Here is a 72,089-nt window from a genome sequence, read left to right on the forward strand (position 1 = left end):
ATGACCAGGTTTCTTCCCACAGTGGGCTTCCATCTGCCCAGTTTCTGCCTCACTTTCCTGATACACTCCTCCCAAGACTTGGCAGATGCCCCAGCCCCTCCGAACCAAATACCCAGCACCTTCAGGTGGTCAGTCCTGGTGGTGAAGGGGATAGAGGCTTGTTCGGCCCAGTTCCCAAAGAGCATGGCCTCGCTTTTGCCTTGGTTTACCTTGGCCCCTGAGACACATTCGAACTTGTCACATATGCACATGAGTGTGCACGGACAGCAGGTCCTAGCAGAAAACGGCGACGTCATCCATGTACAGGGAGACCTTAACCTGCAGGCCCCCGCTGCCAGGAATAGTCACCCCTCTCAGGTTCGCATCCCTCCTGATGGACTCAGCAAATGGCTCTATGCAGCACACAAACAAGGCGGGTGAGAGGGGGCAGCCCTGCCTGACTCCAGATCTGACTGGGAATCTATCTGATTCCCACCCATTGATTGAGACTACACTGACAATGTTGGTGTGGAGCAGTCTGATCAAATTGCAGATTCCCTCCCCAAAGCCCATTTTGGAAAGAACATCTCTCATATACATGTGTGATATCCTGTCAAAGGCTTTCTCCTGGTCCAGGCTGATGAGGCAGGTGTCAAACCCCCTGTCCTGCATATAGGCGATCATATCCCTGAGGAGTGCCAGGAGCGTTGTGCATTAAGATGAAGCTGGAATTGCATGAGAGAGGTGCCAAGGAATGAGATTCGTAAGCTATAGTGAAATAATGTCAAGGGCAGTCTCCAATGCCAGTCCATGATCTTGGTTATGGTTAGTCAACAACTAGGGTGGTCACAGTCAAGATGCTGTTAATCTCATAAGAGGTGAGGATCCAAATGCTGAGCAACCTGCTACCCATCTTGACTCTTTCTGTCCTTTTGAGGTCTTTTTTCCTCCTAGGATGAGAGAGAGGCAAGGATTAAATGAGATGAAAGTTGGGGTGACACTGCAATTACTTTTTGGTGAAGGTGGGCATGTGTCCTGAGGGAGTGAGAATGCAATGCATAGGATACCAGGGTTAGTGGTGTCAGCTGTTAGAGTGTGTGACAACACGTGAGGGAAGATGTTGTAGAATGGTAGAAAGGAGTCACGGTGGGAAGTGGACAGAGTGAGTGTGAGGTATGGGAGAGGAGATGGTGGCACTTATGCTGGGGGAGTAGAGAGTCATTGACCAGACTCCTACATTGCTGAGCACTCGTCCCAGACAGCTGAGACTGTTTTAACCCAAGGAGCAACCTTGGACCAGGCTGGAATGGTCTGGCATCATGACTTTCTTTGCTGGTCTTGGGGGAAGAGAATGTCCCCTCTCTGCACCGTCCCATCCAGCTCCCTGTCCACAAAACAGGAATGCTGATTACTCCTGTCTCCCATACTTCGGGTAAATGTCAGGAACTATGCAAGGCAGCTCTGGTCTGACTGTACTTGCTTGAGTGGACAATGACACGGGTGCAAGGTGTGCTCATTAATTCTAAGACATCTTGTCAGTGGTTAGTTATTCCAGGAATGTTGCGCATTAAGATGAAGCTGGAATTGCATGAGAGAGATGACAAGGAATGAGATTGATAAAATATAGTGAAAGACTTCACAAGATCCCTCACCAAAAAAAGTCCCTTCAACAATATGACATAGCTCAATTCTTAGAGTCATAGAGTCATTGAGATACAGAAATAGACCCTTCAGTCCAACTCATCCATGCTGACCAGATTTCCTAAATTAATCTAATCCCATTTGCCAGCACTTGACCCATATCCCTCTAAACCCTTCTTATTCATATACCCATCCAGATGCCTTTTAAATGATGTAATTGTACCAGCCTCCACCACTTTCTCTAGCAGCTCATTCCATACATGCACCACCCTCTGCATGAAAAAGTTACACCTTAGGTCCCTTTTAAATCTTTCCCCTCTCACCCTAAATCTATGCCTCTAGATTTCAACTCCACTAACTCAGTGAAAAGATCTTGTCTATTTCCCTATCCATGCCCCTCATGATTTCATAAACTTCAATAAGGTCTCCCTTCAGCCTCCAACACTCCACGGACAATAGCCCCAGTGTATTCAACCTGACCTTATAGCTCAAACCCTCCAACCCTGGCAACATCGTTGTAAATCTTTCCTGAACCCTTTCAAGTTTCACCTCATCCTTCCTATAGCAGGGAGACCAGAATTACACACATTATTTCAATAGCCCTGTGTCCTGTACAGCGGCAATATGACCTCCTAACTCCTATATTCAATGCACTGACCAATAAAGAAAGCCTTCTTCTCTATTCTATCCACCTATGATTCCACTTTCAAGGAACTTGGAAATATTGGGAAAATAACAGTTTTGTGCATTTATTGTTTGAATTCTGACAGTGCATTCAAGATTGCCACAAAATCTAAAATCATCACTTAAGTCTGGAAGAGAAGGGTGCACATATTACTTTGTTTAAATTTGTTCATTGGAGGTGGGCATCACAGGTGAGGTCAGCATTATTGTCATTCCTACTTAAAGGGGAAAATGCACAAAGAGTTTCTTTGGTAGGCATAAAGAGGCAGACAATGTGAAATGACAATAGGAAATATTGAATGAGTAAGTTAACAGAGGAAATTTTTTAAAAATTCTGTCCTTGATCTGGAAGAGCATCTTGTTGACAAACTATAAAAAAAATTGCCTGTTTATTTGTTTACTTTTTTAAAAAAAACCTGTTCTGGTTATGATATACATCTGGGGAAGGTGGGAATTTAATTCTGATCACCTGGCCCATAGCTAGGGGCACTTTCACTACACAATGCAATCCCCCTGCTGTCTGTTTATTCTGATTGATTTAAGATATTTCATGCACAGTTCCTGTCTCTCAGGTATATGTGCTGTTTAGAATTGTCTGCTTGTATCAGTAAGTAATATTCCATATCCCGCCCCCTTCATCCACCAACCCCCCCCCTCACCCACCCCACCCCTTCTCACACACCACCCCCCCCCCCCCCCCCCCCCCCCACCCCACCTTTATGTCTATATTGCCATGTCCCAGTCACTTTGTTCTGCTCTTTTCTATGCAATAAAACAAAACATGGTAAGAAACAATGGGGATTTCTCTCTATAGGTTTCACATTATAAATCTCCAACTGAGAAGTTCTACAACTTCTGGCATCCCAGGAACAGTGGATGAGCCCACTGTGGGCGGCTCGGTGGCACAGTGGTTAGCACTGCTGCCTCACAGTGCCAGACACCCGGGTTCAATTCCCACCTCAGGCGACTGACTGACTGACTGACTGTGTGGAGTTTGCACGTTCTCCCCGTGTCTGCGTGGGTTTCCTCCGGGTGCTCCGGTTTCCTCCCACAGTCCAAAGATATGCAGGTCAGGTGAATTGGTCATGCTAAATTGCCTGTAGTGTTAGGTAAGGGGTAAATGTTGGGCTTTGGGTGGATTGTGCTTCGGCGGGTTGGTGTGGACTTGCTGGGCCGAGGGGCTTGTTTCCACACTCTAAATAATCTAATCTAATCAGACAACAGGATCCATTTTTGAAGCAGTTCTAATGGAAAGAGAGCTAGGCGACCTGATACCCAAATTGGGTGAGCTACACATCTGACCATATTCTTGAAATTCAGGGCTCCTGCATTTCTGACTGAGCAATGGACTCAGTTGAAAGGAAGGCAGGTTGGGGAACTAGTTCTGCAGCACTTGTTGCCTCATGTCTAACTCATGCTGCTATTCACTATAGGCTTCCTGTCAAAGGCCAGATTGTTAAAATTATTCATGTTAGAAGTCAAAGTACATTTCCATATACTGGTGGTCTGTTAGTATGGCCTTCTACAAACTCATAAAAAGATTAAGGGTATAGTTATAACCCTGCCCATTCCAACAACCCAGTAATTTTTTAAAAATGGTGTTATGGGAATGGATGAAAAATTTCAGAAGTCTTAAAGCAGATTTTAATCCACCTGCAACAGTTTGAATTTCAGGTTCAAAAGAGGCAAGAAATTTGGGTCATTAATCTGCCCCCTAAACTGTCTGGCTTTTTAAATATTATAAGAAGGATTGGGTTTCCCAACCTGTTCTGAAATTGCTGCTCCCTTATCCCTTGAACAAATCACCCCTGTCAATATGGAGTTCAAACTATATAATCTGCTTATTTGATTTTCAGCAATGATTTTATGTCATTAAAACAATTTGCTGTTTTAACAGTCTTCACACCAATTACTATTGCCAATATTCTTTGATTATATTACTCCCATAAGACCTAACTGGCCATCAGGTACTATTGATCTCATTATGGCTGCAGAATTTATGCAGCTTAGTCCTTGCCAGAAGCAACATATTCCTTTTCTGAATACTTTTGGGTATTTGTGGATTTCATTATTTGAATGGTAAAGCTATTGTCACATAAGAGAATTTAAAAAATTAATACTGACTAATAATATAAAACACCTAAAGTACTCGTCCGTATGAGTCACAAAGGGAAAAGTGTAGAGATTAATAATTGCTTCTTGAAGTCTTGGTTGCACCTATATTGCCCTTTCTGTCAGGTGCACAGTGAATTTGGTTAGCATGATATACAAAAGCAAAGTACTGCAAATGTTAAAAATCTCTTTTTAAAAAAAAAACAAAAAGGCTGGAAATGTTTAGCAGGTCAGGGAGCACCTGTAGAGAGAGGAACAGAGCTGATGAACAATATTTTAATTCCTAAGTGCTGATGAAGTCAGATACCAGCAAAGGGTTAGTGATCTATAAACTGACATTGAGTCAACAATCCAACATATTCCAGATCACTGCTGGATTTATTTTATGTGTAGCAAAACACAGTTACATACTTCACCTTGTGATATGTTTGCTGCTACCATCCTCTTTGATTTAGGGATTTACAGGCCTGGCTTGGTCTGGTATCCATGATGTTGAGATGCTGGTGTTGTATACACACACACACACATGCACGCGCACACACACACGTAAGTCTATAGTGTGAATTTGCATTTGCAGAATTATATTTGCAGATTTTGTTCAAAAGGCGCACAATCTGCAGACAGTCAATTAATGTGACATTTTGTAAATTCCGCCTTTGGAAATACAATCAGCCTGACTCAAGATTGGAATATAGACAAACTCTAACCTCACACCTTTAAAGCATTGTCTGAGCTAAGATGTTACCTTTAGAACATAGAACATAGAACAATACAGCACAGAACAGGCCCTTCGGCCCACGATGTTGTGCCGAACTTCTAACCTAGATTAAGCACCCATCCATGTACCTATCCAAATGCCGCTTAAAGGTCGCCAATGATTCTGACTCTACCACTCCCACGGGCAGCGCATTCCATGCCCCCACCACTCTCTGGGTAAAGAACCCACCCCTGACATCTCCCCTGTACCGTCCACCCTTCACCTTAAATTTATGTCCCCTTGTAACACTCTGTTGTACCCGGGGAAAAAGTTTCTGACTGTCTACTCTATCTATTCCTCTGATCATCTTATAAACCTCTATCAAGTCACCCCTCATCCTTCGCCGTTCCAACGAGAAAAGGCCGAGAACTCTCAACCTATCCTCGTACGACCTACTCTCCATTCCAGGCAACATCCTGGTAAATCTTCTCTGCACCCTCTCCAAAGCTTCCACATCTTTCCTAAAGTGAGGCGACCAGAACTGCACACAGTACTCCAACTGTGGCCTAACCAAAGTCCTGTACAGCTGCAACATCACTTCACGACTCTTGAATTCAATCCCTCTGCTAATGAACGATAATACTCCATAGGCCTTCTTACAAACTCTATCCACCTGAGTGGCAACCTTCAAAGATCTATGTACATAGACCCCAAGATCCCTCTGTTCCTCCACCTGACTAAGAACCCTACCATTAACCCTGTATTCCGCATTCTTATTTGTTCTTCCAAAATGGACAACCTCACACTTGGCAGGGTTGAACTCCATCTGCCACTCCTCAGCCCAGCTCTGCATCATATCTAAGTCCCTCTGCAGCCGACAACAGCCCTCCTCACTGTCCACAACTCCACCTATCTTCGTATCATCTGCAAATTTACTGACCCACCCTTCGACTCCCTCATCTAAGTCATTAATAAAAATTACAAACAGCAGAGGACCCAGAACTGATCCCTGCGGAACTCCACTTGTAACTGGGCTCCAGGCTGAATATTTACCATCTACCACCACTCTCTGCCTTCGACCGGTTAGCCAGTTTTCTATCCAATTGGCCAAATTTCCCTCTATCCCATGCCTCCTGACTTTCTGCATAAGCCTACCATGGGGAACCTTATCAAATGCCTTACTAAAATCCATGTACACTACATCCACTGCTCTACCCTCATCCACATGCTTGGTCACCTCCTCGAAGAATTCAATAAGACTTGTAAGGCAAGACCTACCCTTCACAAATCCGTGCTGGCTGTCCCTAATCAAGCAGTGTCTTTCCAGATACTCGTAAATCCTATCCCTCAGTACCCTTTCCATTACTTTGCCTACCACAGAAGTAAGACTAACTGGCCTGTAATTCCCGGGGTTATCCCTATTCCCTTTTTTGAACAGGGGCACAACATTCGCTACTCTCCAGTCCCCTGGTACCACCCCCGTTGCCAGTGAAGACGAGAAGATCATTGCCAACGGTACTGCAATTTCCTCTCTTGCTTCCCACATAATCCTAGGATATATCCCGTCAGGCCCGGGGGACTTGTCTATCCTCAAGTTGTTCAAAATGTCCAACACATCTTCCTTCCTAACAGGTATCTCTTCTAGCTTATCAGTCCGTTTCACACTCCCCTCATCAACAATACAGTCCCTCTCGTTTGTAAATACTGAAGAGAAGTACTTGTTCAAGACCTCTCCTATCTCTTCCGACTCAATACACAGTCTCCCACTACTGTCCTTGATCGGACCTACCCTCGTTCTCGTCATTCTCAGGTTTCTCACATACGCATAGAATGCCTTGGGGTTATCCTTGATCCTATCCGCCAAGGATTTTTCATGCCCTCTCTTAGCTCTCCTAATCCCTTTCTTCAGGTCCCTTCTGGCTATCCTGTATCCCTCCACTGCTCTGTCTGAACCCTGTTTCCTCAACCTTATGTAAGCCTCCTTCTTCCTCTTTACTAGACATTCAACCTCCCTCGTCAACCAAGGCTCCCTCACACGACCATTTCTTTCCTGCCTGATCGGTACATACATATCAAGGACACGTCGTATCTGCTCCTTGAAAAAGTTCCACATTTCCACCACATCCTTCCCTGACAGCCTATGCTCCCAACGTATGCTCCTCAAATCCTGTCTTACAGCATCGTAATTTCCCTTCCCCCAATTGTAAAATCTTCCTTGTTGTGCGCACCTATCTCTCTCCATAACCAAGGTGAAAGTCACAGAATTGTGGTCACCATCACCAAAATGTTCACCCACTAACAAGCCCATCACTTGTCCCGGTTCATTACCGAGTACCAAGTCCAATATGGCCTCCCCTCTGGTTGGACACTCTACATACTGCGTTAGAAAAGCTTCCTGGACACACTGCACAAACACCGCCCCATCCAATCTACTTGATCTAAAGAGCTTCCAATCAATATTTGGGAAGTTGAAGTTGCCCATGACTACGACCCTGTGGCTTCTGCACCTTTCCAAAATCTGTTTCCCAATCTGTTTCTCCACATCTCTGCTGCTATTGGGGGGCCTATAATAAACACCCAACAAGGTGACTGCACCTTTCCTATTTCTGACTTCAGCCCATACTACCTCCAGAGGCAGATCCCCCTCAAACTTCCTTTCTGCAGCCGTTATACCATTTCTAATTAGCAATGCCACCCCCCCTCCTTTTTTACCACCCTCCCTAATCTTACTGAAACATCTGTAACCAGGAACCTCCAATAGCCATTCCTGTCCCTCATCTATCCATGTTTCCGTGATGGCCACAACATCATAGTCCCAGGTACCGATCCACGCCTTAAGTTCACCCACCTTATTTCTGATACTCCTTGCGTTGAAGTATACGCACTTGAGCCCATCTCTGTGTCCGCAAGTAGTCCCTGTCAGTGCTACCTTCTCCACAGCCTCAGGTTTTCATAAAACCTTAAGTTATCTCAGGAATGTGACTTGAAAGAAGTTCTGGGGTCTGCATATTAATGAATTGAAGCCTGCAATCCATTCTAAAAAGTGATAGACTTAACAGCAATCCAGATTTATTCAATATAGGGTGGCATGGTGGCTCAGTGGTTAGCACTATTGCCTCACTGTGCCGGGAACCTGGGTTTGATTCCAGCCTTGGATGACTGTGCAGGTTTCATCCAGGTGTACCAGTTTCCTCCCACAGGTGAGGTGAATTGGTCATGCTGATTTGCCCATGGTGTTCAGGGATGTGTCAGTTGGGTGCATTAGTCGGGGGAAATGTAGGGGAATGGGTCTGATTGGATTACTCCTTGGAGGGTTGGTGTGGACTTGTTGGGCCAAATGCCTTGTATCCACACTGCAGGGATTCTATGGTCAGTTGCATGACACTATGATCTTTTGCCATAAATTCTGTGTCTTATGATCCTGCCCCACTAGTTACCTAATGAAGGAGCAGCACTCCAAAAGCTAGTACTTCCAAGTAATCCTTTTGGATAATAACCTGGTGTTGTGTGATTTTTAACTTGGCCTGGTATGGAAGAGCAAAACCATTTACTGGTTTATGTGTAGAACAGGAAGTAGTTTAACACATGTCAGCAACTAACTACATCATTTGTTGATGTGATAAACATTGTTATAAGAAATGTGAAGAAGTTTGGTGTTAGGTTCTCAAAAGAGTGAGACCTAACTTGTTCTTCCCACAAGTCCATATGACTATCAGAATGGGTGATGCTTAAGACTTTCCTCACAATTAATCTTTTGTAACTCATGCATCTTTACACATGAGGCTTAACCAAACAAGCTTTCAGACAGTGAGGAATGACCATGTACCTGTCTGTTAAATATTTAAAATACTCATAAAAGCAATTAATACATGATTTCCTATGACATCCTGACTCTAACAGCCATTGCCTTCAGGTATGAGAAGTCACATTCATTTGACTCCTACTTGCTTTCAGAGGCTGGCATCAGTCTCTCAGGTCACTGAGCAGAACTTTCAGATAAGAGTTTGAAAATTTAGGAAGCAGCCTTGTCACTTCTCCCTTACTTTCCCATAGTTACTGATGTCACATCAGTACCCTTTTTTTAACACCTTTTTTTATTGACCATGAACGTCCCTGGCAAGGCCAGATTGCATTGGCCACCTCTGATTTCCCTTGAACTGAGAGCATTTAAGAATCACATTCGTGTGGGTCTAGAGTAACATGCAAGCTCGGCCGCGTAAGGATGGCTGATCTGCTTCCATATGGGACATTAGTGAGCAAAGATAGGCTTTTACACGAATTATTGATAATTGTTATGATCACCAATACTTGGACTTATTAATTGAATTAAATTCCACAAGTCAGCCTGCTACAATTTGAACTTGTGACTCTCGAGCATAAACCTGGGATTCTGGATAATTAGCTCAGCAACCTCACCAGTATGCCACCCCATTTAACAAAAAATCCTTCCAGATTTAATATGTTATTCTAACTGCCCTCTCTGATGTGTCAGGAGGACAGAAACTAGATTCTAAAAGTGAGACTGCATTAAAACAATACCACAAAATCTTCGGATGGAACAAAGATGTCTCAAAGTATTTACAGCCACCCCTTTGAATTGTGTGCCTATTATAACATTTGCTCCATATTTCAGACCAACGTGCCTCCACCAAGCTAGAAAGAGTCAGAGATGTTACAGATATTAACAAGTACAAAAGCAAAGAAGGGGTGGTGGAGCTTGGGCAGGGGGAGGAGGGAGAAGAGGAATAAATGAAAGGAAAATTCTGTAATTTAACCTCTGCTCCAGTTCACTCCATCACAAGCAGAAGACAGATACAAAGCAAACATAGTTGTTGAATGGCCAAAAAAAATACACAAAAGGTGGGTTTAGAGAAACACTAAATGACAAAATCAAAATCCATAATGGCAAAAGCTATCTAAAACAAAGAATGCAGTGGTCATGATGTGAAATCTAGAGGAGTCTTAGGTCAGCGAGAGAGAGAGGGCAAGGGAATTAAAATGACACAGTAACCAGAGGCTCAGGGTGTTGCTTTGGAATGGGAATGAGCAATAAATGCTGGTCTAGGCAACAATACCCAGGTCCCATGACTAAATCCTAAAACTAAAATGGAGCTGATCCATAATGTAAAGTCATACAGTCATAAAGCATGGAAGCAGACCCTTCGGTCCAACAGTCCATGCTGACCATAATCCCAAACTAAATTGGTCTCGCCTGCCTGCGTTTGGCCCATATCCCTCTAATTTTTTTTTCACGTACATAGCTAATGTATTTTAAACATTCTAACCATACCCATATCCACCACTTCCTCTGAAAGTTCATTCCACACACAAACTCTGTGTAAAAGAAATTGCCCCTTGGTTCTTTTTTAAATCATTCACCGCTCACCTTAAAAATATGTCCCCTAGTCTTGAAATCTCCCACCCTAAGGAAAAGTTACTTGCCGTTCACCTTATCTGTACCTCCCATAATTTTATAAACCTCTGTAAGGTCACCTTTCAACCTCCCGAGCTCCAGTGAGAAAAGTCCAGCCTATCTAGTCTCTTTGTAACTCAAACCCTCCATTCCTAGCAATAGCCTGGTAAATCTCTTCTAAACACTCTCCAGCTTAATAATATCCTTAATAAGTAATGGATTGATTCATTTATTGTCATAAGTATCGAGATATAGTGAACACGTATTGTGTTGCACACTGCAGGCAGATTGTACCATATAAAGTGCATCAGGGTAGCAGAACAGAGTGCAGATCACAGTGTTACAGAGAAGGTGCAGAGAGAGATCAGATTTGATATTTGAGAGGCTTGTCTAAAAGTCTGATAACATTTGCAAGAAGTTGTTCTTGAATCTACATGTATTCAAACTTTTATATCTTCTGCCCGATGCAAGAGGGTGAAAGAGAGTATAACAGGGGTGGGAGAAGTCTTTGATTATAGTGGTTGTTTTGCTGAGGCAGTTGGAAGTATAGATGGAGTCAATGGATGGAAGGCTAGCTAGTGTGATGGACTCGGCTATGTTCATGACTCTGTGTAGTTTCTCGCGATCTTGAGAAGAATAGTGAATATAACACACTGTGATAAGAAACTTTCTCTGGTATATCTATAAAAATTGGTACGAGTGCTTCTGGACATGCCAAATTTCCTTAGCCTCTTCAGGAAGTAGAGAGGTTGTTGTGCTTTCTTGACTATTGTGTCGATATGGGTGGACCACGACAGTTTGTTGACAAGCATCACTCCCATGAACTTGACACTCTCGACTATTTCCATCTCAATGCCCTTGATACAGGTAGAGGTATGCCCTCCACTCTGCTTCCTGAAGTTCATCATTTTGCTGACATTGATGGAGAGATTGTTGTCTTTACGTCATGCTGCTAAGACATCATCAGCAAACCTTTAAATGGCATTGAGGTGGAATTTGACCACACAGAGGAGTGTATAAGGAGTATCGTCAGGGGCTGAGTATGCAACCTTGTGGGGCACTGGTGTTGAGGATAATGTTGGAGGAGATATTGTCACCTATTCTTACCGATTGTTATCTGTACGTCAGGAAGTCAAGGGCCCAGTTACAGAGGAGGGGTATGAAACCTAGATCTTGGAGTTTAGAGATGAGTTTGTTTGGAATTATGGTGTTGAAGGCAGAACTGTAGTCAATAAGTAGGAGCTTGATGTAGGTATCCTTGTTATCAAGATGTTCCAGCGATGAGTGTAGAGTCAGGGAGAATGGGGTCTGCTGTGGACCTGTTGTGCCAGTTAGTGAATTGCAAAGGATCAAGTTAACTTGGTAGGCTGGAGATGATTTGATCCATGACTAACCTCTAAAAGCACTTCATAATTATGGAGGTAGAGCTGTGGAGTAGTACTCATTGAGGCACGCTATATGATTTTCTTTTGGTTTCAGGAGGGTGATTAAGACTTCAGATTGTGGTAAGGAAAATTAAAAATGTCTGTGAATACCCCCATCAACTGGTCTGCACTGGATCTGAGTGCATGGCTGGGGACTCCATGCAGGCGAATCGCTTTCCACAGGTTCACAATTAAGAAGACCGATCTAACATCTGTGCTGGTGATCACGGGTACAGTTGGGTCTGAGTCAGTTGGGGTAGGTGACATTTTTTCACTGACCTCCTGTTCAAAGTGAGCGTAGAATGCATTGAACTTGTCGGCAAAGGGTGTACTGTTGCCTGTGATTCTGTTTGATTGAGCTTTGCAGCCCATTGTTATGGTGTAGGCTTTGCCAGAAACAATGGGTGTCCATGTGGTTGGTATGGTCTCAAGCTTGGTTTGGTTTTACTTCTTGGCGTCTCTGATGGCCTAATGAAGGTTGTAGCTGGATTTCCTATATGTGTCAGAGTTGCTCAACTTGTTCGCCATAGACATCCTAGAGTGTAGATTTCTCAGTTCATCCATGATTTACAGTTGGGAAACTTTGAGGAAAAACAGAGACATATCAGAAGCAGTAATTTTGAAGGTGGTATCATCAAGAAAAGATGCAATGGAAATGGAGAAACTGGGAGAATGGAATAGTGTCTTCACAGGAAGTGGAGTGGAAGCCATTATAATCAGTTAGATAAGGGAATCACAGATTTACATACAGAAGATGAAGTATAAAACAGGTAGAATATATCACATTTACAATGTATTGAAAAGACTAAATATATAATGTAAAGAATATAAAACTATTCTCACAGGCAAAACACATAGCTGATAAAGTGCAGAGAAAGTAGAATATGTAACAGATTGGATATACAGCATGTGGAAAACATTAAAACAGTATGTAAAACATATGGTTGGACTATTATGTTAACTGAAAATAATTTTTTAAATAAATGGTTCTAATATCTGTGCAGAATAAAGCAATAACACTGCTGCAATTTGCTGAACTTTTCATTGCCTTTCCAACGACAAAGGATTAGACTGTTTTTTCAGTCCAACTGTAAATCTTGATGTTCATGATGGAGCCTAATTCTGCAGTCAGGCATGAGATGCCTTCAGACAGAAGTGGTGTCAAAGCTCTTTAAGGAAATTGCCTCTAGTGTTGGCTAGCTAAGATCAGGCAAATCCCCTGGTTCCTTATTAAACCTACCTCGAGTTGATTTAAATGATTGGAGAGTGTTGACACTCATTTTCATCTCAAGTTGGAGGAGCTCAGTGTGCTCCTGCCCGCATGCACCAGCCAGCTCCTGAGTACAGAACTGTTGATCAGGTCAGACAGTATAAATGGATTTGGACAAATACCAGCTTGAGAGCCACTATATAATAGCATAATCAGAGAGCCATTATCTGATGTCCTTTTTCTGTGAAACCTCTTGCAAAATTAAACAAGCAAATCACCTCCAGGATAAAGAATTCCTACACTGCTACTTTCAGATGACATCATCAAGGTCCTGCAAAGTCATCTTGTTTGTGGCAAATGTGGACAGCAGTACATTACAAAACACAGAGAAATGAGTAACGATCACATGAGCTTAAACTTTAATGGAATCTGTAATTGCTACTGCTGTGCACTGGACTTGGCAATTGCAATCATAAAATGCTTACAGGATTTCTATGAAGAAATTACTTTAACTACATCACTATTTGCCAGCAATCAGCACTATTTCATAGTGGGGAGACAGCTGAATTTAACCACTGATCAATACAAAATGCTGCCTCAGCTATTAGCTGGTATTGTGGGCACTTGGCATTGTCAGCTTTCATCAAAAAAAACTAAAGCAATAAAAGTAAAAGAGCAAGATAAACCCTTCAGGGCCAATTATATGTGATATTCATCCTTCCTTTTATCTCAGGTACAAAAGGCATAATAATGGCCTTGCAGAACAACAAGAAGCTGTTTGAGGTGCCAGGTTATGAAGGAGAAATGGAAAAGGTGCTGAACTCTCAAAACATCTTCCTGCAGATTTGTTCTTTCAGCACCTGTGAGTTTCAGAATGCATCCGGATGTAATTAGAATATATTGCCTTAAGTTTAGCAATGGTTGGGAAAGATGCCAGTCAGAAATAAAACTGAGAGGCTGCAGGATGATTGGTTCTGCCCAAAATGTGATTGAAATAAAGTTATGTTTTATTTTGCTGGAGAGGTAGATTTTACCCTGTAGTACTGTGAAAGAGGCCATTGAGTGATGCAGTAGAATTCTGGCTGCACAGTCGCATGGCCAAATCATTTATATTTATTTGCATGATATTGTCAAGCTACTCAGGTCATAGAGAGGGTAAGCAAGCTTCTACTCCAGCAGGGAGCTTCAGTCTCTATGTAAGACCTCCAGGATTTAACTGGCAATTTAAAAGAAAATCATTCCTGGGATATGGCCAGCACTGGCTGGCCAGCATTTATTGCCAATCCCTGGCTGCCCTTGAGAAGGTAGTGGTGAGCTGCTTTCTCAAACTAGTGTCGTCCATATGCTTAGGTTGACCCACAATGCTCTTAGGGAGGGAATTCCTGATTTTTACACAATAACAGTGAAGGAATATTTCCAAGTCAGGATAGTGAGTGGCTTGGAAGGGAACTTGCAGGTGGTGTAGTTCCTACATATCTGCTGCCCTTGTCCTTCTATATATAAATGGTTGTGGGTTTGGAAGGTGCTGTCTAAGAATATTTTGTAATTTTCTGCAATGCATCTTGTAGATAGAACACACTGCTGGTACACAATGTCAGTTGTGGAGCTGGTAGATGCTTATAGATGTGATGCCAATCAAGCAAGCTGCTTTGTCCTGGCTGGTGTCAAATATTTTGAGTGTTCTTGGAGGTGCATTCATCCAGGCAATTGGGCGGTGTTCCATCACACTCCTAATGTGTGCCTTATAGATGGTGGATAGTATGATGATGGGGGTCAGGCGGTGAATTACTTACCACAGTATTGCTAGCTTCTGACTTGTTCTTGTACCCACTGTGTTTATGTGGTGCATGCAGTTGAGATTCTGGTCAATGATAACACCAAGGATGTTGATAGTGGGGGATTCAGTGATAGTAACACCTTTGAATGTCCAGGTGCACTGATTGGATTGCCTCTTATTGAAGATGATCATGGCTTGGCACTTATGTGGCAGAAATGTTACTTGCCACTTTTCAGCCTAAGCCTGAATATTGACTAGGTCTTGTTGTATTTGAACATGGACTGCTTCAGTGTCTGAAGAGGTGTGAATGGTGATGAACATTGTGCTATCATCAGTGTACATTCCCACTTCTACTTTATAATGGAAAGGATGTCATTGATAAAGCAACTGGAGCTGAGATGACAAACCTTCACCAACCTCAGCCGTCTTCCTACGTGCCAGGTATGACTCCAACCAGTGGAGAGTTTGCCCCTGATACCTAATGATTCCAGTTTTACCAGGAGTCCTTTGTGCCACACTCTGTTAAATGCGACCTTGATGTCAAGGGCTATCACTCTGACCTCACCTTTGAAATTCAGCTCTTTTGTCCATGTTTGAACCAAGCTTGTAATGAGGTCAGGAGCTGAGTGGTCTTGGCGGAACCCAAACTAGGTGACTCTGAGCAGGTTGTTGCTGAGCAGGTGCTGCTTGATAACACTGTTGATGATACCGTCCATCACTTTACTGATGATTGAGAGTAGACTGATGGGGCAGTAACTGGCCAGGTTGAATTTGTCTTGCTTTTTGTGTGAGGACATAACTGGACAGTTTTTCACATTGTTGGCAGATGCCAGTGTTGTATCTGTATTGGAACAGGAGAAAGTGAGGACCACAGATGCTGGAGATCAGAGTCAAGAGTGTGGTGCTGGAAAAGCATAGCAGGTCAGACAGCATCCGAGGAACAGGGAATTCAATATTTTGGGCATAAGCCCTTCATCAGGATCAATTCTTCTGCTCCTCGGATGCTGCCTGACCTGCTGTGCTTTTCCAGCAGCACTCTCTCAATTTTGAATTGGAAGAACTTGGCTAGGGGAACACTAAGTTCTGCAGCACAAGTCTTTAGTATTATTGCTGGAATGTTGCCAGAGCCAATTGCTTTTGCAGTATCCAGTGCCTCCAACCATTTCTTGATATCACGTAAATGAATCTGTTTGGCTAAAGAATGGTATCTGTAATGTTGGGGACCACTGGACGAGGCTGAGATGGATCATCTCCTTGGCACTTCTGACTGAAAATTGCTGCAAACGCTTCAGCTTTATCTTTTGCACTTATGCTTTTGGGCTCTTCCATCATTGAGGATATGGATATTAGTGGAGCCTCCTCTTCCAGTGAATTGTTTAATTGTCCAACACCATTCATGACTGGATGTGGCAAGACTACAGAACTTGGATCTGATCTGTTGGTTGTGGGACCACTTAGCTCTGTCTATCACTTGCTGCTTATGCTGTTTGGCATGCATGTCGTTGCGTTTGGTAACTTTGCCAGGCTAACTCTTTAGGTATAGATTAGAGTGGTGCTGGAAAAGCACAGCAGGTCAGGCAGCAGCCGAGGAGCAGGAAAATTGACATTTTGGGCAAAAACCCTTCATCAGGAATAGAGGCAGGATGTCTGCAGAGTGGAGTGATAAATGAGGGGGGATTGGAAGTGGGGAGAAAGTGGCACAGAGTACAATAGGTGAATGGGAGTGGGGATGGAGGTGATAGGTCAGAGAGGAGGGTGGGGTAAGGTAGCAAAGAGTAAAATGGGTGAATGGGGGTGGGGATGAAGGTGATAGGTCAGAGAGGAGGGTGGAGTGGATAGATGGAAAGGAAGATAGGCAAGTAGGACAAGTCATGGGGACAGTGCTGAGCTGGAAGGTTGGAACTGGGGTGAGGTAGGGGGAAGGGAAAATGAGGAAACTGGTGAAGTCCACATCGATGCCCTGGGGTTGAAGTGTTCCAAGGTGGAAGATGAGGCGTTCTTCCTCCAGGCGTCGGGTGGTGAGGGAGTAGGCGGTGGAGGAGGCCCAGGACCTGCATTTCCTCGGCAGAGTGGGAGGGTTAGTTGAAATGTTGGGCCACGGGGCAGTGGGGTTGATTGGTGCAGATGTCCTGGAGATGTTCCGTAAAGCGCTCTGCTAGGAGGCGTCCAGTCTCCCCAAGGTAGAGGAGACTGCATTGGGAGCAATGGATACAATAAATGATATTGGTGGATGTGCAGGTAAAGCTTTAATGGATGTGGAAGGCTCCTTTGGGGCCTTGGATGGAGGTGAGGGAGGAGGTGTGGGCGCAGGTTTTACAATTCCTGCGGTGGCAGGGGAGGGTGCCAGGAAGCGAGGGTGGGATGTTGGGGCGGGCGTGGACCTGACCAGGTAGTCACAGAGGGCACAATCTTTGCGGAAGGTGGAAAGGAGTGGGGAGGGAAATATATCCCTGGTGGTGGGGTCTGTTTGGAGGTGGCAGATGTGTCGCCGGATGATGTGGTTTATGCAAAGGTTGGTAGGTTGGAAGGTGAGCAACAGGGGGATTCTGTCCTTGTTATGGTTGGAGGGGTGGGGTTTGAGGGTGGGGGTGCGGGTTGTGGACGATTTATGTTGAAGGGCATCTTTAACCTCATGGGAAGGGAAATTGGGGTCTCTAAAGAAGGAGGTCATCTGGTGTGTTCTGTGGTGAAACTGGTCAGCCTGGGAGCTGATACAGTGGAAGTGGAGGAATTGGGAATACGGGATGACATTTTTGCAGGAGGTAGGGTGGAAAGAGGTGTAATCCAGGTAGCTGTGGGAGTCGGTGGGTTTGTAAAAAATGTCAGTGTCAAGTCGGTCATCATTAATGGAGATGTAGAGGTCCAGGAAGGGGAGGGAGGTATCAGAGATGGTCCAGGTGAATTTAAGGTCGGGGTGGAATGTGTTAGTGAAGTTGATGAATTGCTCAACCTCCTCGCAGGAGCACGAGGTGACGCCGATGCAGTCATCAATGTAGCGGAGGAGAGGTGGGGAGTGGTGCCAGTGTAACTATGGAAGATGGACTGTTCTACGTAGCCAACAAAGAGACAGGCATAGCTAGAGCCCATACGGGTGCCCATGGTCTGTAGGAAGTGGGAGGATTCATAGGAGAAATTGTTAAGGGTGAGGACCAGTTCAGCCAAACGAATGAGAGTGTCGGTAGAAGGGTACTGTTGGGGATGTTGGGAGAGGAAGAAACAGAGGGCTTGGAGGCCCTGGTCATGGCAGATGGAGGTGTAGAGGGATTGGATCTCCATGATAAAAATGAGGCGTTGGGGGCCAGTGAAACGGAAGTCTTGGAGGAGGTGGAGGGTGTGGGTGGTGTCTTGAACATATGTGGGGAGTTCCTGGACTAGGTGGGATAGGACAGTATTGAGGTAGGTGGAGATGAGTTTGGTGGGGCAGGAGCATGCTGAGGCCAGGGTGGTCAGGCTTGTAGATCCTGAGAAGAAGGTAGAATCGGGCGGTGCGATTTCCTCAGCTATGAGGTTGGAAGCTGTGGGTGGGAGATCTCCTGAGGTGATGAGGATCTCCTGAGGTGAGGCCTTTGCTGAGGACTGATCGTTTACCCTCAGTGAGGGGGAGGTCAGGAGGAATGGTGAAAACTCGGCAGGGCTAGGAGCTAGGACCTGGTGTAGGTGTGCAGCTGGGAGTGGAGGTGGACCCTGTAACTGGAGTGGGTGTGGTGGTAGGGGGAATGGGGGTGGAGTCATGAGCAGGAGTGGTGTTCCCTTCATAGTTCTGGGGGACAGGGATGGTGACAGTGGGATCTGTGGGGGGCATGTCAGCAGAATGCAGGTGAGTGGCATTGGTGGGGGTGGATGTGGTGGGGAACACGGCAGTGGGGGTGTGTGTGGAAGTCACTGAACGTGTGACATCAGCAATGATGTGAGGGGCGAAAGTGATGTCACGTGTAGTGCACTAGGAATTGTGAGGGGCGGAAGTGGCTGTGGAAGTGGCCATGATGGGGGTGGAAGTGATGTCATCAATCACCGTGGGCATAGTAGCTGCAGCAGCCGCATGGCTAATGGCATCTAAACAGTTCCAGAGGCCGGGGGAATCTTCTGGAATGTTTGAGGAGTGCGGGTTTGGAGGTGGGTAGATAAAAGGTTGTTGTACCTCCAGTTTTTGATGTTTGAGATGGTGTTGAAATACTGTTTGTTGAGAGAATGAATTCTTCTTAGAATATAGTACAGAAGGGGTCCTTTGCAATTCTGAGAGAGTGTAGCCCTCAGCTAAGGCAGGGCTGACTGTAGAGAGGTTAGGTGCCAGCGCATGGCTGTGAGTGTGGAGCGAAGTTATGACACTTTAGGTATGCCTAGTGCTGCTCCTGGCATGCCCTCCTGCCTTCTCCATTGAGCCAGGTCGATCCTCTGGCTTGATGGTAATGATTGAGTGGGGGGAGTATGCAGGCCAGGGTACAGTTCTGGCTGTTATTGATGGCCCACAGTGCTTTAGTCATGATTTGCTTGATCTGTTTGCAATCTGTTCCATTTAGCATGCTGATCATACCACACAACATGAGGGAAGTTATTCTCAAAGTGATGGTGGAATTTCATCTCCACAGGACTGTGTGGTGGTCACTCCTACCAATACTATGGGCAAATGCATCTGCAGCAGGCAGATTGGTAAGGATGAGGTCATGTATGCTTTTCTCTCACCACCTGCAGCGCACCCAACCTAGCAGCTCTGTCCTTTAAGAACTAGCCAGCTTGATCAATAGCACTGCTACTGAGTGAAAATGAGGACTGCAGATGCTGGAGATCAGAGTCAAGATTAGAGTGGTGCTGGAAAAGCACAGCAGGTCAGACAGCATCCGAGGAGCAGGGTAATCAACGTTTCAGGCAAAAGCCCTTTATTAGGAAGGGGCTACTGAGCCAATCTTGATAGTATACTTTGAAACACCCTGCACCAGAGTACCTCAGTGCTTCCTCCAAATATCGTTCAATATGAAGGTTAAAAGTCACATCAGCCACGATCTTATTGAATGGAGTGGCCTACTCTTGTTCCTTGCTTGTATATTCACAGAAGAATGAGGAGTAATCTTATTTAACTGTATAAGGTTCTCGGAGACCTGACAGGTGTTCTGAAATGGCACCTACATATTGTGGAATACTCCATAACTTAACAGATTTTCATGCATAACATGAATGTCTGAAAGGAGTATGTAAGCTCAAGGTAAACCCTAATAGACATAATCTGTAAATCCAACAAAGAGACTGAGGTAGTCACCCTCAACAAATACAACTACTAAACAAAATGTAAAATACTAAATCATGATTTCAAGTTCATATCGATAGGAAACAAAAACTGAAATTGCTGGAGAAACTCAGCAGGTCTGGCAGCATCTGTGGAGAGAAAGCAGAGTTAATATTTTAATTTCAGTGACCCTTCTTCAGAATTGTGGGTCATTAAAATTGAAACATTAACATTACTTTCTCTCCACAGATGCTGCAAGATCTGCTGAGTTTGTCCAGCAATTTCTGTACTTGTTTAAAATTTCCAGCATCTGCAGTACTTTGTTTTATTTTCATACCTAAAAGACTTCCCAATACACATGGCCGCACAGCCACACTTGAGGGAAGTTGCACAGGCACTCATTGGACTTGCATCACTTGTGTTAACTTAGCTGCTGATATTTATAATAGATTTGTCCTCATGGCTTACTATACACAAGTGTGTATGGGATATCCAAGATACATAAAGGGAATGTCCCTTTACATCCTATTTTATCCAAACTGGATCTGTAGAATATGAATACAACAAAAGTAGGAGTATACTTAAGAGGGAAATCAGGAGGGCAAAACGGGGACATGGAGGTTGGCAAACATGGTGCCACTGTTTAAGAAGGGCGGTAAAGACAAGCCAGGGAACTATAGACCAGTGAGCCTGACCTCGATAGTGGGCAAGTTTGATTAGATTAGATTAGATTATTTACAGCGTGGAAACAGGCCCTTCGGCCCAACAAGTCCACACCAACCCCCCGAAGCACACCCATTCTCCTACATTTACCCTGCACCTAATTTAGCATGGCTAGTTCACCTAACCTGCACATTTTTGGACTGTGGGAGGAAACCGGAGCACCCGGAGGAAACCCACGCAGACACGGGGAGAATGTGCAAACTCCACACAGTCAGTTGCCTGAGGTGGGAATTGAACCCGGGTCTCTGGCGCTGTAAGGCAGCAGTGCTAACCACTGAGCCACCGTGCCACCCACAAGTTGTTGGAGGGAATCCTGAGGGACAGGATGTACATGTATTTGGAAAGGCAAGGACGGATTAGGGATAGTCGACATGGCTTTGTGCGTGGGAAATCATGTCTCACAAACTTGATCGAGTTTTTTGAAGAAGTAACAAAGAAGATTGATGAGGGTAGAGCAGTAGATGTGATCTAAATGGATTTGAGCTATAGAGCGAGGCTGAACAGGCTGGGGCTGTTTTCCCTGGAGCGTCAGAGGCTGAGGGGTGACCTTATAGAGGTTTACAAAATTATGAAGGGCATGGATAGGATAAATAGACTAAGTCTTTTCCCTGAGGTTGGGGAGTCCAGAACTAGAGGGTTTAGGGTGAGAGGGGAAAGATATAAAAGAGACCTAAGGGGCAACTTTTTCACGCAGAGGGTGGTACGTGTATGGAATCAGCTGTGGTGGAGGCTGGTACAATTGCAACATTTAAGAGGCATTTGGATGGGTATATGAATAGGAAGGGTTTGGAGGGATATGGGTCGGGTGCTGGCAGATGGGACTAGATTGGGTTGGGATATCTGGTCGGCATGGACGGGTTGGACCAAACGGCCTCTTTCCATGCTGTACATCTCTATGACTCTATGACTCTAAATGGCTGCATGAGCTACTACAATCAGTTTTAAATGAGGTTTCCCAGTACACAGTGATGGATTCCTTCACTTTCCCAAAAGCCAGACAAGAGCGTGTATCAAAAACAAGATGGTGTTCATGTTCAGAAAAAGGATTACTGAACCAAAAATGTGAACTCTGCTTTCTCTCCACAGATGCTGCCTGACCTGCTGATTTTTCTTCAATTTCTGACTTTGTTTATGATGTTCATTGGACTTTTGTTTGCATTGCTAGTTTGCTCACCAATCCATCACTCAAAGAAACCATTGACACTTGCACCATGTCACCATATCATGACAAATCCAGATGTGCATTGGTGTCTGAATTTGTTTTCATCAAACAGATGCAACTCATGGGCTTTAGCACAGTTCCAATGTCATCAGGCAACCCCAAACAAATGGTGTTGCAATGGGATCCCCTTTAGATCAGGGCTTCCTACTATCTTTGTACCATGAGAAACACATCATTGATGGAATGACACTAATCTCGTTCTATCTGCAGACTAGTAATATGTACTGTTTTATTCATTCAATGGATGTGGGCATAGATTAGATTCCCTACAGTGTGGAAACAGGCCCTGTGGCCCAACCAGTCCACACCGACTCTCTGAAGAGTAACCCACCCAGACCCATCTCCCCTCTGACTAATGCACCTAACACTATGAGGCAATTTAGCATGGCCAATTCACCTGACCTGCACATCTTTGTGACTGTGGGAGGAAACCTACGCAGACACAGGGAGAATGTGCAAACTCCACACAGACAGTCACCCGAGGCTAGAATCGAACCTGGGACCCTGGTGCTGTGAGGCAGCAGTGCTAACTACTGAGCCACTGTGCTAGAGTGGCCCATCCCTCATTAAGAGTCAACCACATTGCAGTGGATTTGGAGTCACACGTTGGTCAGACCAGTGTGGGATTGAAACCCCGTCATCTAAAATACTGCACAAGAGGTCTGGACTTTTCAAAAACTTGTAAAAATAAAGGGGACAGCTGAGCTGAGCTCTGGGAAAAGTACACAACCACAGAGATGACTTCCTGGAACCATTGTTCAGCCTTGAATTCCAATTTACACTTCCACTCTAAGAGAACGATCAACCAAACCTAACACTCTAGACTGAAACTAACTTTTACACTGCGGGCTACCCAACACAGAGAGTATGGGACCTACACAGATACCGAACATTCAGCTTCAATCAAAATCCATTCACACTTACTGTTACCTATTGGAGTCATAGAGTCATAGGGATGTAGAGCATGGAAATAGACCTTTCGGTCCAACCTGTCCACGCCGACCAGATATCCCAACCCAATCTAGTCCCACCTGCCAGCATCCGGCCCATATCCCTCCAAATCCTTCCTATTCATATACCCATCCAAATGCCTCTTAAATGTTGCAATTGTACCAGCCTCCATCACATCCTCTGGCAGCTCATTCCATACACGTACTACCCTCTGCGTGAAAACGTTGCCCCTTAGGTCTCTTTTATATCTTTCCCCTCTCACCCTAAACCTATGCCCTCTAGTTCTGGACTTGCCAATCTAAGGGAAAAGTCTTTGTCTATTTATCCTATCTATGCCCCTCATAATTTTGTAAACCTCTATAAGGTGACCCCTCAACCTCCGATGCTCAAGGGAAAACAGCCCCAGCCTGTTCAGCCTCTCCCTGTAGCTCAAATCCTCCAACCCTGGCTGATCTTTGAGGAGCCCTATTCTCTCCCTAGTTATGCTTTTGTCCTTAATATATTTGTAAAAACCCTTTGGATTCTCCTTAATTCTATTTGCCAACGTTATCTCATGTCCCCTTTTTGCCCTCCTGATTTCCCTCTTAAGTATACTTCTACTTCCTTTATACTCTTCCAAGGATTCACTCGATCTATCCTGTCTATACCGGGAATATGTTTCCTTCTTTAGGAAGACAGTTGACTTCAAAAAGAGAGCACCAGCAACACAATGGCAAGCATAGGTTTGACGCGAAGATAAGGGGCCCATAAACAGTATAACTGCAGACCTCGACCTCATCTAAGTGTACCATCTCCTCAGCTATTCCCAGTAGGTGTTCCAAGCAGCAAACCCGAGAAAAAACCCAACATGGCTTTATGCATGGGAAATCATGTCTCACAAACTGATTGAGTTTTTGAAAGAGGTAACAAAGAGTATTTGATGAGGGCAGAGTGGTAGCTGTGATCTATATGGACTTCAGTAAGGTGTTCGACAAGGTTCCCCATGGGAGACTGGCGAGCAAGGTTAGGTCTTATGGAATACCAGGAGGACTTTCAATTTGTCTCAAGAACTGGTTCAAAGGTAAAAGACAGAGGATGGTGGTGGAGGGTTGTTTTTCAGACTGGAGGCCTGTGACCAGTGGAGTGTCACAAGGATTGGTGCTGGGTTCACTGCTTTACATCATTTATATAAATAATTTGGATGTGAGCTTAAGAGGTATAGCTAGTAAGTTTGTTGATGACACCAAAACTTGAGGTGTAGTGGACAACGAAGAAGGTTACCTCAGATTCCAACAGGACCTTGATCAGATGGGCCAGTGGGCTGAGAAGTGGCAGATGGATTTAATTAAGTTAAATGTGAGGTGCTGCATTTTGTGAAAGCAAACCTTAGCAGATTTGCTAAGTGTGTAATATGCTTAATGGTAAGTTCCTAGGGAGTGTTGCTGAACAAAGAGTCCTTGGAGTGCAGGTTCATAGCTCCTTGAAAGTGGAGTCACAGGTAGATAGAATAGTGAAGAAGGCATTTTGTATGATTTCCTTTATTGGTCAGAGTATTGAGTACAGGAGTTGGGAGGTCATGTTGCGGCTGTACAGGACATTGATTAGTCCAATGTTGGAATATTGTGTGCAATTCTGGTCATCTTCCTATCAGAAAGATGTTGTGAAACCTGAAAGGGTTCAGCAAAGATTTACAAGGATGTTGCCAGGGTTGGAGGGTTTGAGCTATAGGGAGAGGTTGAATAGGCTAGAGCTGTTTTCCCTGGAGTGTCGGAGGCTGATGGGTAACCTTATAGAGGTTTATAAAATTATGAGGGGCATGGATAACATAAAAGACAAAGTCTTTTCCCTGGGGTGGGGGAGACCAGAACTAGAGGACATAGGTTTAGGGTGAGAGGGGAAAGATAAAAGAGACCTAAGGAATGAGCTCATAGAGGAAGTGGTGGAGGTTGGTACAATTGCAACACTTAAAAGGCATTGGATGGGTATATGAATAGGAAGGATTTGGAGAGATATGGGCTGGGTGCTGGCAGGTGGGACTGGATTGGCTTGGGATATCTGGTCAGCATGGACGAGTTGCACTGAAGGGTCTGTGTTCCTGCTATACATCTTTATAACTCTATGACAGCCAATTCCAGCCACTATTTCCAAGAATTATCTCCAGAAGGGTGATCCCCACAGCAGTTCTGAAAACAATTGACACAGGCTTGTTCCAAAGAGGGGAATCAGCAGCATCTGACCATGGCCAGCAGACATATGAACCGACACACTCAGAAAACTACTGACCCAACTGACACCACAAGGCCTCAGTCACATCTTGAGATGAAAACTGGGCCTGCAGAAAGTAAGGAAAACCAAATAATCACCTGATAAATCCAATATGTGCCCTACCACACCAGTGGACTCAACCCAGCCGAAATCTTCATCGAGGCACTGAGTTCAGCAAGCATAAACAGCCGGCTGTCCTTCAAAATTTGTGTTTTCTCCAGTGGTGAGCTTAAACCTTTGAGAAACCAAAGTTTCCAATTTAGCCAGCAGAAAGGGTAAAACGGGTGGTCACAGTACAGGAAACCCCGAGGGTACGAAGCCTGATTAAAGATTGTGTAATGAAATCTGTTGTTCAGGTTTTAATAGTGTGTAATCTGTGTTTAATTTAATAGTGCATTTAATTACTGCCCTCTCTAAAACTGAAAATGCTAATTTCACTGTTTGATGCATTTACCTCTATGTTCTTGTATTATTCGTACTTTTTTTTGTATTTAAATAAATACGGAGATTCTTTTGGCCTGAAAAATCTGTTTATTTCTTTCTTCATTTAACATTCCCTCAATAAATCTAGCATCAGTACCAGGGATCTGGGGGTGATTCGAACCATTTAAAATCAGCAAACTACTGAATGCAAATCTAAACCCGACATCAGGTAAGTATGACAGTTTTCTTCCCCAAAAGATGTTAGAGAACCAGATGAGTTTTTCTAACAATCAGCAAAGGATTCATGGTCATGAGTAGACTTTTAATGATGTACTAATTAATGACTCTTAATGCCTGATTTTTCTTTAAATTGAATTCAAATGTCACTATCTGCCGTGTTGGGATTTGAACCAAGACTAAAAGTCCGGTGGTAATACCAGTAGGCTACTACCTCCCCAGGAAACAATTGTAATATTTGAATTCATAACTACATCAAAAAAACTCTTTACACAACTTCATAAACTCTAATCTACACTCAAAGTTACAGTTGAAATGGAGTAGTCAAACAAGCTCCCTTTCTTGATGTGTTAGTTGAGAAATCTGTCAATGGGTTCTCTACAATCTATTGAAAATCTGTTTTCAGTGGTCAATATACACAGTGTAATTCCTACAGTTACAGGCACTCTAAGATCAACCTTATTGGCAACCTCATGAACAGATGAGTAACTGATGGTGGAATGAAATTATTGTTCAACTGCTTTTCCAGAGTCTACTGCAATGTTCTGGGGACTTGGATTCAAATTGCCCCATGGCAGATGGTGGAAGTCTAGAATTGAATCATAATCTAATGATTAAACCCTTAGTTAATTATCATAAGGACCCATTTAGTTCACTGATGCCCTTTTGGGAAGGATATCTACTGTCTACATCTGGTCCCATTTACTGTTATTCCATATTGACAGTAGTGCAGTTTACTCTTAACTGACCCCTAGAATGGTCTAGCAAGCCACTCCGATATATCAAACCACTAAAAAGCCTTAGAGGAATGAAACCAGATGACATCTATTCCAGGTATCAGAAATGACAGCTGCAAATGCAGTCCTATCAATCCTGGAAAGCACTCCTTATGAACATTAGAGGTTGGTGCCAAAATTGGAATAGTGGTCTCACAATCAAGCAACAGCCTGATATAGTCATACTCACAAAATCATAGCTTAAAGACAATGACCCAGACAACATTATCATGATCCTGCTATATGTCCTTCCCACTGACAGGACAGATCCTGTGGAAATGGCGACACAATAGTATACAGCCTGAAGGTAGTTGCCTTGGGAGTCCTCAACATTGACTCAGCATTCCATGAGTTCTCATGGAAACAGGTTAAACATAAGGAAAGAAACCTCCTCCTAATTTCTGAGACTCTTTTAGCCAATGAATCAATGCTCATCCATATGAACACCACTCGAAGCATGCACTGAGGGTGGCAAGGCTGCAGAACGTACTCTGGGATGGGATTTCAATAAGCATGAGGAGTGGCGCAGCCACAGCACTACTAATCAAATTGACTGTGTCCCAAAGGAAATTGCTGTTCGACCAAGTTTGCAGCATGTGGTGAGGGAACCAACAAGAGGAAAAACATGATCTCATCTTCATCAATCTGCCTGCTGCATACGCATCTGCCCATGACAGTATCAATAAGAGTGACCACTTCACAGTCCTTGTCGAGACAAATTCCCATCTTTACATTGACAATGCTAACCATTGTGTTTTGTGATACTAAGACTGTGCTAATGGGGCAGATTTTGAACAAATTTAGCAACTCAATATTGGACATCCATAAAACATGATGAGCAATAAGTAACAGCAGAATTGTACTCCAATACAATCTGTAACCTCAAGTCCTGGCATATCCCCCATTTGACCATTTTCCTAGCTCATTTCCCCAATTGACCATTACCACCAGTCCAGGCAATCAATCTTAGTTCAATGAAGAGTGCAGGAGACCAGGAGAGGAACAGCGCCAGGCACTATTAAAAATAAACTGTCAACCTGTTGAAACAAAAATGTGAAACTACTTGTGCACAAAACTGCAAAAGTGATAGAACTAACTGATTCCACAACTGCATCATATCTCAGCTTTGCAGTACTCACATATAATCATGAATTGTGGTAGACAATTCAACAACTCATCGAAGCAAGATGCTCCACAAATATCCTCACTTTTAATGGTAGGACAGCATAGCAAATCAGTGAAAACAGTAACATTTGCAACAATTGATTTGAACCAGCTAAAATCAGCAAATTACTGAGTGCAAACCAGAACCCTACAGAATGGCAACCGCAGCAGGACACTGACAGAAGGAATGTAGAGGATGCTTCAGAAGCAAAGGATCTCCTCCTATGTATTTAAAAAGGTCAAAGAAATGGGTCCTTGATCTCTTGCAAGCTGAGCCCAGGGAAGCAGCAGCGCCCTGGACTGATAGCAAGGAGTATAAATGCTGTACAGACAAGGCAATGTGGCTCCTCTGCCTTCAGTGACAGGTCCAAGTACTGGATGGAAACGTCAGGGAACTGAAGCCAGAGTTAAGGGAGGCAGACACAGGCTCTTGCATGAGGTCCATGGCAGGAGAAATGCTGTGTGCAGACCTGCAGGCAGAGAGACAAAAGAGGTGGCAAACAGAGGAAAGATACAGAAACCAAATAGATCATCTGCAGTGTCAGGTCACAGAAGCCAAGAGTAGTGAATAGGCCCTACTAGAGGAGAATATCCATTTGGGGAAGCAAGTTAAAGTACAGGAGAAGAAGCTAAAGAGCATGCAGGCAGCTTACAAGGTATTAAAGAGGGGAACACGGTCCCTGCCAGGAGCAGATCAGTAAGCATGGTTTGCATGATAAGCCTGGGTCCAACCCAGGCAGGTAGGGAACAGCAAGGGGACAAGGTGGCAGTGGACTGTAGGGCAGTCGGGGATGCTCAGTCACCTGTGGCATGGGGGAGGCCCAGTGGGGTAGCAGGGAGAGCAGATAGACTGCAAGGATTGCCACCGGCAGCAAACCCGGTTCAGCAGCAGGTAGATGGGGGTGCAAGGCAAGAATGGGAAAGGGTTGGGACCAGGGCCCATGTTCCTGTAAAAGTATGGCACAGCCTGGGAGGATCAAGAGCAGGGGGATCTGGAGAGTCACTTTGTGTCCCAGCTTAGAACCTAGCAGCTCAGAGCTATGATGGCACACCTAGACAAACTTACACATAAACGGGGCCTGTCTGCACACTTCAAGCGGGAGAGAGAAATGGCTATGATGATGCCGAGATGGACAAGTTGCTGCAAATCTCCCTGGACAGCAGGCTGTTCAAAGCCCTATCAGGTGACAGCAAGAAGAGGTGGAGTACTTTCACTGCCATCCAGGAAGAAATTCTGGAAGCAATGTGCTTCAATGATGGAGGGCCCGTCTCCCGAACGGAGAATACCATCCAGGTTGCAGGTCCCCACAGGCATTTGTGGACAGCTGTCTTGGAACAGTTGTTATTTACTAATTAAATAATCTATTATTCTGTTAGGTTTTCCAATTAAGTTAGAACATAGTATATACAACAGTACAGTCCATTTTGAACAAAGCAGCAAGGAGAGAGGGCAGAAAGAAGCGAGGGCTGCTGGGAAGTTTTTAAGTGGGTGAGATCTAAACCTGAGACCCTACACTGTGGGGCATCCCTGTGGGCAGCACGGTGGCACAGTGGTTAGCACTGCTGCCTCACAGCGCCGGAGACCCGGGTTCAATTCCCGCCTCAGGCGACTGACTGTGTGGAGTTTGCACGTTCTCCCCGTGTCTGCGTGGGTTTCCTCCGGGTGCTCCGGTTTCCTCCCACAGTCCAAAAGATGTGCAGGTCAGGTGAATTGGCCATGCTAAATTGCCCGTAGTGTTAGGTAAGGGGTAGATGTAGGGGTATGGGTGGGTACACTTCGACGGGGCGGTGTGGACTTGTTGGGCCGAAGGGCCTGTTTCCACACTGTAAGTAATCTAATCTAAAGCACCCACCTCCTCTAACCTTACTAAGAGTCTGTAAACTCTTTTTCTCTTTTTTTTAACTTCTCTTCCTTGTTTAGTCCTGTGTGAGCTTTCAGATTAGCAGGGTATGGTTGTTAGGGCAGTTGCATGTTCCTCCTGCAGAATGTGGCAGATGAGAGACATGACACATGCCTCCAGCGACCACATCTGCGGGAAGTGCACCCAACTCCGGCTCCTCGAAAACCGAGTTAGGGAACTGGAGCTGGAGCTAAATGAACTGCGGATCATCCGGGAGGCTGAGGGGGAAGTTGAGAGGATGTAGAGGGAGGTGGTCACTCCTCAGACACAGGATAAGGACAGCTGGATTACAGTCAGAGGGAGGAAAGGGAACCAACAGTCAGAGCAAGGATCGTCTGTGGCCATTCCCCTCAGTAATAAGTATACTGTTTTGGATACTACTGGTGGGGAAAAGCCATAGTTGTCAGGTCTCTAGCACTGAGCTCAGAAGGGGAGGGCGGGTGGGGGGGGGAATAGAAAAGTGCTTATAGTTAGGAACTCAATAGTTAGATGGATTGACAGGCGATTTTGTGGTCAGGAACGGGAAGGTATGTTGCCTCCCTGGTGCCAGGGTCCAGGATGTCGTCGGTTGGGTTTATAGGATTCTGGAGGGGGATGGTGAGCAGCCAGAAATCGTGGTACATATTGGCACCAATGACATAGCCAGGAAAGCAATTGAGGATCCGAAAAGTGACTACAGAGAGTTAGGTTGCAAGCTGAAGTGCAGGACAAGTAGAGTAGTGTTCTCAGGTTTGCTGCTGGTGCCATGAGATAGTGAGGTGAGGACCGGTCAGTGAGTGCAGCTTAACGTGTGGCTGTGAGTCTGGTGCAGGAGGGAGGGCTTCAGAGAGTTTGGCCATTGGGATGCCTTCTGGGAAAGGTGGGACTTTACATGAAGGACAGATTGCACTTGAACTGGAGAGGCACAAATGTCCTGGGTCGGAGATTTGCTTGTGTGGGTCGGGAGGGTTTAAACTAGTTTGACAGGGGTGTGGGAACCAGACCTACACATCCGAGAGGGGGGTAGTTGTAGATGGGGCAATGACAGGACGTAGTGAATCTATTGGGAAGGGTTTTCATGTGATGAAACAAAGGGATCGGTTAAAGTGTGTCTGCTTTAACGCAAGGAGTGTCAGAAATAAGAGTGATGACTTAAAGCATGGATTTGTACTTGGGACTATGATGTTGTGGCCATAACTGAGACGTGGGTATCACAGGGGCAGGAATGGTTGCTAGCTGTTCCAGGGTTTAGAACATTTAAAAAGAACAGGGTGGGTTGAGAAAGAGGAGGGGGTGCAACATTGCTAATCAAAGAGTGCATCACAGCTACAGAAACGAAGGTTGTTCAGGAAAGTTTGTCTACTGAGTCAGTATGGGTGGAAGTTAGGAGCAGCAAAGAAGAAACCACCTCATTGGGAGTTTTCTACAGACCACCTAATAGCAGTAGAGAGATTGAAGAATTCATAGGCTGACAGATTTTGGAAAACATTTGTTATGATGTTATTATGGGTGACTTAAACTTTCCCAATATTGATTGGAACCTCCTTTGTGCAAATGGTTTGGATGGAGCCATTTTTGTCAGGTGTCAGGACGGTTTCTTTACTCAGTCTGTAGGTGAGACTGTAGTGCTGGAAAAGCACAGCAGGTCAGGCAGCATTCGAGGAGCAGGAGAATCGATGTTTCGGGTATAAGCCCTTCATCAGGAATCAGATGAGTACACTCTCAACTCTGATCTCCAGCATCTACAGTCCTCACTTTCTCCTTACTCAGTATGTAGACAGGTTGATGAGGGGAGAGGCCATTTTGGAGTTGGTGCTTGGCAATGAGCCAGAACAGGTGTCAGATCTCGCGATGGGAGAACACTTTGGTGACAGTGACCATAACTGCCCCACATTTACCATACCCGTGGAGAGGGAAAGGAGCACTTACCATGGGAAGATATTTAATTGGGCAAAAGGAAATTATGACGTTATCAGAAAGGAGTTGAAAAGTACAGATTGGGAGCACAACAGAAAGGGGACAATACGCATGTGGAGACTGTTTAAGGAGCAGTTATTGTGAGCGATGCATAAATTTGTTCCTCTGACACAGGCAAGAAGGGGTAAGATTAAAGAGCATTGGATGACAAGAGCAGAGAAGCTTCTCGTCAATAGGAAGAAGGCAGCTTATGTAAGGTGGAGAAAGCAAGGGTCTAGCACAGCTTTAGAGGATTATAGGTTTGTTAGAAAGGAGCTCAGAAATGGACTGAGGAGAGCCAGGAGGGGTCATGAGAAAGGCTTGGCAAGAAGGATTAGGGAGAACTCAAAGGCATTTTACTCATACGTGAGAAATAAGAGAATGATCAGGGAGAAGGTAGGGCTGGTCAGGGATAGCATAGGGAACTTGTGCGTGGAGACTGAGCAGATAGGGGAAGCCCTAAATGAGTTTTTTGCTTCAGTTTTCAGTAAGTAAAGGAACCTTGTTGTGAATGAGAACATTGCGGAGCTTGGAAATAGGCTTGAACAGATCAAAATTGATGAGGTCTATGTGTTGGAAATTGTGGCAAACATTAAGATTGATATGTCCCCAGGGCCAGACCAGATTTATCCCAGGCTGCTCCGGGAAGAGAGAAAGGTGGTTGCTAAGCTGCTGGCAAAGATCTTTGCTTCCTCACTTTCCATAGGAGTCATACTGGAGGATTGGAGGGAGGCAAATGTTGTTCCTCTTTTCAAGAAGGGTAATAGGGAAATCCCTGGCAATTACGGACCAGTCAGTGTTACATCTGTGGTCAGCAAGGTTTCAGAAAGAATTCTGAGGGATAGGATTTATGACTATTTGGAAAAGCATAACGTGATTAAAGGCAGTCAGTATGGCTTTGTGAGGGGCAGGTCATGCCCTACAAATTGTGTTGAGTTCTTTGAGGAGGTGACGAGACAGGTCGATGAATGTGGTGTATATGGACTTCAGCAAGGCATTTGATAAGATTCCTCATGGTAGGCTCATTCATAAAGTCAGGAGGTATGGAATATAGGAAGATTTGGCTGTCTGGATTCAGAATTGGTTGGCTGACAGAAGGCAGAGAGTGATTGTGGATGGAAACTATTCTGCCTGGAGGTCATTGTTGAGTAGTGTCCCACGGGGCTCTGTTCTTGGGCCTCTGCTCTTTATAGTTTTCATAAATGACTGCAGAGCTATGCAGGCTACAGCATGACATAGAAAGGACGCAGAGCTGGGCTGAGAAAATGCAGATGGAGTTCAACCTGGGTAAATGCGAAGTGATGCATTTTGGAAGGTCGAACTCGAATGCTGAATATAGGATTAAAGACAGGATTCTTGGCAGTGTGGAGGAATAGTGGGATCTTGGTGTTCAAGTGCATAGATCCCTGAAAGTTTCCACCCAAGTGGATAGGGTTGTTAAGAAAGTGTATGGTGTTTTTGCATTCATTAATAGGCTGATCGAGTTTAAGAGCCGTGAGGTTTTGCTGCAGTTCAACAAAAACCTGGTGAGACCACACTTCTAATATTGTGTCCAGTTCTGGTCGCCCTACTATAGGAAAGATATGGAGGCTTTGGAGAGGGTGCAAAGAAGGTTTACCAGGATGCTGCCTGGACTGGAAGGCTTGTCTTATGAAGAGAGGTTGCCTATGTTTAGACTTTTCTCTGTGGAGAGAAGGAGGAAAAGAGGTGACCTGATCAAGTGTACAAGGTAATGAGAGACGCAGATAGAATCAACAGCCAGAGACCTTTCCCCAGGACAGGATTGGCTGGCACGAGGGATCATAGTTTTAAGATGTTAGGAGGAAGATATAGAGAATCTATGGACATGGAACCCAAGATCTCTCTATTCCTCCACAATGCCAAGAACACTGCCTTTAACTCTATATTCTCCCTTTAAATTCAACCTTCCAAAATGAATCACTTCACACTTTTCTTGGTTGAATTCCATCTGCCATTTATCAGTCCAGTTTTGCATCCTGTCAATGTCCAGTTGCAACCTACAACAGCCCTCCACATTACTGACCACTCCACCAATCAGCAAAATTACTAAGCCACCCTTCCATTTCCGCATCGAAATAATTTATAAAAATCATGAACAAAGAACATTTACAGCCCAGGAACAGGCCCTTCAGCCCTCCAAGCCTGAGCCAATCCAAATCCACTGTCTAAACCTGTCGCCCAATTCCTAAGCATCTGTATCCCTCTACTCCCCACCTACTCAGGCATCTGTCCAGATGCATCTTAAATGAATCTACCGTGCCTGCCTCTACTGCCAATACCTTCTAGGCACTTCTGTGTAAAGTACTTGCCGTGTGTATCCCCCTTAAACTTTTCACCTCTGACTTTGAAACAATGACCAACTTTGACACTGCAAGCATTGCTCACTCACAAACCTCAGTGCTACACTTGGTCAGTGGGGGATTGAACCCATGACCTTGGCACTATTAGTGCCACACTCTAACCATCCAAGCTAACTGACCTACAAAGAGCAGAGGTCCCAGAACAGACCACTGGGGAATATCACTGGTGATCGTGCTTTAGGCCGAATACTTTATACCAGTTCTTCACACCGAATACAAGTTATCCCAATCTGTCTTTCTTTTGTTGTTATTTTAACTATAGGGTAAGAATAAAGTGATTTTTGCCTAACACCCACTCGTGTAACTAATCAAATTACATCTGGAACATAGCATCTTTGACTTTAAATAAGATAAAAGTTAGGGTCCAGACTACCTCCTTGACATATTCGGGGCAGTTGGGGGGTGTGGGGGTGGGGATGGTGGTTCTGGTCCATAATATCGTGCATCAGCCTTTGAGTCAGATTTTCATGTCTCTAATTTTATATACTTTATGTTAACTTGCATACAGCCCTGGTAATAATCCAAGTTTATGATCTATGAAGTTCTGCTTTCTAGTTTAGTACCCATTTTCTCATATCCTTGTTGTAGAATCTCTTTTCTAACACTACCTGTGCCATTGATAAATACATGAACTGGATCCTCCATGCTCTTACTGCAACCTCCTTTCTAGCCCTGAACAGGTATCCGGACTCTTGGCATCTGGCTGTTTGCTACAGAGAATAGTTTAAATATGCTCTACTACAATATACTCTCCTAATACATTTCTTGTATCCCCCTCCATCTGAATGGCTTCCTGTATCATGGAGCAATGGTCAGTTTGCACATCCAACCTGCAGCCTCTGCTCTCATCCACACAGACTGAGGAAATCTCAAACCATTCAGAAAATTGTGGATGCCTCTACTCTTGCACTCTCTCCCCTAATTCCCTTAGCCTGCCTCAGTTTCAGTCATACTCTCCCATCCCTTACCACTGACTGTATCAGAAGACCTTATCCTAATTATTGTGACTACCTCCCAGTACAAGTAATCTTTGAAATATTCCCCTTCCTTAATGAGTTGCAATATGTAATTGAGCCTCCAGTTCATAAACTCCAAGCCAAAGCTGCTCAAACTTCAAACATTTACTGCAGACATGTTTACCCTGTATCAAAATGGTATCCAAGAGCTGCCACATACTACATCCAAAGATGTGCAGGCCAGGTGAATTGGCCATGCTAAATTGCCCATAGTGTTAGGTTAGGGGTAAATGTAGATGTAGGGGTATGGGTGGGTTACGCTTTGGCGGGGCGGTGTGGACTTGTTGGGCTGAAGGGCCTGTTTCCACACTGTGAGTAATCTAATCTAATCTAATCTAATCTACATCCTTGACACATCACCTGCCCTATCTGAGATTTAACTAATTATTGAATTAATTACATCATTCAATTTATGTTGCTTTTTCTACATCTTATTAACATTACCATTAACTTATATGCTATGTTAAAACTTAAGAACAGAACTCTAATGAAAATAGAAACATTAATGTACTTACCAGGGCCTCACCACACTGTTAGCTCTTTTTTTCTGTAGTTGCCAAGAGCCACTTCACATGCACATATTAAGCTCCCAAGAGGTCATGAGGAAAGCAATCCTGTTGCTTATATGAGCAACAGTGCATCAGATAATTAATGGGAGTGTCAAATTTTTCCTTCTTTCAGGATGGCTGTATGCCTGATGCTTGTCATCCACTAACCAATATCTACCATGGTACATGAGAAGCCAGGGAAAAAGACTGTCTTGGCAGCAAACAAAGGGTCACAGTCTATGGATGATTTCTCAAAGTGCTGAGCAACTTTAGATCTTGACAACAAGCACTTCAAGCACACTTATTGCAACATCAACAAAACCAATTTTGCAAAAGTCACTGAGTATGAATCTCACTGTAGCACTCAAACAGGTTAAAGGACATTTAAGAAGAGCATATTTGATACTAAGGGTAAAACTGTTTCAGTCAAGCTTTTATGAAGACATTAAACATTATTCCATACTAATAGTTTAATAATGATTTGTGGACATTTAATCACCACTAGAATCAAAATCAGCAGACCCAGAAAATTAGCAATTGTGACAAAATGCCATTAGCCTGCTCTGCTGATTGCCAATGTCCATGGGATGAGAGATGAGCTGTTTTCCTCGCCAAACTAACAAAACCCTGTGATTTGCTTTATGAGGAACACACTGGCTTGAAAATGCCACCTCTGTGATCTGACACCCAGAAAGAGCCTAAAGGCAGCAGTTAGTTTGCCTGTCATTGGCAATGACAGACTAGATGGTAGTGACAACTTTAGGTAGAGAATCAGAACCTTCTTACACACTTCTCCTTGGTGAACATCTGGCATCTGCCTCTTCATCTATAAAAGATACATTGAGAGGAGGACACACACATACACACACACAAACACACCCCTGGTGCCCTGATAGAAAGTGCTACAGCTCTGACTGCTCCTCGTCCTGATAGCACTAATTCTTGTCTTCATTCTCCTCAACACACAGTTTGCTTACTAGACTGATTCCCACTTGCTCTCTCCTCACTCAGCCTAGCTGAAGGGTGACAAGGAATTCTGACAAGAGTTGTCCAAAAACCACTTAAGGTCACTGCATGAATTGCAAATCATTCCACAACACTGAAATCTCCACAGTGACATGTTTAAACTGCTTTTTCTGCCACATCTTCAGAGACCATTCTTAAAGGTCAAGTCCAGCATTCAACACTGGTTAGGTTTATCCCTATGACCATCCCTCAATTTAGGAATTTAAATACCCACTGCAACATCGGACTCCAAGGTCATTGTTAGTTAATGACTGCTCAGGCTGCCTCAAAATCACTTAGTCTGGGACTTGGAAGAATGTTGCTAATAACACAATTAATGGAAACCAAATGGGAACTCCCATTTGATATTTGGAGATCAGATGCCTTGATTGTACAAGGGTTAGACATGAAAATATAGTCCAGATTTTCAGGAAAGCATCCTTTTATCCAAAAACTTGGTTTTGTTATTAAATGTTAGTTGTAAAAAGTGAATAATAGGCCTACTGTTTGATTTGATTATTGATGAGACAAGTCTTTCACTTCTTTTGTTCCTCAATTTGTCATGTCTACCATGATCTATTCAGTTCACTTATTGCCAGCTTTTTTCATCTCAGCATTCTATATGGGCAACCTTCCTGAGCAGGATCAATCAGCAGATATGCTTTGGATCAATAAGTGCGAGACATTGCAACATACTAACAAGTTCCTTATGAAGAACGCCATCTGTTGAAAGGGAGGTCCTTGCTAAACAGGTTCAGACAAGCTAAGGTTCTGCATAGCCAAACTCCATCTCAGCGGCCTCAGTACAAAAATATTATGCACACATGAAGAGTTACAAACAATGCTGCACATTAGTGAGGAGTGTCCCCTAAACAATGTGGCTGATTAATCACCTCAAATACTGATCTCTTGGCTCGAGGGATTTGCATTCAGTACACGAATAAAAAGTGCTTTCGTGAGCAGCAAGGACTCCTGAAATGCAAAATAGCAGGAGCATATAACTAAACATTGACCTTTTAAAATATTGCAGTGAATGCAAGGAGATGTTTCAAAGGAGCCAATGTTAATTTACAGTTATGGGATTAATGTCAACATAAGAACTGACACCATCTCTATGAACATTTACTGAATTATTCTGGAGGTCTTTTGCCTATTCACCGTGTTTATTTCAGAAATTCAAGCAACGTATCTTGCCATTAGTATTACATGAATTTCAGAGCTTGCATGATTACCTTCTGTTGCTTTGACTTTGAGGAGATACTTTGCAGCGCATTGCTTTGAATGCCGCAGAGTGCAATTAGGTATTAATTCAGGCCACACTTTGTATCTAGAATATTGATGTAAAGTTTGTGAAATAGTATGGAAAATCTGATTAGTTTCACATTTTCCAAAGAAACATGCCTCCAGCACGTCAGCTAAACCAACCTATGATGTGGGAATCTAGTTTGTAGTTATGCCCTGTGGATTTGCTGCTTCAGCATTTGACATGTTTCTGTTCCCACTTTGTTCTTTTGTAACCCTTTCTCTGCACTAATGAGGAATTGATGTCTCAGACTGAGAACCAGCGAACTAACAGATTGGTTTATAATACTCGTCTGGTTTTATACACTTTTGAGTAATTAGAACATTAGCCATTTTCTGCTGACACTTGTAGGGAGCGCTGCAGGTTGTTGGATGCAGAAACCAGACAGTAACAATTGTATGGGTCAGTGAGGCAAATCTGTTTTGAGTACAATGCCGTTCACTAATTGTTTCATTTTATTCTCTTGTAGAGTTTTGGTCACAAAGTCTGGTTATATTATCACAAACAGCTTGTCAAGAGCCTTTAAAGGGAAGTATGTCAAATGTTCATTATAGCTAACCAGTAATAAGTTCAGGGTGGAATCTACACAAATGCTCTATCTCCCCTCCATAGCTAATTGCCTACATCTTTAAATAATGGAACTCATTTCCTCTTCCAGATGGGTGATTGATCTGTTCCATCCATATTACTTTCCAGGCAACTGGGGGAGATAGTTCTCACTGGAGTAATTTTTTTTATTAATGATGTTCTCTTCACTTTGCCTCTTCTTAAATGTTTCTGCTTTATGGTGTTGCTCACAGACTGAGAACAATGAAGGCTCAGTGTCTGATTAAATTAAGTGTGGGGAAAGCTAGTTCCAATAACTCAAATGGAGGGTGCTTGAGGACTAGGCTGTGTAAATTAAAGTCATAGAGGCATGGAGCTTTATAGCATGGAAAAAGTCTCTTCAGCCCATCCCATCAGCAATGATTGTCAAGCACCTGTCTTCTCTAATCCCATTTACCAGTGTGGAAAATATGTTTGTGAAAAATGTGTGCAAGTATTGCTTCTGCAGAAACCACAATCAGAGGTCATAAGGCTCAGTGTGGACTATCAGGGGAGGAAGTGTTGCTTTAGCAAAAGCCATAATGCAGAAGTTATGTACGCAAAAGTAATAATACTCAGCTAGCAGTGAAGGGGGATGTACGCTAACAATAGAGGGATGTGGTAAAATGGTTAGACTAGCAGTTGCAACTTGTCATGAACAAGGAAATGGATAAGATAAGGGTAACCAAATAAGGCAAGAAATAAACATGGGTAAGGGGCGCTGAAGAAAGAAAAAGGGGAGAAGTAAACAAGGGCGGTGAGTTATGAATACTTGTGATAGGTTTGACACTTTGCATGTTAAGCCAATAAGGTAAAGGGGAAAGAACTGAGAGACTCAAAGAAACTGTATAAAAATGTGCTGACCTTATTCTGGGGTGTGCCTACTGTTTATTTTGACACCTGCTCTTGCAAGAACGTATGAATAAAGACTGCTTCGGAATTTGACTCGGACTAAAATTATTTGGCAGTGGGCTTCGTTTCTCACAATAGCACTTGCCTCTTAGCCTATCAAGTGATCCTCCCAATGAATTGAAAAATGCATTGTGGTTTCCACTCTATAGCTTTTTTTTTATTTTTAAGGATTTTAGTTATCTTTGACTGCTTTCATGAATGATGCTTCTACAAGCTTATTTGTGCCTGTTTTGATCCTTCTTCAATATCTACAACTTTTTTTGTTGCATTCTCATTATTAGTTAATATTTATCATTGTCCTAAGCTAATCTTTTTACTATTTTGTGATCCACCAAACAATCTCTCTCCACTGTTATTCATTTTTCTATGATCCTTCCTCTTTAACCAACAGCCTATCTTCCTGAGTGTAGGACACAACTGTCATGGCATCAGCTGATCATTCCATTCCCCTCACTTCTCAATTACCTAAAACAAATTGAATAATTGAAAGTTTGAATTCCAGACTATATTTTTTCCTCAGATGTCAACATAAACATAGAGACATAAACACATAGAAATATAGAAAACTAGCTGTGGCACCTGAGGAACTGGCTGACCATGTCCAAGCCCCTGAACTTGGTGTCAGAGGCTGCCCTTAATTTACTGCGATTAGACCACCTGAGGTGAGTGAAGGCTATTTTTCTTGACTTGACTGAGGCTTGTTTATAATAGTAACAACCTACTAGCTTTGTGTCTGCACTAAATAGCATAACTAGACAACATTGTTGCAAGCATGGTGTCTCTAGATGACTGGACATAATGCAAAAAAGTAAGATAAGGCAATGCTGGGATCATCCAGGTAGATTCAAATTGGTCAAACTAAGAAAGCAAGTGAACAAGATGGAGATGTAGCCTGTTCCAGTCCATACCCTGGATGTGCATTCCTGAATACTGGATTAGTGGTGCTGGAAGTGCACAGCAGTTCAGGATTGGAGCCGAGGGATTGGAGGACTCCCGCCCACCTTCCGAGGACCCCTTCGCCTACCTCCAACACACTGCATCCATCTGGACACCCTGCGCTGGCCAATTAGCTGCCCTCGACCTCTTCATTTCCAACTGCCGCCGGGACATTAACCGCCTCAACCTGTCGAACCCCCTCCCCCACTCCAACCTCTCACCCTCACAATGCGCATCCCTCCAATCCCTCTGCTCCAATCCCAACCTCACCATTAAGCCAGCAGATAAAGGGGGCGCAGTGGTAGTCTGGCGCACTGACCTCTACACCACTGAAGCCAAACGCCAACTCAAGGACACCTCTTCCTACTACCCCCTCGACCATGACCTCACCCCCCCATCACCAAACCATCATCTCCCAGACCATACAGAACCTCATCACCTCAGGAGATCTCCCACCCACAGCTTCCAACCTCATAGTCCGGGAACCCCGCACTGCCCGGTTCTACCTCCTTCCCAAGATCCACAAGCCTGACCACCCCGGCCGACCCATTGTCTCAGCATGCTCCTGCCCCACTGAACTCATCTCTACCTATCTCGACACTGTCCTATCCCCCCTAGTCCAGAAACTCCCCACATACGTTCGAGACACCACCCACGCCCTCTGATTTGCCCACACCATTCCACACTAGGCACCAAAAGATCAGGATTGTAGGCAAAAACACGACAAAAGGTTTTTCAAATAACCAAAATGGAGGGCAAACACTCACAACCCCATAGACCCCCACAGCGTTGCAAATTAAACAGATAGGCTGGAAGTCTGTGAACCACTGCAATCTGCAGTTTCACAGGACTGCTGTGTGCAACACTCTCCACCCCAGGTCCCTGACGGAAAGTGGGAAGGCTCCCAGTGGAAGACTCCACTGGGAATCCCTGCTGCCTGGCAGCAAATAAGAACACCAAGACATGTCCAAGAGGTGGATGCAGGAGTCAAGGTCGATGATGTGCAGCAGCAGCCTGTCAAAAAAAAACGCTTCTTGCAAGCTGAAAAACACACTACACATACTCAGAAGAAAGCTCGAGTTGCAGGGCACAGGCTCCTGAGAGAAGTTCAGGACCCTGGGACCGATGTGAAATTCCACCTGAGCAGGGGTACATGCAGACTAGATTACACCACATAACTGAATATCCTCCAACTGGTTCGCAACATCAGGTCTAAGCACTGCCATTTTTAGGCAACAGATGGCTTCAGCTGTGAGCTGGATGCCCAATTCCTGCAGCAACATCCAGCCTAGGCCTCCATACCCAGCACCTCTCTGACTCTTGTCACCCTGCAGTGATAGCTGTCCTCTCTGCCAGCTATTTGTTTTTTTTATATATAGTATTCACCTACTCAATAGCAGCAAGAACACACTGACTTTGGCACCAGCCAGTCCCTTAAACTGGGTCCCCTGGTTACATATTTTTTCTACCCCCACACTACTGCCTAGCAACGGTACTGCTTATATTTTCCCCAGCACCATGATGTGTGTGTGCAGGTGTGAGACACAGTGAATGACCTATCTATCCATCAGGAAGAGAGGAAACAACTGAGTGGCCAGGGACAAGTAGTGTCCTTCTCATCAACGGGCAATGCTGCGTGATCAAAAAGGCGAAGGGGAGGGCAGGGATTAAATCAAAACAGAGTTGGGAGGAAATACAGCACTTCACTCCCTGCAGTGCCCACCTCATCCTGAACAGCTCGAGGGTGTTGGTAGACACCGAGTGCTCCTTCTCAAGGGACACCCGGGCTCTGACATACCCATGGAAGAGGGCAGGCAATCGGCCGTAATGACACCCTCTACGGCCCGCTGCCTGCTCCAGTTTGGCCAGGCCCAGGCGTAGACCCACGAGGAGATCTTCTGACATACCCTCCCCCCCTCCGCACCGGGTGCCCAAAGATCAGAAGCATGGGACTGAAGTGCAAGCAAAAATAGAGGAGAAGGTTTTCCAGAAAACTAAAAAGGGAGTGCAAATGCTCACACCCAATATATATGTGATCCATGGGCTCCACAGCACCACAGAACAAGCAGTTGGGCTGAGAGACCATGAACCACCACAATCTGCAGTTGCACGGGACCCCTCCATCCCAGATCCCCGAGAGAAAGGGGGAGGACTTCCGCATAAAGAGTTTCCATTGGCGATCCCCACCGCCCAATGGTAAATGGGCATGCCAAGGCGTGTCCGGGTGGTGGATGTGGAAAAGAGGTGGACGGTGTGCAGTAGCAGTTGATACAGGGCCCTGGAGGTGACTCAGGTTGTGGGACACAAGCTCCTGCGGGAAGTACAGGACCCAGGGGCCAATGTGAAACTCTATTCGAGCGGGGATCAGCGCAATCGGGATTCCACTGCACACCTGAGCATCCTCCAACAGGTGCACTATGTCGGGTCGGAGCATCACTGTTTTAAGGCAAAGATCTAACTTTTTTTGTGTATATCTTTATTTATATTCCACCATCAGGAAGAAAGAAAATACCTAAGTGGCCAGTGACAAGCACTGCCCTTCTCTAGAGGACAATGCTGCGTGATCAAAGAGTGAATGGGAGGGCAGAGATTAAATCAAAATAGAGCAGGAAGGGGAAATAATATACTTCATTCCCTGTAGTGCCCACCTGTCCCTGAAAACCTCGAGGGTGTTAGTGGATATCCCATGCTCCTATTCCAGGGTCACTCAGGCTCTGACATATCTGCAGAATAGGGGCAGGTAATCGGCCCTAATGACCCCCTCCAGAATCTGCTGCCTGGACATGTTTGTGGCCAGTTTGGCCAGACCCAGGAGCAGACCCACAAGGAAGTCCTTTGACCTACCCTCCCCCCTCCGCACTGGGTGCCCAAAGATCAGGAGCGTGGGACTGAAGTGTAACCAAAAACAGAGAAGGTTTTTTGAGAAAATCAAAAACAGAGTGCAAATGCCCACACCCAATATATACATGGTCCACGGACTCCACAGCAATACAGAACAAGCGGTTGTGTTGGGAGTCCGTGAACCACCACAATCCGCGGTTGTGGGGGACCGTTGCATGTAGCCCCCTCCGCTCCAGATCCCCGAGAGAAGGCGGGAGGACTCCCATGTAGAGAGCCCTCCACTGGGGATTCCCACCACTTGGTGGCAAATGGCATGCCAAGGCGTGTCCGGACGGTGGATTAGGGAGAAGAGGTGGATGGTGTGCAGCAGCAGTCAATAAAGGGCCCGCTGTGATACAACCTTAAAAGGGACAAAACTAAAATTCTGGAGGCGGCTCAGATTGTGGGGCATAGGTTTCCGCGGGAAGTACGGGACCCTAGAGCCAATGTGAAATTCCATCTGCTCAGGGGAAAGAGCAGATGGGATACCACCGCACACCTGAGTATCCTCCAATTGGTGCACTATGTCAGATCCAAGCACCACCGTTTTAAGGCAAAAATGCTTTTTTTTCTTCTTCTTTTTCTTTTCTAGAGATATGGACTATCACCTGCTTATATCTTTTTCACCCACGTTGTGTGTGTGCGGGTGTGAGACACAGTGAAAGAAAACAGGTGTCAAATCTTTATTCAATTTCCAACACCAGGAAGAAAGGAAACCCCAGGGTAACCAGCGACAAGCAATGCCCTTCTCATCAAAGGGGTTGCATTGTTCCTAAAGCGTTTAACAAGCAGTAATCCTCCTTAATCGCCAACGCATTACTGCCTAGTAACAAACTTGCCACACCAATTGGTAAATGCATAAAAGGTGTAATAATTTGTTCTTGTCATTGAGATAGGCCTCATCAACTTCTCATGTAACTTTGCCATAAATCTCACCATTGCTCAGGCCCCTGTAAGATTCTACCTTACAGATGATGGTAAAGTGGTTTGAGTTTGCCTCCAGTAGGGTACTTTATCTGATGTAGCAATGCTTATGTTCTCTCAGAAGTAATACTTGTTGCGACCTTTACGTGATAGTGACACTGGAATTACAAGGTCAACTACCTAACACAGGTGGTACTGTCCTGTTGGTTCCACGATAGCAGGTGTGAAGTTGCTCTTTTGTGGTCTTGCACCTTATTCTCAAAGGTGAATGCAAGAGATTTCATATCTAAACCATCACACACAATTTGCATTGATGTAAATACAAATGGCTGATTAGAATTCTGACACAGAAGTAACAGGTAATTATATTTCTATCCCTATCTTGCAGCTTTAGATGAATGGTCATCATAGTGCAACAGAGAGAAGTGATTTAAAATCATTCCTTTAAATAATGGAAATTACATGATTGTATCACTCAATACAATCAAGAAAGATAGCATGATTCCCTTGGAATATCCATGATTTCACTAGTAGAAAGGGTTGAGGTAGTTACAAACAGAATACCAAATAGCAGTAACATGCAGAAAATCAACTTTTATAAGTCAGGATATTAACTAATTACAGAATCAATGAGTTTTAACTTTGAATAAACAGGATTAATGCAAATAAATCTTTTAAGTCTGTTTTTAAATTAACCTTTAGCAAAACACGTAATTGAGTTGATTAAGCACAGAGAATCTAATGAACAGTTGTGATTGTTCTTGGATAGAAATAAATACACTAAGCGTTATTGTCTTATACTAAACAGGCAATTGAAGCCAGAGTTTAGTGTGGCTTGCTTTCTTTTTCACTTTGTTAAATTTGAATAACTTTCTCTCATTTGCACCTTCAATTACTAGTTTAAATGGTAATTTGCATATAGATCATTTTTGGTTACAGAGCAATCAGAAACAATTCCTTTTAAGAAGATTTCATATTGCCTCCGTTCAGTTATACAGGGCTTTGATGAGGCCACACCCAGAATATTGAGTGTATCTTTCATCTCTTTTTCTGAGGAAAGATGATCTTGGTCTTGAGGGAGTGCAGCGAAGGTTTACCAGGCTAATTCCAGGGATGGGAGGACTTATGTATGAGGAGATGTTGACTAGGTTAGGATTGTTTTCACTGGAGTTCAGATGAATGAGGGGTCATCTCATAGAGACTTATAAAATTCTAATATGAGTAGACAGGATAAATGCATGGAAGATGTTCCTGATGGTGGGTGTGTCCCGAACCAGGGGTCACAGTCTGAGGATTTAAGGTAGACGATTTAGGATGAAGATGGGACATGTCTTTGCCCAAAGAGTGGTGAGCCTGTGAAATTCATTACCACTGGAATGTATTAAAGAGGTGGCAAGATATAGCACTTGGGGTGAAGGGGATCAAAGGTTATGGAGAGAAAGCAGGATTAGGCTATTGAATTGGGCAATCAGCCATGGTCGTGATGAATGACCCCCTCCTGCTCCTATCTTCTACCTTTCTACATTTCTATGTTTCAGATCATCCCAACTGTGACTCTTCTTTTAATAGCCAGTGACTAAAACTAACATTTCATCCCGACATGGAGGAATTAACTTCTTCTATGATTGCTGTATTACTGTCTTCCTATATATCAGATCTGATGATAAACTGTGGTGTGAAAGCAACGGTGCTGAAATCACGCTTGCATAAAGTGCTATACCATTCTGTCTCTTCTTGTAGAATTCAGAGGGCCATTTTTGCAATACCTACAAGTGAATAAAGACAATTTATTTTATTCAATTGGAAACTGATGGTGGATTTACTGCTGGTTGTTAATAGATGAAAAAAATCATGGGTTATTTGGAGATGGGAAAAAATGTTCAGTTGTTTAATGCACTTCTTGATATAAAAATAAGATAAAGTGAAGACAATTTCTTGCTGAAACAATCAAAGAGATAATTTATTTGTGGCATGGATTTCTTTTGAATATAATAATTACTATTTATTTTATAGACCATTAAGTTTACCCAATCATATCAATGTCATGGCCCAGAAACATTTAATAGAAATTAATCTTCAAGGTTAACCCATGCTATTAACTCAACTATTAGATTACTTACAGTATGGAAACAGGCCCTTCGGCCCAACAAGTCCACACCGCCCCGCGGGAGCGCAACCCACACCATACCCCTACATCTACCCCTTACCTAACATTACGGGCAATTTAGCATGGCCAATTCACCTGACCTGCACATCTTTGGAGTGTGGGAGGAAACCGGAGCACCCGGAGGAAACCCACGCAGACACGGGGAGAACGTGCAAACTCCACACAGTTAGTCGCCTGAGGCGGGAATTGAACCCGGATCTCTGGCGCTGTGAGGCAGCAGTGCTAACCACTGTGCCACCATGCCGCCCATATTAATTAACAATTGGGCATACATAATAATAATGATTTTTCTTTTTAGTACTTCAAGTAAGCATCTGATTACAAATACTTGCTCATCCACAGACAGTTGTAGAAAAAGTAAAATGTTTGTCATGTTTAGAGTATTTGGGAGGTAGAGTAACATTGTAGTTATATGAGTAGAATTCCAAAGGTTCAAGCTAATCTTTGGGGACATGGGTTTTCATGTCACTGCAGCAGCTGGTTATAGACTGAGAACTTAGACTTAAAATCCTACAGTGTAGAAACAGGACCTTCAGCTCAACAAGTCCACACCGACCTTCTGAACAGCAACTCACCCAGACCCCATTCCCCTACCCTATTATCCTATATTTACCTTGACTAATGCAACAAACCTACACATGCCTGTACACTATGGGCAATTTTTAGCTTGGCCAATTCACCTAACCTGCACACCTTTGGATTGTGGAGGGAACAGGACCACCTGGAGGAAACTCACGCAGACACGGGGAGAATGTGCAAACTTCACACAAACAAATGAAATGAAAAGACAGTAGAACATAGAACATAGAACAGTACAGCACCAGAATGACCCCTTCACCACATAACATTGTGCCGAACATGATGCCAATTGAAACTTGCTCTTGATCTATATCCCTCCATTCCTTGTGTACTCATGTGCTTATTTAAAAGTTCCTTAAATGCCCTTATCATATTTGCCTCCAGCACCATCCTTGGCAATGCATTCCAGACTCCTACAACTCTCTGCATAAAAAACTTGTCCACGTGTCTCCTTTGAATTTCCCCCTCTCAGCTTAAATGCAAACATCCTGGTTTTAACTTTTACATTTCAAATCTGTGAAAAAGATTTTGATCATCAACCATAATGTCATAATTTTAAAAACTTCTAACAAGTCTCCCCTCAGCCTCCGCTGCTCAAGAGAAAACAACCCAAGACCTTCTAGCATCCCCTCATAGCTCAAACCATCTAATCCTGGTTAACCTCTTCTGCACCCTCTTCAAAGATTCCTTCCTGTAATGTGGCAACCAGAATTGAATGCAATACTCTAAGTGTGGCCGAACCAAAGTCTTATAAAGCTGCAACATGACATCCTAACTCTTGAACTCAATTCTCTGACCAAGAAAGGCAAACATGCCATATGCCTTCTTTATCACACTATCGACTTGTGTGGTCATGTTCAGGGAGCTATGGACTTGGACCCCAAGATCCTGCTCTACATCAATGGTGTTCAGAGACCTGCCATTAACTGTATATTTTTCCTTAAAATTTGATCTCCCAAAGTGCAGCACATCACACTTACCCGGAATAAACTCCATCTGTCATTTCTCTGCCCATATCTGAAACTGATCCATATCCCGCTATCTCTTTTGACAACCTTCTACACTAACCATAACTCCACCGATCTTTGTGTCATCTGAAAACTTACTGACCCACCCATTTACATTTTCATCTAAGTTATTTATGTGTGTGTGTATATATATAAAACCACCACCACCCTCTCTCATTTATAGGCAAGTCAAGTATGAATCTACGCGGCCAAGTCACCATGAATCCCATACATTTTAATCTTCTGGATGAGCCTATCATGCAGAACCTTGTAGAGAGCCAAACTAAAATCCATGCAGACAATATTCTCTGCTCTAGCCTCATCAATTACCTCCTCGAAAAATTCAACCAATTTATTAAGAAGTGACCTACCCTGCACAAAGCTGTGCTGACTATCCATAAGCAGGCCATGCTTTTCCAAATGTGCTTAAGTCTTATCCCTGAGAATTCTATCCAATAGTTTCCAAATCACTGAGATTCACCGGTCAATAGTTTCCTGTATTATCTGTATTTCCTTTCTTGAACAGAGGTACAATATTAGCTACTCGCCAGTCCACTGGGACCTATCCAGTGGCTAGCGAGGAAACAAAGATTTTAGTCAAGGTCCTAGCAATCTCCTCTCCTGCCTCTCTCAATAACCTGAGTTAGATACCATTAGGCCCTGGGGACTTATCCACTTTAATGCTCTTCAAGAGACCCAACACTACTTCTTTCCTGATCTCAAAATGGCCTAACATATTAGCATGTTCCACACATCTTACATCCTCCATATCCTTCTCCTGGATGAATACTAACACAAAATATTCATTTAGGATCTCTCTCACATTACTTTTAATGTATGTTTAGAATGCCTTGGGATTCTCTTTAACCGTACTTGCCAAGGTCATATCATTGCTCCTTCTTGTTCTCTTAAATCCCGGCTTGAGTACTTTCCTGCTTTCCTTATATTCCTCATGGACCCTCTCAGATTTTAGCTTCCTAAACCTTACATATGCTATTTTTTATTTTGACTAAATTCACAACAATCCTTTTTATCCAAGGGTCTTGTCATCCTTGTCCTTCCTCCTTGCTGGAACGTGCTAGTCTTGAATGCTCATCAGCAGGTCTTTAAACATTTCCCACATGTTAAAAGTGGACTTGCCCAATAACAGATCCTCCAATTAACAATCCTTAGCTCCTGCTTAATACTAACGCAGTTTGCCTTCCTCTAGTACCTTCCTGCAAGGTCATGACTTATCTGTGTTTACAGCTATCTTTAAAGTTAGGGGTTGTGATCATTACTTCCAAAGTGCTCTCCCAATGAATGGTCAGTCACCTGGTCAGGCTCAATAGCCAGTACAAGGTTCAGTATGGCCCCTCCTCTAGTTGGAGTATCCACATATTCCAAGAAACCCTCTTGGATGCACTTAACAAATTCTGTCCTGTTTAAGGGAGTCCCATTCAATATTCGGGAAGTTAAACTGTGACAACTCTTTTTTTAATTGTTTCTTTCCATAATCTGCCTACATATGTGTTCCTCAATCTCTTGGTGGCTGTTGAAGGGCCGATAGTATAGTCCTAGGCAAAAGTGAGTACTGTAGATGCTGGAGATTAGAGTCAAGATTAGGGTGGTGCTGGAAAAGCACAGCAAATCAGGCAGCATCCGAGGAGCAGGAAAATCAATATTTTGGGCTAAGGCCCTTCACCAATCCTGTTGAAGGGTTTTGCCCAAAATGTTGATTTTCCTATTTCTCGGATGCTGCCTGGTCTGCTGTGCCTTTCCAGCACACACTCTTGACTATAGTATAATCCTGTCAGAGTGATTGCACCATCTTATTTTTGAGCTCTACCCATATTGGCTCTGTGAATGAGCCTTCCAGTATGTCCTCTCTGAGTGCAGATGCAACATTCTTCCAGATTAGTAATGCAACTCCTTCACTTCTTTTATCTTCCTCACTATCTCATTTAAAACAACAAAATCCTGAAATGTTGAGCTGCCAGTCCTGCCCCTCTTTCAACTGAGTCTTCGTAATAGACAACAGACAATAGACAATAGATGCAGGAGTAGGCCATTCTGCCCTTCGAGCCTGCACCGCCATTCAATATGATCATGGCTGATCATTCCTAATCAGTATCCTGTTCCAGCCTTATCTCCATACCCCTTGACTCCACTATCTTTAAGAGCTCTATCCAATTCTTTCTTAAAAGAATCCAGAGACTGGGCCTCCACTGCCCTCTGGGGCAGAGCATTCCACACAGCCACCACTCTCTGGGTGAAGTAGTTTCTCCTCATCTCTGTCCTAAATGGTCTACCCCGTATTTTTAAGTTGTGTCCTCTGGTTCGGCACTCCCCCATCAACGGAAATATGTTCCCTCCTGCCAGAGTGTCCAGTCCTTTCATAAGCCTATACGTTTCAATCAGATCCCCTCTCAGTCTTCTAAACTCAAGGGTATACAAGCCCAGTCGCTTCAGTCTTTCCGTGTAAGGCAATCCTGCCATTCCAGGAATTGACCTCGTGAACCTACGCTGCACTCCCTCAATAGCCAGAATGTCTTTCCTCAAATTTGGAGACCAGAACTGTACACAGTACTCCAGGTGTGGTCTCACCAGGGCCCTGTACAGCTGCAGAAGCACCTCTTTGCTTCTATACTCAATCCCTCTTGTTATGAAGGCCAGCATGCTATTAGCCTTCTTCACGACCTGCTGTACCTGCATGCTTGCCTTCATCGACTGGTGGACAAGAACACCCAGATCTCTCTGAACAGCCCCTTTACCTAATTTGATACCATTGAGGTAGTAATCTGCCTTCCTGTTCTTGCCACCAAAGTGGATAACCAGACATTTATCCACATTAAACTGCATCTGCCATGCATCTGCCCACTCACCTAACTTGTCCAGGTCACCCTGTAATCCCCTAACATCCTCATCACATTTCACCCTACCACCTAGCTTTGTGTCATCAGCAAATTTGCTAATGTTATTGCTGATACCATCTTCTATATCATTTACATACATTGTAAAAAGCTGCGGTCCCAGCACAGATCCCTGCGGTACCCCACTGGTCACTGCCTGCCATTTCGAAATGGAGCCGTTAATCACTACCCTTTGTTTCCTATTAGCCAACCAATTCTCTATCCAATCTAGTACTTTGCCCCCAATCCCGTGCGCCCTAATTTTACTCACTAACCTCTTGTGTGGGACTTTATCAAAAGCTTTCTGAAAGTCCAGGTACAGTACATCCACTGGATCTCCCTCATCCATCTTCCGAGTTACATCCTCAAAAAATTCAAGAAGATTAGTCAAGCATGATTTCCCCTTCATAAATCCATGCTGACTCTGTCCTATCCTGTTACTATTATCCAGATGTGCCGTAATTTCATCCTTTATAATAGACTCCAGCATCTTTCCCACCACTGAGGTCAGACTAACTGGTCTATAATTTCCTGCTTTCTCCCGCCCACCCTTCTTAAAAAGTGGCACAACATTAGCCACCCTCCAATCCTCAGGAACCAACCCCGATTCTATTGAACTCTGGAAAATAATCACCAGCGCATCCACGATTTCCCGAGCCACCTCCTTCAGTACCCTGGGATGCAGGCCATCAGGTCCCGGAGACTTATCAACCTTCAGACCTAACAGTCTCTCCAACACCAAATCCTGGCAAATAGAAATTCCCTTAAGTTCAGGTCCTTCAGCCACTGTTACCTCAGGGAGATTGCTTGTGTCTTCCCCAGTGAACACAGATCTGGCTACAACATCGTAGTGCCATGTATTGAACCAGTCTCTAAGCTCATCTGCCTTACCTATAATATTCCTTGCATTGAAATAAATACATTTCAGCCTATTAGCACCATCGTATTCATTTATCTGTCTCTGCCTGTCCTTTCTTTCCAATTTACTGGTCCTAACATCTACCTTTCCCTTACTCCCTCTACTTGATGACCTGCTGCTCCTGTTCCCAGCCCCCTGCCACTCTAATTGAAATGTTGATTTGAAAGCTAGTTTCAATAGTGATGAACATAAAAATCCATGATGTTCATGAAACTAATCTGTTTTATTAATGGCTTTTAGGGAAGGAAAGCTATCAGCCTTGTTTGGTCTGGCAAGTGACTCCAGGTATACAGCAACATGGTTGATATCCAACTGACCTCGGAAATAACCTTAACATGTCAACCAATTGAACCAAACACTGCCGAAGAGCTGGAAAGGAATACAGACCAGACATAGACAACAGCAATACTCTGATATACTCAACACTCAAGCTTTGAAAGTCAAAGTTTTGGACCTCCCATCCTAACAACATAGTGGATAAAACTGAAACAGACACCATGCAGTGATTCAAGAAGGTGGCTCAGCACTATCTTCACAAGGGTAACAAACTCTGGCTTTCCCAAGTACTAATAGTGATGTTACTTGACAACACAGCAAATAAAAATATGCAGTTTAGGTTATGTGGATGCTGTTAAAAAGCATAATAGAAGTTACAGGTAAAGAAAATAAAAGGCCAATGGCAAATAATAGAAGAAAGTGATTAATATCCCATAGTCAAAAGTCTTACTGTCTGTAGTGTGCATCAAATTTCACTGGAATCAATTATTTCTTTGTAGATCTACAGTAATGTTTTTTTATAATTGCTATTCTTTTTTCAAGGGAATATTATCAAGGACACTGTCAGTTGGTTTCTCTACTGACATCTTCTATATTCACATCTGTTGACAGAATATAATCTCTACCTAAAATTGAAATACTACATCAAAATAATAGAATAGAGAAAATAATAATTTCAAAGGTATAATTTAATCTTGGAAGTTCAGGTGGTGATTGTGAAGCACTTCAGCTTGACACTCTCAATTCAATGACTTCTGTGACTCTCACTTCATTTAAAGCCTGAAAATCAACTATAGGTTCATCATTTGTTTTTGTTATTGTCATTCACTATCTCTGTATGTTTAAAATGTGCTTTTTAACTTATACAATGCTACACATTCACTGTGGCCAAATAAATCAGGGAAAGCACATGACACATTAGATATTGTTGCTTATTCTTTCTCAGGATGGGATAAATTCAATTTTGATATGTATGAATTTTCATAATAAACAACAGGAGGAAACTAACTTCAAAAAGTAACACTGTGATGAAACATTTGTAATTTATATATACAAATATGTGTGTATATATTATACATATATATACACACATGATTTATTAAGGGTTTGGATTTTAAATAAGTGGCAGATGGATTGATGATTTTGTGTGAAGGGATATATTAAGTTCAACAACTTTAGGGCTTAAGCTTCTCCAGTTTCCTTATCTCAACCCCTCACATCAGGCCTTGTTATGAAATAGTCTATTATCAGACAGAACCAATTGTTAGTCAATAATAGTCCCCATTAATAGCTACCATATATACCACAGCAATAGTCAATTGTTTTTGACTACATTTTAAGGTAAAATTTAGGGTCGATTATTACATGGATACTATTTTTGGGAGGCTGAAAACCATGCCTGTCAAAATTCATACCCTATCATTAGCAGAAGTCCAACTGATCTTTAAACGAATAATAAAAAAAATTAAATTTAGTAATTCTGAAGACCTGGAGCAGCACTCAACAGCCAGCAGACTGGAAGACCTGGAGCAGAGTGGAACAACCGGCAGACTGGAGAGCTGGAGCGAAACGTGACGGCTGGCACATTGACTCAGGAATGAAGGGCAAGGAATGTTGACCTGGTGTCTGTGAAGAACTAGGGTTAAGTTTCACGTGAGATGTATGGAAAATTCCAGGTTATTTGGCCAAAATAGGGAGTCAGCTTTTACATAGATTAACTATTACTCAAATAGATACGGTATTTATCCTCCTGGCCTGATTGTTATCCATTCCTTTGCCTGTCCAACTGTCCTCCTCTCTGTTTGAACTCTATCTTCATTCCTTATCCCCTTCCCCAAACTTAACTTCTGCATAAAAACCAACATTTTCCTGGCCTCTATCAGTTCTGAGGAAGGATCAATGGACCTGAAATGTTAACTCTGATTTCTCATTACAAATTATCTTCACCTGCTGAGCTTTTCCAGCAATTTCTGTTTTTGTTTCTGATTCATAGAGAGTTGGGATTGAATAAATTCCTGGAGCAGTATAAGAGCATTAGGAGCATACTTAAGAGAGAAACCAGAAAGGCAAAAAAAAGTACATGAGATAGCTGTGGCAAATAGAGTTAAAGAGAAATCAAAGCGAAATTCTGAAAGTACATTAATGGAAAAAGATAACTAGGGAGGAAATATGTCCCCTTAAAAGTCAATGTGGCCATCCATGTGTAGAACAACAGGAGATGGGTGAGATACTAAACAAATATTTTGCATCAGTATTTACTGTGGAGGTTATGGAAAATGGAAACTTGAAGAAATACTGATGTCTTGAAAACAGTTCATATTATAGAATAGGAGATGCTGGATATGATAAAATGCACAAAGGTAGATAAATCCCCAGGACCTGATCAGGTGTTTCCCAAAACTTTATGAGAAGCTAGGGAAATGATTGCTGGGCCCCTTGATGAGATATTTATATCATCGACAGCCAGGTGCCAGAAGACTGGAGGTTGGCTAATGTGCTGTCAACAGTTAAGAAAGGCTGTAAGGATAAAAGCTAGAAAACTATAGACTGGTGAGCCTTACATTAGCGGTGGGTAAGTTGTTAGACAAGATTCTGAAGGGCAAGATTTATATGCATCTTGAAAGGCCAGAAATTATTAGGATAATCAACATAGCTTTGTGCATTCAAAATCATGTCTCACTAATGTGATTGAGTTTTTTGAATAGGTGACAAAGATTGATGAAGGCACAGTAGTAAATTTTGTCTCCATGGACTTCAGCAAAGCGTTTGACAAGGTTCCATGTGGTAGACTGGTTAGTAAGGTTAGATCATGTGAGATCCAGGGAGCACTAGCCATTTGGATACAAAATTACCTTAAAGATAGGAGGCAGAGGGTGGTGCTAGACGATTGCTTTTCAGAATGGAGGCCTGTGGCCAATGGTGTGCTACAAAGATCAGTGCTGGTCCACTGCTTTTCATCATTTATATAAATGATTTGGACGACATGGTGGCTCAGTGGTTAGCATTGATGCCTCACAGTTCCAGAGACCCAGGTTTGATTCCATCCTCAGACGACTCTCTGTGTGGAGTTTGCACATTCTCCCTGGGTCTGCGTGGCTTTCCTCTGGGTTCTCCGGTTTCCTCCCACAATCCAGAGATGTGCAGGTTAGGTGGAATGGTCATGTTAAATTGCCCATAGTGTTCAGAGATGTGCAAGCTAGGTGGGTTAACCATTGGAAACGCAGAAATACAGGTATAGGGTAGGATGCTTTTTGGAGGGTCAGTATGATCTCTGTGGGCTCAATGGCCTGCTTCCACACTGATTGGATGCTATGATATAGGAGGTATAGTTAGTAAGTTTGTAGATTAAATCAAAACAGGTGATGTAATGGAAGTAAAGAAGATTATCTTGGAGTACAATGGCGACATTGATCAAGTGAGGTAAGGAGTGATAAATTAGATACATGTGAGATGTTGCATTTTGGTAAGGCAAACCAGGACAGGACCTATACAGTTAATGGTAGGCCCCAGGGAAGTGTTGCTGAACAAAGAGACTGAGGGGTGCAAGTGTATATTTCCTTGAAAATAGAGACACAGATAGACAGGGTGATGACGAAAATGTTTGGCATGCTTACCTTCATTGGTCAGAACATTAAATATAGAGTTGGGATATCCTGTTGCAGCTGTACAGTTCACTTTTAGAATAGAGCGTATAATTCTGGTTGCCCTTCTATTGGAAGGATGTTATTAAACTTGAGAAGGTGTCGAAAAGATTTACAAGGATGTTGCCAGGACTGGAGGGTTTGAATTATAGGGAGAGGCTGAACAGGCTAGGGTTTTTTCTCCTGGAGCATTGGAGACTGAGGGGTGACATAATAAAGGTTTAAAAGATCATGAGGGGCATGGATAGAGTGAATAGACAAGGTGTTTTTCTGAGGGTGGAGGAGGGGGGTCCAAAGCTAGAGGGCATAGGTTAAAGGTGAGAACAGAAAGGTTTAAAAAGGACCTGATGGATAACTTTTTCATGCAGAGGACGGTGTGTGTGTATGGACTGAGCTACTGGAGGAAGTGGTGGAAATGATGGTGGTCTCTTTGTTAAGCAACACTCCTCAGGGTTCTACCATTACTCGTACAAGTCCTACCTGGTGGAATTACATTTCAAAGGCATCTGGATAGGAAAAGTTTAGAGGGATATTGGCCAAATGTTGGCAAATGGGATTAGCTCACATTGAAATATCTGTTTAGTGTGGACGGGTCAGACCACAGGGTCAGTTTCCGTTTTGTTTGATTCTGTGACTCAAAGTAAACTTACAGATGTGATAATGAAGGACGATTTCCCTGATTCCAATTAACTCTTGTAAAGTGATGACTGGGGAATAGGTGAGATTTTGTTTTGCTGGGGGTTTGACTGTGTTATAGGGAGACAACATTTGCTTCATTTTATTTTGTTCTCTTTTACATAATATACTTCTGCTTAATTGTTCAAAACCAATCCTGCAGCCTTTGTGCTTATGTCTCAGTGTAAGGCTGTAATGTTAAATTAGGAAATAGGACCTATCAGTGAGGGAATCAACTTATTATGGGGTAAAGGTACAAAACTAGAGTTGAGGATTATCAAATCATCAATGATTTCATTGATTGGTGAAGCAGAATCAGTGGGTCAATGGTTTACTTCCTACTTATATGTCTTATGTTTTTCAGTGTCACTGGCTCAAAATACTGGAAATCCTGCTCAGGAGTTGTGGCATTGTGGGTCTACCTACACCAAATGGACGGCATTGGTTCAAGTAGGCAGTTCACCACCACCTGATCAAGGGGAACTCGAGGTGGGCAATAGATGCTAGCACAGTAAATGATTATTATATATTTTGTAAACAAATCAAACCATACCAAAAGCTTCATGTAAAATAATTAAAATATTGCATTCTGTCCTCAGTGGCCGATTCTGAATCATTCACACAAAGTTACATACGGTATCACCAACTTCCATGAGCAAGAAATTCTGGACACAAACCAGTTAAACCTCATGTGTCTAGTTCCTGCTTCTCAGAAAGAATTTCATTGCACACCCTTCATATATTGAAAATGATGCTCTAGGACTTGGAAAATCCTATACTGCGATATGATCCGTTAGACCTTTTCATTCAAAATTATTTTTCCAATTCGAATAGTGATTTTTTTTAATATCTGGTCAACAAATCATCAATGAACTGCTTGATCTATCTCTTCAGAGTGGATTGGCTGATGTTAGTTTTTTACAGGCAGTTTGATGGAGAGTATAAAAGTAAAGAACACATAGACAATCGACACTCCAGTGCTGTGTCATGTCACTGGCAGTCTCACCCTCCTTTTCAGGATTGCCTGCAGTCAGATTTAGGATCGTAGAATTCACTGTCTGTGTTGTGTTTATGTCTTCTGATTACCATAAATTCAATGATATCACACTTTAGACTCAAATGTGGGAACACCTCTTTCAGCTATTTGTGGTTGGCAGGCTGGAACCTTGATATGGAGAGCAAGAGTGAATGTGTCACCTTAGGATATACAATTCTGATGGCAAGTAGTTTTCAGCTTGCCGAGGACCAAAGCTAACACACCTCCTGACTTCAAATATATTCAGGAGACAGCCTAGACCCTCACTTTTATCTAATTTAAAGGCAAATGTAAGGTGCTGTGTTCCAGGTTTAATTTGATTGGTTATATTACTCGACTTTAAGCAAATGACACTTTATTCTTACCCTACAGTTAAACTACAAACAAAAGTAAGAAGAATTGATGTAACTTTAACTCAGTTGTAAAACTTAACAGAATAATGGATTATTTTAAAATACTAAATAGCAACTCTTCCATATGTAGTAACATTGTATAAACAGCTCCGTGGCAAAGGCAAAGTTAGTGAAACAGCTTGTTTTGCATGTGATTTTGGCAACAGACAGAACCCAAGCTTTTAGCAGCAGCAACAGCCAGAGAAAGCTGTAACAGTTTCCACAATCAACTTCAAAGACCGAACAAATGCTGAATACAAAACTAAAACCCTGGCTCTGTGGGAGCCTGACTCCATCTATTCATGCTGCTTTTATTGTTCCAACTTTAAAAAATAACCAATGTCTCACAAGTTGTTCATATTATTGGCTTGGAGGAGACATCTCCTCACCTCTGGCTTAAAACCTCTCTTCAAAAACAAAAGACAAAATACACTCTTACAGCCATAATATCACCACAAGCTCGAAAGGAATTACATAATGATATCACATCCCTCTTTCTATGAAGAAAAAGCTAATGCATCAATATCAGTATGTGTTATTCATTGCATCAATAAAATGGTAGAATACTGTGCCTCCATTCAGTAAATTTGTCATTGGTCACTCTCAATGATGAGTTGGTATGGTGCACAGGTATGCTAGGTGCTTTCCTCCTCCTAGTATAGGGGCTGTGCTTGATGTTGCCTTGTTGTATCACATCCTGACAATATTGTTGAGGGTGTTCTACTTGTTGATGCTGTTAATGACACACAGCAAAAACACAATCCCATCTATGGCATGGTGGCTCAGTGGTTAGCACTGCTACCTCACAACACCAGGGTCCCAGGTTCAATTTCAGCCTTGGGCGACTGTCTGTGTGAAGTTTGCACGTTCTCCCTGTGTCTGCGTAGGTTTCGTCTGAGTGCTCCGGTTTCCTCCAACGATTCACGGGCCAGGTGAATTGGCCATGCTAAATTGCCCATAGTGTTAGGTGCATTAGTCAGAGGGAAATGGGTCAGGGTGGGTTACTCTGCGGAGGGTCAGAGGGCTGAAGGGCCTGTTTCCACACTATAGGAAATCTAAATCTATTTCATCACAATCATTTTACTTCACTGAATTGCCAGAGATTTCCCTTCTCTATCATATCTATATGTTTAACTTAACTGTTATTTTCAATTTCAGTCCTGGGAATTTGATCACCTTCTCCTTAATTTTTAACACAATTGATTTCTCAGTTTCAAAGAGCCCATTCAGAGATTTAATCAAACACTTCTGGTCTGGAGCTCAAACCTTTAGACTAAGGTAACCTATTTCCTAACAGTTATGAAATAACAGCTTTCTTGAGGAGAAAATTCTTTTACTAGAAATTCTTTAAGCTGACCCAAAAAACTTTTTGAGTTATATGTTTTCCCCATAAGCAAAAAAAGAATTTTGATTCTTTGAAACCAAAAGCAAGCTATTGCTTTTCAATGTACACCTCAGCCTCCTGTAGATGTCTTCGGCATCACAGATACCAGTCTTGAGTTAATTTGATTCACTCCACATGATATCAAGAAACAGTGAAATTCACAACTGATCTTGGAGGAACCTGTTTGGGAGAGGTCACAGTACAGAGACAGATAAGATTAGATTCCCTACAGTGTGGAAGCAGGCCCTTCAGCCCAACCAGTCAACACACTGACCCTCCGAAGAGTAACCCACCCAGACCCATTTCCCTCTAACTAATGCATCTAACACTACGGGCAATTTAGCGTGGCCAATTCACCTGACTTGCACACATCATTGGACTGTGGGAGGAAACCGGAGCACCAGGAGGAAACCCACGCAGACACGGGGAGAATGTGCAAACTCCGCACAGTCACCCGAGGCTGGAATTGAACCTGGGACCCTGGTGCTGTGAGGCAACAGTGCGAACCACTGAGCCACTGTTTTTAAGTGTGACCTTGGGGCCTTGCTGTAAGTCTGTGGTAGTGAGCAGACTACTAATTTCTTGATTATCTGTTTTAGTGAGCTAAGTCTCTTGTGTAAATGTAAAATTATAAGCCATAAGTATTAAGTTAGCCTGGATCAGTGTTTTGTTGAGGAATAAGATGATGCTAATCTCTGGGTCTGTAGACTGGAATAAGCAAAAATGGCCTTTAGTAGTGTGGTATGTTCTTCTTATCAGATGTGGGAGTTTAGGGAGAGTTTACGTGTTACTGTGGATTATAACTGCAATTAATACTGTTGGTTACAAATTCTATCAGATCGAATGGAACGGTTGGATTGACAGTTAGAGGCAATGAGGAATTTAAAAGAGCAAGGTGGTGTGATGGATGGCAGTTATAGGAAGGGAGAAAAGTCTAAGATACAGTCACATAGATGGGTTAACTCTAGGAAAAGTGAGAGAGGTAGGCAGGTAGTGCAGGAGTCTTCTGTGGCTATCCCCATTTCAACAAGTATGCTGTTTTGGAAAATGTAGGGGGTGATGGATTCTCAGGGAAACATAGCACGAACAACCAAGTTTCTGGTATTAAAACTGACTCTAATGTAGTGAAGGGTATGTCGAGGGCAATAGTGAGGAAATATTTCAATCTGAGACTGGTACAGTTGAGAAAAGAAGCGAGTCAAACAGTCAGGGCAGGCAAGGTCAAGACAAAGATCAAGGTAGGATTGATAAATTAAACTGCATTTATTTCAATGCAAGGGGCCTAACAGGGAAGGCAGATGAACTCAAGTTAGGAACATGGGACTGGGATATCATAGCAATTACAGAAACATCGCTCAGGGATGGACAGGACTGACAGCTTAATGTTCCAGGATACAAATGCTACAACAAGGACAGAAAGGGAGGCAAGAGAGGAGGGGAGATGATGTTTTGATAAGGGATAGCATTACAGCTGTACTGAGGCAGGATATTCCCAGAAATACATCCAGGGAAGTTATTTGGGTGGAACTGAGAAATTAGAAAGAGATGATCACCTTATTGAGATTGTATTATAGACCTTCTCATAGTCAGAGGGAAATTGAGAAAATAATTTTAAGGAGATCTCAGCTATCTGTAAAAATAATAGAGTGGTTATGGTAGGGGATCTTAACTTTCCAGACATACACTGGGATTGCCATAGTGTTAAGGGTTTAGATGGAGAGGAGTTTGTCAAATGTGTACAAGAAAATTTTCTGATTCAGTATGTAGATGGACCTACCAGGGAAGGTGCAAACCTGACCTACTCTTGGGAAATAAGGCAGGGTGGGTGACTGAGGTGTCAGTGGGGGAGCACAGTGGGGGCAGCGACCATAAATCTATTAGTTTTAAAATAGCGATGGAAAAAGATAATCCAATTCTAAAAGTTGAAGTTCTAAATTGGAGAAAAGCCAATTTTGACAGTACTTTCAAAAGCTGATTGGGGTCAGATGTCTGCAGGTAAAGGGATGGCTAGAAAATGGGAATGAGATAACGAGAGTCCAGGGACAGTATGTTCCTGTCAGGGTGAAAGGAAAGGCTGGTAGGTATAGGGAATGCTGGATGACCAAAGAAATTGAGGATTTGGTTAAGGAAAAGAAGGAAACATATGTCAGCATAAACAGGATAGATCAAGTGAATTCTTAGAAGAGTATAAAGGCTGTAGGAGTATACTCAAGAGGGAAATCAGAAGGGTAAAAAGGGGACATGAGATAGCTTTGGCAAATCAGGTTAAGGAGAATCCAAAGGATTTTTACAAATACATTGAGGACAAAAGGGTAACTAGGGAGAGAATAGGGCGCCTCAAAGATAGGCAAGGTGACCTTTGTTGGAGCCACAGGAGATGGGGGAGACACTGAGCCAAGGTTAGATTAGATTCCCTACAGTGTGGAAACAAGCCCTTGGCCAACAAGTCCACACTGACCCTCTGAAAAGTAACCCACCCAGATCCATTTCCCTCTGACTAATGCACCGAACACTATCAGCAATTTAACATGACCAATTCACCTGGCCTGCACATCATTGGAATGTAGGAGGAAACCAAAGCAACTGGAGGGAACCCACACAGTCACAGGGAGAACACGCAAACTCCACACAGTCATCTGAGGCTGGAATTGAACCTGGGTCCGTGATGCTGTGAGGCAGCAGTGCTAGCCACTGTGCCACCCCATAATGTATCATTCAATTCATTGGTCACCATTTACCTCCAATTAATTCACCAGATTCACATTCCATAGGACCAATACTCACTTAACTTTTTATTAAATATGCCAGAAATATGAGCATTTTGTATCCGTGTCTACTGCAGAAAAGGACATGGAAGATATAGAAGGTAGGGAAATAAATGGTGACATCTTGAAACATGCCCATATCACAGAGGAGTTGGGCTGCATGGTGGTTCAGTGGTTAGCACTGCAGCCTCAAAGCACCAGGGTCCCAGGTTTGATTCTAGCCTTGGGCAACTGTCTGTGTGGAGCTTACACATTCTCCCTGTGCCTGTGTGGGCTTCGTCCCACAGTCCAAAGATGTGCAGGTCAGCTGAATTGGCTATGCTAATTTGCCCAATTCATTATTTTAGGTGCATTAGTCAGAGGGAAATAGGTCTGGGTGGGTTACTCTTCAGAGGGCATGTTTCAACACTGTAGGGAATCTAATCTAAAAAAGTGCTGGATGTCTTGAAATGCATAAAAGTAGATAGATCCCCAGGACCTGATCAGGTGTACCCTAGAACTCTGTGGGAAGCTAGGGAAGTGATTGCTGGGCCTCTTGCTGAGATATTTGTATCATCGATAGACACAGGTGAGGTGCCAGAAGACTGGAGGTTGGCTAATGTGGTGCCACTATTTAAGAAAGGTGGTAAGGACAAGCCAGGGAATTATAAACCAGTGAGCCTGATGTTGGTGGTGGCAGGTTGTTGGAGAGAATCCTAAGGGACAGGATGTGCATGTATTTGGAAAGGCAGGAACTGATTAGGGATAATCAACATGGCTTTGTGCATGGGGAATCATGTCTCACAAACTTGATTGAGTTTTTTGAAGAAGTAACAAAGAGGATATCGTGATCTATATGGACTTCAGTAAGGTGTTCGACAAGGTTCCCCACAGGAGATTGGTTAGCAATGTTAGATCTCATGGAATAGATGGAGAACTAACCATATGGATACAGAACTGGCTCAAAGGTAGAAGACAGAAGGTGGTGGTGCAGGGTTGTTTTTCAGATTGTAGACCTGTGACCAGTGAAGTGCCACAAGGATCTGTGCTGGGTCCACTACTTTTCGTCATTTATATAAATGATGTGGATGTGAGCTTAAGAAGTATAATTAGTAAGTTTGCAGCTGACACCAAAATTGGAGGTGTAGTGGACGGTGAAGAAGGTTACCTCAGATTACAATGGGATCTTAATCAGATGAGCCAATGGGCTGAGAAGTGGCAGATGGAGTTTGATTTAGATAAATGCCAGGTGCTGCATTTTGGGAAAGCAAGACTTTGCAGAACTTATACACTTAATGGTAAGGTCCTAGGGACTGTTGATGAACAAAGAGACGTTGGAGTGCAGGTTCATAGCTCCTTGGAAGTGGAGTCGCAGGTAGATAGGATAGTGAAGAAGGTGTTTGGTATACTTTCCTTTATTGGTGAGAGTATTGAATACAGGAGTTGGGAGGTCATGTTGCAGCTGTACAGGACATTGGTTAGGCCATTTCTGCAATACTGCATGCAATTCTGGTGTCCTTCCTATCGCAAGGATGTTGTGAAACTTAAAAGGGTTCAGAAGAGATTTACAAGGATGTTGCCAGGGTTGGAGGATTTCAGCTATAAGGAGAGGCTGAACAGGCTGCGGCTGTTTTCCCTGGAGCATCGGAGGCTGAGGGATGACCTGACAGAGGTTTACAAAATTATGAGGGGCATGGATAGGATAAATAGACAAAGTCTTTTTCCTGGGGTCGGGGAGTCCAGAACTAAAGGCATATGTTTAGGGTGAGAAGGGAAAGATATAAAAGAGACCTAAGGGACAACGTTTTCATGCAGAGGGTGGTGCCTGTATGGAATGAGCTCCCAGAGGAAGTGGTGGAGACTAGTACAATTTAAAAGGCATCTGGAAATGTATATAAATTAGAAGGGTTTGGAGGGAAATGGGTCGGGTGCTGTCAGGTGCGACTAGTTTGGGTTGGGATATCTGGTCAGCATGTACGAGTTGGATTGAAGGGTCTGTTTCCATGCTGTACATCTTCTTGACTCTCTGACTCTAAATGGTTGGAGGCTATGACCCCTGACAACGTTTCAGCAATAGTACTCAACACATGTACTTCATAACTTGCCTTACCCCTGACCAACTTGTTCTAATACAGCAACAACACTGGTATGTAGCCAACAATGTGCAAAATTGCCCATCTATACTAAAACAAGGACATCCCAGCCAATTAATCAACCATTAGTCTATTCACAATCATCAGTATGTGATTAGTCACAATCAGTTTAGGTTGTGCCATGGCCTTCAGCTTCTACCTTATTACAACCTTGGTTCAAACATGGTCAAAAGAGCTGAATTCCAGAGTTGAGGTGAGAGTGACTGCTCTTGACACTAAAGCTCTATTTGATTGAATGTGGTACCAAGGAGCCTTTGCAAAATTGGAGTCAATGAGAATTGGGGAAACTTCTCTTCTGATTGGAATAATGTATTGCACAAAGAAAAACGACTGTGATTGTTACAGATTAAGTCATCTGAGCTCCATATCATTTCAACAGGAGTTCCTCAGGGTCGTGTCCTATGCCTGACCATCTTCAGCTCCTTCATCAATAACGTTCGCCTTCATAAATTCAGAAGTGAGAATGTTTGCTGTTGGTTGCACAATGTTCAGCACATTCATGACTCCTCACATACCAAAGCAGTTCATGTCCAAATACAGCAATTACCTTGGGACAGGCAGCAGTGAAAAATGGCTGAGCAGAGGTTGATCCCTAAGTTTAGTACCCATAGGGAGGGCCTCAACCAGGATCTTGGGTTCATGTCACACTACAGGTGACCACCATTGCACTATACACACACACAGACACTGCTATATGCTCACACACACACAGGCACTCCTATGTACACACACAGACACTCCTATATACAGACACACATATAGACACTCCCACACACTCCCACACTCACACATACACCCTCCCACAGACTTAGACCCCTTTACGCTCACACACACATATACACTCTCTCTCGCAGACACTCACAACCCCCCACCCCAGACACACACACACAAACCCACATGCACACATACACCTATATGTTGATGGGGTGAATTTGTACTTGCAGAGTTACATTGTACTTTGTTCAAAAACTGCATGAATCCATCTAAGACCCTATTAACACTTTTTTTGGATTCTAATTGTCTAAACATTATGGCACAGGCAACAGCACAAAGAGGGCGAACACCTTCAACACATTATCTGGGCTAACACCGATTGTGAAAATTAACTTGAGAATGTAACTTTTAAAAAAAGTATTGTGATTTACATCTGAAAGAAATGAAACTGGCATGGTCTTTCTAACAGATGAGAGACTTGACAAACAATCAAGGTATTTTTCAATGTATAGTTTCAGTTACATCACACTGTAAACTTTTGCTATAAATTCTGTCTTACAATTGTGTATTCCACAACCACCTGATGAAGGAGCAGCACTCCAAAAGCTAGTGCTTCCAATTAAGCCTGTTGGACTATAACCTGGTGTTGTGTGACTTTTAACCAAATGCAGCAAGACTTGGACAGTATCCAGGTTTGGGCTGAAAAGTAGCAAGTAGCATTCACTCCACACAATATCAGGCAACAACCATCTCCAACAAAAGAGCCTTTTGACTTTCAATGTGGTTAACTCTTAACTACCCTCTGGAAGGTTAGGGATGGGCAATAAATGATGCCCAAATCTCATGAATGAATTTAAAAATATGGACTATTACTTGTTTCTTTTAATCCTTTGGTGAATATTTTGTTCCTTCTCTGATGTTTCAATCTTTTGTACTCATCCTCCACTTTGAAACTAACTCACAGTACGAGTTAATCTTTCTGCAAGAGCAACAAACTCAACCTTGTCGATATGAAACTGTTTGATTAATCAGTTAATTAAAATAGTTAGCAGTTCCTTCTTTATCTCCATTCCAAACACAGTCTAACAAATGAGAATCATCTTCGCATGCAGCACATATTGTCATTTCTTTTCTAATGTTGGTTTTCTTCCATTTCAGTTCCACTAAGTTCAAAATGAAAAGCTTCAAATTCATGTCTCCTATTAATAATTTTTAAATTCTGCACCACGAAGCATTGGTTCTAATGGCTCATGAATCCTCCTTCCAACACCATTTCCCCAGTCATCCATTGATGTGTTATGCCATATCTTTTCAATACTCATCAATGTATGGCTGATTTCTAACAGACCAATACATTTCTAATCTCCAATGCATATTTGGTATAGAATTGAAAAACACACATAATTCAGCCTAGAAAATGATTACAGGCCTACAAATAATGCGAGAATTTTCATAAGTCGAATATATATGCAAATTGGAATACGAGACATATTTCTACCTTTGTAGATAAGTTTGTATACTGTGCTATATAGTACTTTAAAACATAAAGTGAGAACACAATATTTAATTTTATATACGGTACAGCAACATGAAGGAACACAACTCAGTTACAGTTAAAGAAATCAATTTATTGACACTTATGGTACAGTTCTTTGAATATTGACATCATTGGAAGGGATATTTATGGAGGGATATCATAAACAGGCTCTTCTCCTCAGACAATGCTAATGGTATATGTTATTTTGTACGAATTGTAGGAATGCTAACCACAATGATGTATCCAACAATTTTAAAGTACAGAAATTTGTGGAGAAAAAGCAACATAGCTTCTTTTGTAATGGATGTATTGAATGAATAAGGCTTTCTGACAGAGGGACTTCTTTGGAAAGAAGATAGTCAAGAAGGAGGCGATGCTGATGGTGATATTACTGAAGTTGTTAGGACTGGTTCTGACTGCCTTACAAACTAATTGGAAAAACATTTCAGGGGAAAATCAAACAGAAGATTTTTTCCTTTCTTCATTTTTATAGCACTGTAGACAATCACTCAAAGCTCCAAGGACCTTTGGTGTATTTTGATAAACTTGAATCTTGTACCTCAAATTTATTCATTCCTTCTTCAACAAGCCTGGAAATGTCTGCCAGTTATTTGGTTGTGAATCACTTGGGGTTCAGAATCTCTGCCTCTGCTGCTGCTTCTTCATCTAAAACCATCTGATGCTCTAGTTCCATGAGGGTCCTCATTACTTAGTTCTTGTGAATGGGATTCAAGCACCTCCTGAACATCAGCAATATCATTAGTAAGCTGGAGTCGATTGCCAAAGTCCACCACTTGCTTCCTTACTACCTCAATTGTTTCTTTAAAACTTTGGAAGACTTCAAAAAACTGATGGAAAAACTTGTTCTCAACACCATTCACATTGTTTTGATATTCATTCCATGCCTCTGAAATATTCTTTACTGTTTGGTAGATACATAGGTCTTCAAAATTACTTTTGGCTGTAATGTCCTCTGTTGCCTTCATTGCCTGGGACCATGTCCTATGGAGGTAGTGGGCTTTAGAGGATGCAATCGTCACTCTCGTCCTCAGGTTGAAGTGCAGATTTTATATTAGGTAGCAGGTATACAACCTTAATGTTGGGACGAAAATCATCAGCGTATGCAGTATGTCCAGATGAATTATCTAGAATTAATAGAATCTTAATGGACTGATCCTTGAAGGCACAATATCTCTCCACCTCAGACACAAAATGATGCCAGAGTCAATTCTCAAAAATGTTAACACCACCCAAGCATTTTTAATGGACTTCCATATGAATTATTTTGGTGCTTTTATAGATTCCCTTGAAAGCCCCAGGGTTTTCAACATGCTGCACAAGGTTAGCCTCAGCTTGCAATTGCCAACAGCATTACAACCAAGCAAGATGATTGATTTATCTATTGTACAATGTATACCCTGGCATAGACTTCTTCTCTTTCACAATGTACACTTGTTAAGACATCCTATTCCAAAGCAGTCCTGTCTCATCAGTGTTGTTCAGCATTATACACTCCCCTCCCTAATTATTTCATCTAATTCATTAAGAAATTTGTTGGCTGCATCACGATCAGCACTAGCAGCTTTCCCTTGTATGTTAATGTTGTGTAAGTCTTCCTTCCCTTTAAAACAATTAGACCAACCTCAACTAACAACAAAATCTTCACCATCTTTTCACCTCCCATGTTAATTTTGGGTCTGTGTACAGACTTTTTACTTTTTCATTTCTAAGCTTTAGGCAATCCAACATATGACACTGATGCGGATGCTTAATCCAAACATTAACAACTTTTCCATTTCTATAAATAATCCACACGTTTGCTTAATAATTACTGCAATCTTCATTGGCACCAAGCCCTTCACATGTTCTAGAATACACATTTGTGTTTTAAAATCATTCCAGTTGTGAAATGGCTAGGTCCTAATTCTTTTCCAAAATTCATCAATATTTCTTTTTTTTTCAGATCAACATTATTTATGTCAACTTTTACCTCCATTGTGATGCTTTTGCATTTCCTCAATGCACTATTATCACATGTGCGTTTGGATGGTTGGATAACAGCTGTATTTACTATTCTATATAGCTCACTACAGTTGCATCACTTCTCTACTCCTCTGTTCATAAGTATGATTGAACATGCAGGATTTGTTTACAGGATCCCATTCATAAACAGGAGCACTTGTAAGTCAGACATTCATTTGTCCTGGGCCATCTATACATCCTGGAATTCTAACATCATCTATTATATGAGAAATATTCAGTTTGGTTACACCCTTTCACATTTTGAGGGAGAAATGTTGACCCAATTGTAAAATGCTTCACATCATGAATTGAGTATGGATATGGTTATTTGAGCACCTATTTGATAATTTGGTCTTTACATGTCCTTTATCAATGAGTAATGCAAAATGCACTAATGTAGAAGTCATTGCATTTTTTTGGTGTTTATCAGTTTGGGATGGAGGATCTAATTCAAATCTATAAAATCATAATAGAAATTTATAGAGTAAATGCGAATAGACAATTTTACCAGAGGACTGGGGCTCAATGTTAAAATCAGAGTTTGATCATTCAAAAATGATATTGGATAGCACTTTTTCACACAATGGTACAGGGATTCTGGGTTCTGTGCATCAAAATGCTCATATATTAGAGCCATAGAGATATACAGCACAGAAACAGACTCGTCGAACTCGTCCATGCTGACCAGCTAATGTAATCCAACTTCTTTTGTTAGTAAAGGGTATTAAAGGATATGGATCAATGAGAGATGAATTGAAATAAGGTGTAGATTGGCGATGATTTGACTGAATGGTGAAAGACAGTAATGTTATGAAGATGTGGGTGTACTGTACCTTTAAGAGAGTTAAAAGCTAGCAAAAACTATCTGACAGAACCAAACGTTCTCAATCAAATATAGTATAACATGTGCTCGAACTACTGGGTCGTTAGGGTAGCTGGTTGCCTGGAAATGATAAAACAAATTTGAATTAAGTTTGAATTGTGTGCTGAAAAATACCAAACTTGAATCCAGTTTGAATTTAGTATATTGACAATCTTAAAAGCCAATGATACCATCCAATGCTTTTGGGGGGGGGGTGGTATAAGGCCAGGGGAAAATTGAACAGTTGAGAGGAGAACTGCCAAGCTACCAGCATGTAAAGACTATCTGAAAAATAACTCTCTTAAAAGGTACCTTTATTGAGCAGTAAACTGTGAAGCAGAATCACCAAGAAGAAGAAAAGATGACCGGAATACAGAGAAAACTGAAAGCTGCCTGGTTTTGATATGAGAAGTTTAGTTTTGTAAATCATAATCAGGAGTTTTATTAGACTAGTATTATAGAAGGGGAGGTAAAAGATAGGTTAGAGAAGAGTTGTAAATAGTTGTTAGTTAATTATTCTCTGTTATACTTTAAGAAATAAAGTTGTTAATTTTTACTTTAAATAGTTCTTGGCCTCTCAGATTTTCACAGATTACTGCACGGGATAAATCTTTTCTGTGTTGCTGGTTTACAGTAAGCAGGAGAATTTACCCCATGAACTCCTGTTCCTATGTCCTTATTTTGTTCAATTAGGAGAAAAGAGTCAATGATAAATTCGGAGGGAAATTATATGTAGCTTTATTCTGTGGAAATTCTTGTGGATATTTGGATGGTGAATGGTGTCAAACACTGCAGAGTTCAGCTTTAAGAAATGTGATGCTATTCTGTGGCAACTTCCAGCACAAGCAAAAAGGAAGACTATTTGTCCTGTCCTCAAAAGACAATGACGGGGAATGTGAAAAATTATACTATGTTCCGAATATCTAGAGACTGTTGTAATAGGCAGTTGCCTTTGTTTCATTTCTTTAAAAAAGTAATTGAAAACTACGTAAAACCTGATAAAATGTCAGTTAATTAAAGAGAACAAAGCTAGTCCAGAGAAAGTGCTGACACTTATCAAATTAGTGTGCCAAAATATTTCCTCTGGGAAAGTACCCAAAGGGGATTGATTAACAACTGAACTTGATGAGTTTAGCCTGATATAATTACTTGAGCTAATTAAAGTTCACTAGTAGGCTAAACTGTAAGGATTGCTTGTGTGAGCTTTTAATTATGCTTTGGCAACAGAACTATCTCAATCAAGCATGAACATGTCACCTTTTTCTCTTTAAGGCTAGCCTTAGAGTCTTGGCCAAAATTGTTTCATGAAAGCTTAGGGAAAATGTAAAGAGATTATCAGGAGAGCTAAAGTTAGCTTTACGACAAAGCTTTCATATTGTCTGGCTGCTTTTATCCTCAAAGGGTTGAGCAATAGATGAAATGAAGTGAGTGTATATATTCTGCTATGAAGAGTTACAATTCTTTAATTGATTCTGTTGACCATATCTTGAACCTTTAAACAAAGGACATTTTATTCAGGAAATAGCACTGAATATAATTGCAATAATGAATGGTGAGTTCAGTTTGAGTCATACAGTCTGAAGAACTTTCAGAGAAAGGTTATATTGCGTAGTGAGTGAGATACAGCTATTGCATTTTTTAAAAACTCAATTAGTGATAAAATTTTAGCTTTCTGCTGAGCAACAGCCCATTTCTCCCTCCTCCTTTCTTTATAATTCCTGTCAGCAAATATGTGAGCTGAAATCTCACTGAAAGTATCACTCAGAAACAATTCCTGAAAAGGCTTTTCTTGTAGTCTACCACAATGTCTCCAGCAAAGGTAATTCAGCCAGCTCCAACTGTTTGAGGAAAACACTGCAGTGCCAGCCACTTGTGTGAGAAGAATTACATTGGAATCACAACACCATTTGAGAGAATCTATGATATATCCTTTTTTCAAGAGATTAATTATTACTTGGCCAAAGTATTTTAAAGTTAACACGCTATAGAGTATCCATGACAAAAAAACCACGTAGTGTTGAAATTTTTCATCTTGCAATTACCAGGACAATTCAGGACAATTCACAAGAATACCAAAGGGGAAAACTAACATTTAGACTGCATGAGAGGACAGTGCTAATTAGTTGGCAAATGGACTCTGATCAGGAGAGATATGCCATGAATAATGTATGTATTAATAAATGTTGACAGCATCTATCAGGCTTCATTTAAACTTTAAACCAGCCACGGTAATATTGAAAGATCATGGCATTCTCCCTGTATGTCAAATCCTCCAACCCTGGCAACATCCTTGTTAATCTTTTCTGAACCCTTTCAAGTTTCATAGCAGCCTTCCGATAGGAGGGAGACCAGAATTGCACACAATATTCCAAAAGTGGCCGAACCAATGTCCTGTACAGTCACAGCATGACCTTCCAACTCCTATCCCAATTAGGGGAAAGTGAGGACTGCAGATGCTGGAGATCAGAGTCAAGAGTGTGGTGCTGGAAACCACAACAGGTCAGGCAGCATCAGAGAAGCAGGAAAATCGGCACTTCGGGCAAAGGCCCTTCATCAGGAATGAGACTGGGATCCTTGGGGGTGGAGAGATAAATGGGAGTGGGGTGGGGCTGGGGGAAGCTAGTTGAGAGTGCAATAGGTAGATGGAGATGGGGATAAAGGTGCTAGGTCAACAGGGAGGGTGTAGCATGTAGCGGATAGGTGGGAAGGAAGATGAACAGATGGGACTTGTCATGAGGACGGTGCTGAGGTGAAAGGTTGGAACTGGGCTAAGGTGGGGAGAGGGGAAATGAGGAAACTGGTGAAATTCACATTGATGCTCTGGGATAGGAGGGTCCTGAGGTGGAAGATGAGGCATTCTTCCTCCAGG

Source organism: Chiloscyllium punctatum, chromosome 5, assembly GCF_047496795.1.
Source record: "Chiloscyllium punctatum isolate Juve2018m chromosome 5, sChiPun1.3, whole genome shotgun sequence".
Taxonomy (NCBI): domain Eukaryota; kingdom Metazoa; phylum Chordata; class Chondrichthyes; order Orectolobiformes; family Hemiscylliidae; genus Chiloscyllium; species Chiloscyllium punctatum.